Source organism: Arachis stenosperma, chromosome 5 (genome assembly GCF_014773155.1).
Source record: "Arachis stenosperma cultivar V10309 chromosome 5, arast.V10309.gnm1.PFL2, whole genome shotgun sequence".
Lineage (NCBI taxonomy): Eukaryota > Viridiplantae > Streptophyta > Magnoliopsida > Fabales > Fabaceae > Arachis > Arachis stenosperma.
Genome location: NC_080381.1, coordinates 119,901,560 through 119,973,648, shown reverse-complemented (window position 1 = coordinate 119,973,648; position 72,089 = coordinate 119,901,560). Strand labels below are relative to the sequence as shown.

At 32.3% G+C, this 72,089-nt stretch overlaps 4 protein-coding genes across 8 annotated transcripts; 2 read left to right on the top strand and 2 right to left on the bottom strand.

Annotated features, from left to right (window-relative positions):
* Positions 1-26,850: 26,850 nt before the first annotated feature.
* LOC130979137 (auxin response factor 19-like) lies at positions 26,851-34,029 on the top strand. Of its 4 annotated transcripts, none has more exons than XM_057902500.1 (15): positions 26,851-27,393; positions 27,642-27,751; positions 27,928-28,026; positions 28,154-28,210; positions 28,587-28,742; positions 28,815-28,899; positions 29,003-29,093; positions 29,258-29,422; positions 29,567-29,689; positions 30,394-30,469; positions 30,583-30,721; positions 30,841-32,708; positions 32,836-33,026; positions 33,464-33,609; positions 33,741-34,029. In XM_057902500.1, exons 1-14 carry the CDS (start codon positions 27,342-27,344, stop codon positions 33,597-33,599), a joined length of 3,348 nt encoding a protein of 1,115 aa, XP_057758483.1. In that variant the 5' UTR covers positions 26,851-27,341; the 3' UTR covers positions 33,600-33,609; positions 33,741-34,029. The 4 variants fall into 4 exon arrangements, with proteins under 4 accessions (XP_057758483.1, XP_057758482.1, XP_057758481.1 ...); XM_057902499.1 differs by having other exon boundaries at positions 33,464-33,632; XM_057902498.1 differs by having other exon boundaries at positions 33,464-33,641.
* A 2,232-nt stretch (positions 34,030-36,261) lies between these two features.
* LOC130980870 (biotin carboxylase 1, chloroplastic-like) lies at positions 36,262-42,697 on the top strand. The gene is made up of 16 exons (XM_057904515.1): positions 36,262-36,489; positions 36,602-36,933; positions 37,501-37,642; positions 37,740-37,838; positions 37,944-38,000; positions 38,294-38,365; positions 38,507-38,596; positions 39,260-39,319; positions 39,783-39,968; positions 40,077-40,169; positions 40,237-40,318; positions 40,581-40,687; positions 41,044-41,119; positions 41,325-41,371; positions 41,473-41,535; positions 42,373-42,697. The coding sequence occupies exons 1-16, from the start codon at positions 36,424-36,426 to the stop codon at positions 42,421-42,423; spliced, it is 1,623 nt and encodes a 540-aa protein (XP_057760498.1). The 5' UTR covers positions 36,262-36,423; the 3' UTR covers positions 42,424-42,697.
* Positions 42,698-42,898: 201 nt separating this feature from the next.
* LOC130980871 (FCS-Like Zinc finger 15-like) lies at positions 42,899-45,025 on the bottom strand. 2 transcript variants are annotated; one of them, XM_057904517.1, is made up of 2 exons: positions 44,486-45,025; positions 42,899-43,378 (listed from the first exon to the last, which is right to left on the bottom strand). In XM_057904517.1, exons 1-2 carry the CDS (start codon positions 44,809-44,811, stop codon positions 43,219-43,221), a joined length of 486 nt encoding a protein of 161 aa, XP_057760500.1. In that variant the 5' UTR covers positions 44,812-45,025; the 3' UTR covers positions 42,899-43,218. The 2 variants fall into 2 exon arrangements, with proteins under 2 accessions (XP_057760500.1, XP_057760499.1); XM_057904516.1 differs by having other exon boundaries at positions 42,910-43,378; positions 44,480-45,022.
* Positions 45,026-47,670: 2,645 nt separating this feature from the next.
* Positions 47,671-52,786, bottom strand: LOC130981248 (U-box domain-containing protein 35-like). The gene is made up of 10 exons (XM_057904852.1): positions 52,624-52,786; positions 51,677-51,774; positions 51,021-51,142; positions 50,706-50,908; positions 50,509-50,559; positions 49,792-49,852; positions 49,411-49,645; positions 49,112-49,213; positions 48,636-49,034; positions 47,671-48,483 (listed from the first exon to the last, which is right to left on the bottom strand). The coding sequence occupies exons 1-10, from the start codon at positions 52,784-52,786 to the stop codon at positions 47,740-47,742; spliced, it is 2,178 nt and encodes a 725-aa protein (XP_057760835.1). The 3' UTR covers positions 47,671-47,739.
* Between the last annotated feature and the right edge of the window lie 19,303 nt (positions 52,787-72,089).

The following is a 72,089-nucleotide window of genomic DNA, read 5'->3' as shown; positions in this document are numbered from 1 at the left end:
TGGCTAATTCTCTTTTCTTACCTGCTCTTGTGAAGGCTACTTCGGGAACGGCTTCGGTGGAGACTCATTGGCGGCGAACACACGGCAAATAACGTTGCTGTGGGGAGCGGCGCCACCGTGGTAGGGAAACTCCTCCCAGCTGAAGGCTTCTACGACATTGTTGAAGTCAGAGGGGTTTTGGATCGGGAAACTTAACTCCATCGTAAACCTCATTTTGTTGAAATCTGGATCTCCAAGAAGAAGGAGAAGTAGAAGGAGGAGAGTGCTGTAGATGCGTTGGCAAAGTGTGCATGGTTGATGTTGTTTGCTTCCTTTCCAGGGAAGACAACCTCTTGTCTCCCTCTCAAGCTCTCAAAGCTTCTCTTTCTGTTATTCTTACTCAACCTTTCTCTCTGCTTCTGATTGAAATGTTAGACCTCATATTTTTCTTCAATTTTCTGAATCTGAAATTTTAACTCATAGCAGCAACAAGAAATAGTGGGGTGGGGGGAAGGAAACGCGTTTTGGGGGTTGGGGGTAGGGGGAGCCGAAAGGAAACGTGAAGGGGGAGGGGAGGGAGAGGGAAAAGGGGAAAGGAAGAGGGGGAAGGGGGGAGAGAGGGAGGGGGACGGCCGGCTAAGCTTGGAGGGAGACCCTGCCGGCGCTGCTTCTTCCTCTGTGACTGTCTTTGCTTCTTCTTCTGCTTAAGCCTCTGCTTCTTCTTCTGTTACTGCCTCTGCTTCTATTTTTGTGACTGCTCCAGTTTCTAATTTTGATTTATTTTTTATTTTATTGTTGTTGTGTGTTGATTTGGTTGTTGGGTTGAATTTCTGATTGTTTGATTTGTTGAAATGTTATCTTTCTAGGATTGTTGTTGTTGAAGCCCTATTGTTGTTGTTAAAAAAGAATAACAGAAAAATTCTAAAGAGAGGAGGAAGAAAAAAAAGGAGAAAAAGAGGAAGAAGAGGACATTATGGTAAATGTGCATTTTTTTTTTACAGTAAACGTTATTGAGGATCTAATTACAAATTTTAATTTACTTCAGGGACCTAATTATAAACTTTTAAATTATAGGGACCAATTTGTAATTTCACTAAAAGTGTAGGGACTAACTGTGTAATTTAACCTAAAATATAATATAATAAAATAAATCTATTCAAAGTATTTAAAAGTATAATTAAAATCATGAACATATAAATATAATAATAAAATTTGTACTTCAAACAAATAAACATATTTTTTATCATACATATATTATTTAAAAATAAATATATTATTAAAATTAATAACAGAAATTTAAAATGATAAAATTCAACTATTTTACCGTATTTTTTATAGTATTTTTATTTTTTAATTTTTAATTTATTAGTACTTTATTATTTAATTAATAATTAAACAAATTATTTTTATGAAAAATTATTTTTTATATTGTATTAGAGAAGAGACCAATATAACAATTTAAAAAATAAATTGTATTAATATTTAAGAGATAAATATGAAATACATACCTAAATAGTGTTTAGTTTGATTATTAAATTTTTTTATTAAAACAAATCTTTATTTAATTACACGATAGAACATATATTTATATGTAAAATATAATATAATAACTCTATTTAGAGTACTTAAAAGTATAATTAAAATCAGAAAAAATATATTTTTTATCGTACATAAATTATTTTAAAAAATAATAAATTGTTAAAATTAATAATACAAGTTTAAAATTATAAAATTTAACTTTCTTACAAGTATTTTTATAGTATTTTTATTCTTTTAATTTTTAATTTATTCATATTTTGTTATTTAATTAATGATTAAATAAATTATCTTCATGATAAATTATTTTTTTTATCATCTTAAAGAAGAGACAATATAACAGTTTAAAAAATAATGTAAAAATATTTTTTAAATAAAAAATAGATAATATTAAAATTTTTAAATAATAAAGTAAATTATATAGATAGATATTTAAGAGATAAATATAAAATACATGCCTAAAATAAATAAAATAGAACAAAAATAATTTTCCATTTTTCAAGAGTATTCCTATTTTGTCTATTTTATTTATTTTAGGTATGTATTTCATGTTTATCTCTTAAATATTTATACAATTTATTTTTTAAACTGCTATATTGGTCTCTTCTCTAATATAATACAAAAAATAATTTTTCATAAAAATAATTTGTTTAATTATTAATTAAATAATAAAGTACTAATAAATTAAAAATTAAAAAAATAAAAATACTATAAAAAATACGGTAAAAAAGTTAAATTTTATCATTTTAAATTTCTGTTATTAATTTTAATAATATATTTATTTTTTAAATAATATATGTATGATAAAAAAAATATGTTTATTTGTTTGGAGTACAAATTTTATTATTATATTTGTATGTTTATAATTTTAATTATACTTTTAAATACTTTGAATAGATTTATTTTATTATATTATATTTTACATATAAATATATGTTCCATCACGTAATTAAATAAAGATATATTTTTTTAATAAAAAAATTTAATAACCAAAATTAATCATTAATTATGTGGAGAAGCAGTGATCCATGGTAAAAAGAGGCGCTGGCTATACTGGGAAGGACAAGTTATGGGCGACGGAATTCAACGACGTGACTCATGGTAAAAAGAGGTGCTGGCGACGGAATTCAACGACGTGACTAAGGGATGATGCACTAAAGAAAGAGAGGTTGTGTGAGAGGGCAGATGGCGATGACATTGGTGTTTCTTGTCACGAACGCCAACGGTGCTTGGAAGGACCGAATCTAGGTGATGAAGTGATAAACAAAAAAATGGAAGAGTGGAATGTACTTCAATTAACGGGAGTGGAGCTTTGATATTTTAAGAATAATAAATTATAAAATAACCCAACTATGGTTAAGATAAGGACCAATTACAATGTGACACATAATGAAGGGTAACTTACATGTTATTTTAGAGGGGGTTGGATAGCATTCACCTATTTATTATAGTTTTACAAAATTTGTAATTAAGTGTTTATATTTTTTTTATAATTGAGTCTCTATATAATTTTAATTTTGTAATTAAGTTTTTGTCAGTATAAAATATGTTAGAATTAATGAAATTTTTTTTACAAATTGAAAGTATCCACAATTAAGAATCTAATTAAATTTTTAACTATATATTTTTTATGAAAAATATTATATTATTTTTAATATTTTTGACATGAAAAATATCTAATTACTAAATTAAAAATATTATAAAAATCTAATTAAAAAATATAAAAATTTAGTTATAAATTTAATAAAATTATGATAATTAAATCTAAATATTATTAAATAAAATACATTAGAAAATTGGAGTTTTGAAATTAGGTTGTTGAAGGTATAGATTAAATAAAGGGTAAAGTAAAAAAGTGAAGGTGTATACAGGGCAAAGAAAAATAGAGAAAGGGTAAGGATAGAGATAAAGATAAGAGGTTTGACCATGTTGTGTGTGTGCAAAAGTGGGAGGCGCAAAGTTCAGAGCCGTCACCGTCGCATGTGCACGGCGGGACCCACGCGCCACCTCCCACTTCTGTTTAGCATGTGATTCTTCTTTTTTATTACTACTTTACTATAATAGTATAATCAACCACATTTGCGGTTTATTTATTTATAAATTAGCTAAACAGTGTTTTAAAGATTTGGATTAAAGAAAAAAGAAGCTATAATACAAAATTGTGACTCTTCTAATACATTATCAATATATTTAATGCACTCAAAACTTAAAAAGTTTATTTTTCTATTAATAGTATCTTTAAAAAATACTCTTAAAACACTTATTAGTAAAGTTCATTTATTTAAATAAAATACCGTAATTTATACAGTACTAATAAATGGCTAACATAAAATGACTGAAGTAAGGGATTATTTATTTATTTTTTAAATTAATTTTCTAATTCTATCAATAGTTTAATTGGTTATATTTAATTATAGAATCGTATTATATAAATACTACTAATATATATATATATATATAGTAATAATGAAAAGTTTGATTATTCTAATAATTAATTAAATATTTTGCTAGAATAATATGTAAAATAACATATATAAATATGTTGTGAATTAATATAATAATTGATTTTTAGTATTTACAAAACCTTTTTTTATTAATTATGTGAGCTTATAAATAACAACATTAATTAGTATATATAAAAATTTCTACAAGGATTAAATGTCGTACATTTAGCAACATAGGATCCAATTGATTATATAATTTTTTATACTAATAATATTTCGTTTACTTTTTTTTTTCTTTTAATTTGTTATTTTAAATAAACGTTAGTGAATGAATCTTAAGAATAGGATGGGCCACTAGGGAAAAAAAAAAACTAAAATAAAAGAAAGAGATGATTAATGTTTGTGCGGAGATCATTGGGATGGGGTTATATATTAATACGTACTCTTGTATATGAATATGAGTTCATATATTTAGTTGATGAGAAATGTTTGAAAAATAATAAAAAAAAGTCCAAATCGATTTAAAATTGTTTATTTTATATTCATTAATTATTTTTAAAATAAATATATAATATTAGATATAATAAATATATAATTCTAGATTTTATACATAAAATTATAAATAATAAATTAAATAAAATAATTTTAATTTATTATTTTTTTAATATTTCTGTTAGTTGATAATTCTTTTTTCTAATTATCGTTATTGTTGCCTCGCTTTTTCTTTGAAAAAAGAAAAATTGAAAAACACAGAAAGACTAGTAATTACATATTTTGTTTTAAAGTTTTCGGTTATTGAACCTTAATTGGATATTTTATATATGTTTGGTTGGACAAAATTTTAAAATAAAATTAAAATATTTTATTTAATCAAATAAAGTATATCCAATTAATATTTTTTAATTAATATATTATTGAATTATATTTTAAAATATATTTTCTTTAAACTGATATAAAAATAACAAATTTATTCCAAACTTTTGAGGTAAATTAGTATTTTTATTCGTAAAAAAATTACAGATATATTTAGACTAAAATTAACTATGATAAAATATAATAAAAATGTCTAAAATGTTTAATTATAATATAGAATAAAAATAACAAAAAAAATAACAAATAGTAGTAATAAAAAGGGATAAGTACTTTTTTCGTCCCAAGGTCTGGGGTCAAAATCAAAATCGTCCCTGATCTTTTTTTGTTATTAAAATCATCCTCAACGTTACAAAACGCTTTAAAATCGTCCTTTCTCGAATTTTTAGACCAAAATACCCTCATCATCATCATTCTCCTCTTCACCTTCCTCACCAACATTACCACCACCACCACCACCACCACCACCACCACCACCCGTCACCCACTCCCTCACCGTAACCGCCCCCACCCCTCACCCACGCCCCCACCCCTCACCCCCTCCCTCACCGTAACCGCCCCCACCCCTCACCCACTCCCTCACCGTAACCCCCCTCCCCCAACCCCTCACTCCCCTACCCCCACCACCTCCCTCACCATAACCCACTCCCTCACCCCCCACCCCTCACCCCTCACTACCTCACTGTAACCCCCCCACCTCTCACCCCACTTCCTCACAAAAAAAGTAATCACTTGCAACAGAAAAAACCCAGGCAGAAATCAAAGAACCCTCATTGGCAAAAAAAAATCTCAAAAAAAAGTAATCACTTGCAACAGATCCTCATGGAAATTCAAAATCCAGGCAGAAGTTCTTTTCCTCAATTGAATCCAAACCAACAATCAAAATCGACTTAAAGCCACAGAAAAATTATTGAACAATAATCCAGAAAAAACACTGTTCATGGTCATCATCATCATCATCAACAGAAAATTCAAGCAACATTCACTTTGAAGAAGAAGAAGAAAAAGAAGAAGAAGAAGCGGTGGTGCGGTGGTGCAGTGCGGTGGTGCGGCGATATGAAGAGGAAGAAGAAGATGGTCATGCGGTGCGGTGCGGCGGCGGGTTGGACGTGGAGCGGCGGCGGATTGGATGCAGGGGCGGCGGCGGTGAGGGGGCGGGGGCGATGGAGTGATGGAGTTAGGGGGTTACGGTGAGAGGGGTGAGGGAGTGGGAACTGATGATGATGATGATGAGATTTGGGGGTGGGTGTAGGTGTAGGAGGAAGGGAAATTGGGTTGCGGGGGAGAGAGAGGCGAAGAGATGCTAATGGGTGTGGGTGGGGGTGGGTTTTTTTTTTAAATTTTTATTAATAGTTAAGGGTAATTTGGTCCAAAAAAAAAAGAGAAGGACGGTTTTATAACGTTTTGTAACGTTGAGGATGATTTTAATAACAAAAAAAGGTCGGGGACGATTTTGATTTTGACCCCAGACCTTGAGGACGAAAAAAGTACTTATCCCTAATAAAAAAATAACATACTATTTTAAATTTGAAAAAATTTCTTTAAATATAATATTTGTTGTGCAACTTAAAGCATGCTCTTCTTTGTTGTGAATAAGGATTTTCAACCCTTTCTTACTTCGAACACGAGATATAGTAACATAAAGTTGTCCGTGACTAAACACGGATTTACGAAGATACACTCCAACATTGCTAAGAGATTGTCCTTGACTTTTATTGATGGTCATGGCATATGAGACAACAATAAGAAATGGTCTCCTATCCAATTTGAAAGACCGTGGTAATTAAGAAGGAGACATGTACATGCGTGAGATTAAGACTTTTTTGTCAAGATAGCTTCCAACTAATACTTCTGCTTCTATAATATGATTAGATAACTTTGTTATAATTAGTCTGGTGCCATTACATAAACCTGCAAATTGGTCTAGATTTCTTAAAAGCATTATAGGAATTCCAACCTTCAACTTCAAAGCATAATGAGGTAATCCTGAATATCAGAGGCTATTTAAAAATTCTGGAGTAAATGTTTCAGTATCATACTATCTGCTTCCATAAGATTTGTCAACACTATCTGAACTCAAGTAAATTTTTTCATTTCCTGAAATTTTCATGATAATATATTAATTTACCTTTTCAACGACATTAAGCTGTTAGGATTTGGTTGAATTAGTCCTACATTGCTTAGGATAGCAAATGGAGTGGGTGGCCTAGGCTATAAATATGAGGCTAAATTCTCCATTTGTTTTTACACCAGTCAGAAATACTTTAAGCTTGTATCTTATTTTTCTTTTCCTCTGTACTCTTTGATTAGAGAGTGTTGTGAGGTGTAGTTAGATATTTGCTTTGAGAGAGTGTGGGGTACTGGGGTGCCGGTGTTAGAGAGAAAGAAGTCTATGTGTTGTAACAATTTTCACATAGTGATATTCTCTGGTTGTCATTTGACAACGGCCGTGGTTTTTTCTCCGGTAATTGGAGTTTCCACGTTAAATTCTTGTGTTGTGATTGTGTTTATTTTATTTCTCTGTCAAAGGTGTTTTCTTAAGGGGAAATGATGTCTTATTCCCAACAAGTGGTATCAGAGTTTCGGTTCGGTGGGATTCATTCTTAGTATGCTCTGTGGTTGCAGCCTACTCTGACCTTCCACATCAGAAAAGAATTTTGTCCTGTAGCTTGAGGTTGATCTTTGGTTGCTGTTGTTGTTGCTGGAAGGCAGTATGACACTGTGAGAGTGCAGTTTGAAAAGGTTCTGGCTAAGGAAAGACTTGGTATTTAAGTGTGTCCATTGTGACCCACCTCTCTTTCCTGGGGACCATTCCTAGTGCACGATCTACAGTTGAGTTAAACTATTCCAGTATACGGTTGCAACAATGTCAGGATATTCAAGTGTCGTTAAGCTTGAAATAGAGAAATTTGATGGAAGAATCAATTTTGGCTTGTGACAAATACAAGTCAAGGATGTATTGATACAATTAGGTTTGCACAAGGCGTTGAAGACAAGAAGTATCCTCATGGTATTACCGCACTGCCATGGATAAGGATAAGTTGTGGCAATCGGGTCCACAATTGCACACGGGCATTGGTTTGCGTTGAGATGCAAGGTGTGTGGAGGAGTTACGTCGATGGCTGAAGAACTTACAGGAAAAGCCAATTTGGAAGTTGCATCATGAATTTTCAGCAAGGTTTCGATCTATACCAAGGCGAAATGATTGGAGTGGTCTAATTCCAAGTGAGTATACTTTCATGGTGGAGTATGATGGTTCTCTGAACTATGATTGTCGGTATAGACAATGGCAGCAAAGAATTGTCGGTGTTGACAATGGAAGCTGAAGATGTGTGACTATTTCAATCAAGGTGGAGATTGTTAGGATTTGGTTGAATTAGTCCCACATTGCTTAGGATAGCAAATGGAGTGGGTGGCCTAGGCTATAAATATGAGGCTAAATTCTCCATTTGTTTTTGCACCAGTCAGAAACACTTTAAGCTTGTATCTGATTTTTTTTCCTCTGTACTCTTTGATTAGAGAGTGTTGTGAGGTGTAGTTAGATATTTGCTTTGAAAGAGTGTGGGTGTACTGGGGTGCCGGTGTTAGAGAGAAAAAAGTCTATGTGTTGTAATAATTTTCACATAGTGATATTCTCTGGTTGTCATTTGACAACGGCCGTGGTTTTTTCTCCAGTAATTGGAGTTTCCACGTTAAATTCTTGTGTTGTGGTTGTGTTTATTTTATTTCTCTGTCAAAGGTGTTTTCTCAAGGGAGAATAAAAGTGTAGAACAAAGAATTGCTCGTGATTGCAACCAATTAGAATCCAAGTGATTTTCAAGAAGATTTGGATATATACAATCCACAATAGAACTAAGAGGATCTTCAAAATTTGATATAAGCAACTCAGTAGGAATCATAATCTCAGAGATACCATCATTAGGTCCACCTATATTGCAATTTCCAACATTTAAGATCCATTGTAAAAATAAAGTCAATTTATCATTATCAGTATGTGAAGATTTCTCTAATCTCATATTTTTTGTAAGTCTCAAAATACTATAATAGTCCCATATGTAAGAGGAATATATGCTTGCATTAACAATTTCTGTCCTGTCACCTCTAGAAATGACAGAAAGAATTTGTCTAAAATCTCCATCAAAAATCACTACCTTCTCACCAAAAGGTAAAAATTAGCATTATTATTATCTGTAGATGGCATAATGTCTCTTAAACTTTTATCAACTGCCTCAACACTATATCGGTGAACCATAGATGCTTCATCCCATATGATAAACTTTGTTTTCTTTAACAACTCAACTAATTCACTATTTTATTTGATATTACATACAAAATTCTCATGCACCGTTAATGGTATAGCAAACCTAGAATGAGCTGTTCTACTTTCAGGTAGTAGCAAAACAGCAATTCCACTCAATGCAATAGTAAAAACAATCATTCCTTGTGACTTTAAAAAAGAAGTTAAAATTGTCCAGAGATAAATCTTACCTGTTTCTCCATGGTCATATACAAAGAATACTCCATCATTTTCTTTAGAAACTGTTTCCACAATTTTCTCAAAAACATCTTATTGTTCTTGTGTTAAGGATGAGAATAATTTCTGAAACTCATTTTTCAAATTGTTCTTGTCATAGTTTAGCTCCTTATAAATTAAACTATTTTAAAATTTTAGCCTCACAAAATATTCTGGAAAAGGCATATGAGGATATTCCTTTAAACTCTTCCTATTATCTTGCAATATCATCTCAATTTCATATAAGCATCTTATTTTCAGCTAATCATCAGTCAAAGATAAATCTGCAAATAAAAAGAAAAAATAATATAAGAACAAATAAAATAGTTATAGTAAAAAACACAATACGAAACGTTAAAAAAAATAAACTTTTTTTTAGAATCAAAGGAGAATATGAATTTTTAGACAATTTTCTTCCATTATACTAAATATTATCAGATAGAAGCTTTCAAGTTTCTTTCCAAATATGTTCTTGTCTGTTCACACTATTTGACATCAACATCACAGTGAAAAGTTTTCTTAGATAATCACCTAAACCCTAACATAAAGCTTTTTTGATAGCTTCAATATATTCTCTATCATCATTAAGTAATTCCAAAGCAAAGCAAACATTTCTAAAACTATTGTAAATAACACCATTTGCACTTTTGATTTGGTCATAGTTGGTAGGACCTCGAACAAAATTCAATATTATTCGTAAATAAAATAACTTTTTCACATGTTGGAGGTACATAATAAAGCATTCTAATAGTATAGCCACACTTTCTTTTTGACCAAATTTTTTTCTTTTTTTATTATAAACAAAGAATCTTAAAAACTCAGAATATGTTAACTCTTTAGTCTCCGAGTAATTATTATTAGCATCCATCCATGCAGTAAAACATTGATTGATCAATCCCGGATTTTGACAGAATATCATCAATATTTTCACCATCTAGAATTGGATTCCGACCAGGCGAATGAAAGCTCAATCTCTGTACAGCAGGTTCTCTACAATGAATGGGGTATGCAATTATTCTCCAAACAGCTTCACATGGGGATATATATCTACAGTCAAGATAATTTCTTATTCCATCAATAACTTTATTTGAGCATTCACTATCATCAGCATTATCTAAAATAGCAGTGATGCGATCGTAACCCTTATTTATATATTTGAAGAGATACTTAATTACTCTGCTCTGATTACACCACTCAACATTCATGTGTGCTTGATATTTCCTTAGCAAAAAAGGATTATAAGGAACAACATAGCAATTATCTAGAGCCACATTTTCCTTTTCAACATAAGAACTAGTGTTTCTTTTTTTATATATTAGATACCCTTCAGCATCAATAGTTGTTAAATCAGCAAAAGATTTGGGATAAAACTTTGAACAACGACTTTCTTTCATTCATGGTGAAAATATATTTGCAGAACTGCATGGACCATGAAGCATAAATTTTTTTACAGCCTTATACAAATCTGAATGCTCAAATTGATTAGGAATCTCAGCACAAATTACTTTATCTATATCTTTTGGATCTAAAAATTTGCTTAAAGAATCCAAAAATATCAAAATATAAGCATGTGGTAGACCTCATTTCTAAAATTCAATTGTATGAACATCTGCACATAAATCATAATATAGTACATATTAATAACTATAGATATACTTAATGTTCTTAAAATAGTATATATTTTTTTTAATGTACACCTTACCAGCAACAACTTTACCAAAGAATCTTTTCTTTTTCAAATCTTTAATTAGCATATCAAGCTTCATTTTGAACATTCAACAAACAATGTCAGAACAGTCTACTGGTTTGAGATGTAAAGGGTTTAAGAATCGCTTGATTTCTGGCCATTATGAATTACATGTGAAAGTGATGAACAAATATGGATAACCAATATGGCCATAAATTGCAACACAATCATGGTATAAGCCATCCATATAATGCCTACCTCCTATAAAACTTGATGGCAAAACTATTCTTTTTCCTACACTTGAGCCACTTGTTTGATCTGTAGATTTAGCATTTTTCAAACTCTTGTAATCTTCAACTCAAAGTTCCTTTTGATGAATCCTAAAATATAACAAACATTCTGACTCAATCATAGTGTAAGCATCCACTATAAATTGCTAAAAAAGTTTTTTAGAAACCAGTATTGTTGGAGCTTCTGTTTTCCTAATTTGAAGCCTAAATGCAAAAAATTGTCGCATGGTCAATTTGCTTCTCTTGTTAGGTTTCAAACTCCCGATGATTTTATATTGAATATCAATTCTATAGCCATCTTATCCATATGGAAAAAAAAGTGGATATTGTAAACCAAGATAAGCAACATGAATCTCATTTATACGCTTTAAGCGACCATCTTGCTTTTCTAAGATTATATCTCTGGTTGATGAAAGAGAATCAATATCACCAACAACTAAAGCTGCCACTTCAAAAATATCAGGCAAATTATAAATTCTTCCATCTTTTTTCTTGAACTTAAAAGCTTCAACCTTACATGTTCTGCATTATAACCTGCGAATCTTTCTCTCGCCATTCTAAATGATTTTACCAAAGCATTATTCTCATCTAACATCTTTTGTAACTTGCCAACGATCTCAGGGTCAATAACATATTCAGAATCATTTGACCTACAACATCAATAAAAAAGAAGTAAAAAATAAGAACTTCCATAGCTAAACAAAATGATATAGAAAATAGACAGAAAATATAAATGGAAAAAACAAAATATTAGTAATTGAGTTTAGATAAAGCAAATTACTTAAATGGTACTATCCTATTATTTACTTCGTTTTCTGTGTCATAGATATACAACTGAGCAAACTTAGGTTTTTCACTGGGCATAAGCATTAAACTACCAATATAATGAACATTTTCTTCACTAATTTTGTAGACCGCTCGAGCACGTCTATGGCCTTTGTTTATAGATGAGTCCACTTTTTCAGTAGAAGAAGTAAATGCAAACATTTGATTATATGCTTTAATATTATTTTAAAAATTCTTGTAATACTTTGAACCATAGTCATAAAGTAACTTTTTTAGAACTTCAGGAGGCTCTGTTAGAAAAGGCAATTGCATTTTTTCTAAACTGCAGCATAGACTAAACTTTGGAATAATATAATTTCTATTTTTCGATTTCTTTCATCACACCATATTAAAGCACCACAGTCTTGACAAATTGAAATTGGATCACTGAAATTAAAATAATCTACATTATATGACAAAATTTTTTCATTAGAATATACAATACAAAAGGAAAATAATATTTATAGGTAAAAAGTAACTTTTTATCTCCATATATGAACTGAAAGTTATTTTTTTGTGGACCATTACCTGTATCATATCAAATATAATATTTTTCAACTAAATAAATTTAACTTTAAAATGAAATAAATATAAAAGTAATTGACAAAATGAATATATTTAGAACAATATAATAAAAACATAGCATAATAGTACCTTCTTAAAAATGAGTGTTACTTTCATATAAATCAATGCTCAAAGAATAAAATTTTTGAGAAGCTGCTTGCATATAAAATAGAAAAATTAAACACTAAACTATCTCAAAAAATGAGTAACAGTATTATTGAGTTAAGAAATTAACTAAATTAATTAGTGATGACAAATATTATTTTTGGACAAAATAAATAATTAGTGTTGATTAATTATAATTGCATATTATTAATTATTTATTGTTGCAGGCCAAAATTCAATTTTATAGCCCAAATGGAATGAAAAGCAAATAGCAAGGATGGTGGGCTGAAAGCAAAAATAGAAGCCCAAGGAAAAACAAAGAAAGAAGTCAGATGGGCCAAACAGGTTGCTTAATAGATATCCGATCCGAACCCAAGTCAATTTTAAATCCCTCCAATTTGATCTCACTACCAAAGTAACGTTCTTCTCTCCTCTGTCTTAGTCAAAACACAAAACTCAGAAAAGTGAGAAAGAGAAAGAGAAAGCTTCTTCCCTAAGATGATCATCAAAGAAGCAAGAAAGAGAAAGTCCAAGCTTGAAACGTAGAAGTCTAATCAGCAAATTCAAACCATATCAAACTTAGGTTAAAGGTAACCCATTTTCTTTTAGATGCAACACACTTTCTTCTCTTCATCTTCAACTCTATGCCACTCCGTTTTGAGCTATATGGAAAAAAGAATTTCTATTTTTCTCTGCTGTAAATCCACGGTTTCAAAGATGTCTTGGGGACCAAGTTAGTTTTCAAGGATTCAGATTCGGTTTACCATTGGAAGACTTTTGTGGTTGCTGTTTTATGGCTTTCGGCCAAGATTGAGAAGTTAGAAGCAAAGGTTCTACTCTGAGAAAAAAATGAGAAAAAATAAGACAGTGAGTTGGTAAAGCTCAAGGCTCAAGAAGTTGACATAGGAAGAAGAACCAAGCAACATGCAAGGAGATAAAAGAAGACTTTCTGCTCATTCAGAACCAATGAGAGAAAACCAGAGTTTGGTGAGTGTGTTCTGTAAAGAAGTTCCTCTACTTGGATAATGCTTTCTTTCAAAAACGCATTCGGCCAATACTGAAGAACTGTATCTGAGGTTTGCAAATCTGGTTTTGCACATAGCAAAGAAGCTGTTGATGAAGTCAGTCTCTTTCATGTTTTACAGATTGTAATGTACTTTTCTATGTTTATCTTTCTGTAATTTCTTGTATGAAAAGGCATATTGAGAGAGCTCAAGTAAAAGTTAGAGGTGGAAACAGGCCAGGCTTTGCTCTTAACAGGCCTGGCCTGTCATACAGTTGATTGGCCTGAGCCTGGCTTGCAGCCTGTTATAGGCTCTTTATAAAGTACTAGGCCTGGCCTGTTATTCAGCCTGGCCTGGCCTGAAGCCTGTTAAAAGGCCTGATAATTTTTTTACAAAAATAAAAATATTATTTAAAAAATAATTTTTAATAAAAATAGTTATATGTAATATGTCATATATTTAATATTTATTAAAAATTTTAAACTTTTAACATATTTAAAATATTCAAAAATATTTATAATAAAATATAATAAATTTAAAATATCTCATAATTTTATTAATAATAAATAATTATTTATATATTTAATTATATTTTAACAGGCACAGGCAGGCCTGATAGGCCTATAAGGCTAATTAGTAAGTATGGGCCTGACCTATTAATGTATTAAGGCTTTTAAAAGAGTCTGAACCTGTACCTATTTTATAACAGGCCAGGCTAGGCCAGGCCAAACACAGGCCAGGCTGCAGGCCCCTGGCAGGCCGCCTGACCTTTTTCCACCCCTAGTAAAAGCCATGAGTGGAAAAAGGCTGAGTGATACACTTGAGAGAAAAGCCTAGAGTTAATTTCAGATTTCTTTAGGTATGTCTATGTCTTGTATCTTGTACCTGTAAGGTATCCCTTTCTTAGTTGGGTTAGCACTAAGAGTGAATAGTTAGGTATTAGCATAGTCAATATCAAGTTAGGTTAGAACTTGAGTGTGAAAAGATTGGGTCAATCATGTGAAATTGGTATATGTAATACTTTTAACTATAGTGGAAATTCCTCCACTGTTGTGGAGGAGACTGGACGTAGGTTGCATAGCACAAGGCAATCGAACCAGGATACATGCTGGTGTTAGCTTTTCTCTTCTCTACTGTGTTCTATTTTCTGATATTCATGAGACAAAAATAAATTGTCTCATAAATTTCCGCTGCTTAGTACAAACAGAATCAAAATTAAAAGTTTGTTCTAAAAGGTCATAACAGTAACTTAAAAGGAAGACATAGATTCAACCCCCCATTCTCTAAGCCTACCACAACTTTCAAGTATTAATAGCATAAAAAAAATTAATTTATCATAGCAAAGTAGCAAACTCACCAAAAATATTATCCTCTAACAGAAACTAATCTATCTTCTAAAATATCAAATTTAGAATATTGAAAAAATAACTTCATCTTATTGACCATATGTTGTCCAAAAAATAAATGACAACTTGAATGTGTCATAAATTTTTTTGTATTTAAATAATCTTGACCAGCAAAAACTCTGATATAATTTTTTATACTAATAATATTTCGTTTACTTTTTTTTCTTTTAATTTGTTATTTTAAATAAACGTTAGTGAATGAATCTTAAGAATAGGATAGGCCATTAGAGAAAAAAAGAAAACTAAAATAAAAGAAAGTGATGATTAATGTTTGTGCGGAGATCATTGGGTTGGGGTTATATATTAATTACGTACTCTTGTATATGAATATGAGTTCATATATTTAGTTCATGAGAAATGTTTGAAAAATAATAAAAAAAGTCCAAATCGATTTAAATTGTTTATTTTATATTCATTAATTATAATAAATATATAATATTAGATATAATAAATATATAATTTTAGATATTATATATAAAATTATAAATAATAAATTAAATAAAATAATTTTAATTTATTATCTTTTTAATATTTCTGTTAGTTGATAATTCTTTTTTCTAATTATCGTTATTGTTGCCTCGCTTTTTCTTTGAAAAAAGAAAAATTGAAAAACACAGAAAGACTAGTAATTACATATTTTGTTTTAAAGTTTTCAGTTATTGAACCTTAATTGGATATTTTATATATGTTTGGTTGGACAAAATTTTAAAATAAAATTAAAATATTTTATCCAATCAAATAAAATATATCCAATTAATATTTTTTAATTAATATATTTTATTGAATTATATTTTAAAATATATTTCCTTTAAAATGATATAAAAATAACAAATTTGTTCCAAACTTTTGAGGTAAATACTATGGTGATAAAAATAAAATAAAGAGATAAAGATTTACTCTTATAAATAATAAGAATTTATCTAGGAAAATATGTTATTTTATTTTTATTAATTTTTTAAACTAAACTTATACACTATTATTCATTTTTTTCCACCCAAAACCTTTTTATTATAAAATTATCCAATTTATAAACCTCCAAACAGACGCCCCTTCTTAAAATTGAAAATAGTAAAAAGCGAGTTTTACCATGAAAATTAAAATCCCCTTGAAACATGGGTACATTGATAATGTTTTACCTATTATTTTAATTTTAATAATATCCTGGGAGGATAATAATATATTATATGATTTATTCAATGGAATTTTTTTATAATAAAATAAAAATTATTATTTTTCCAAGTTTGCCTTATCTCGGCGAACTCCACTCAACTTTTTTAAAAACGTATTTTTAATTTATATCATCATCTAAAAAATAGTTTGTGTTTGTTTATAGAAATAGGACACACATAGACACAAACATGGACAAAGACAATGTGTCCAGAGATACTGAATTAGTGTATTTTGTGTCCATCCTTACAGAAAAGATACGGAAATATTAACAAGGGACACAACTTATTTTTCATATTTTCTTTCATTATTTTTGTTAATTTTTCATAATTATATTTTTTATTGTTATATTTTTCATCTCAAATTTTTTGAATGAAAAAAATGTGAATAAATTAAATTTTCATAATTTATTCTAATTTATCACCAAAACAGAATATAAGAACACAAAATTGTGTCTATGTACATCAATGTTTTGTCCTGTTTTATTTTCAGTGTCTTGTCCAGTCCTACAAAAACAAAGGCAAGAAAAGTATACAAAAATACACGGACAACAAGCATAACTTCTTCAAGAGTTTTTTTAATTATAAATTAAAAAAAATAAGCCATATTTAACAAGTTATTGGTAAATAGTTATTTTCTTTAATTTATAATTAAAAAAATTCTTGTTAAATATGACTTATTCTGATGTATCTGTGTATTTTTAGCGATAACAATGGTTGTCATTATTAAATATGACTTATTTTTTTAATTTATAATTAAAAATTTTTTTGAAAAAATCATGCTTGTTATTTGTATATTTTTGTGTACTCTTATACGCTGTTTGTATATCTATATATTATTTTTTAGACGATGATATGGATTAAAAATATGTTTTTTAAAAATTTTGAGTGAAGTTCGTCCGAAAGAAAGTGAATTTGACAATTTTTTATAGAGTTCGTCGGGATACGATAAACTTGTTCAAATATCCAAAAATCGTACCTAAAAAATTAATGTCCAAAAGGAGAAATAATAATTTTTTATTTTATTATAGAAAAAAAACCTTTTATTCAATCAATATATTAAAAAAAGATATAGAAATAATAATCAATAAATGAAGTGGGTGTTGCATCTACCATGTGCGTGCAAGCGCATTTGCGATCAATCCAGTAATAGAAAGCCGCATGAAATTTCTCTCTTTCTCTCTCTCTCCAGTGACCATTTTACCCTTTTCATAATGTCTTTGCGTGCCAATGTACCTATTAGTCTATCACAATTATGATTACGATTTCTTTCTAAAAGAGCAATTAAACTAATCAATACTCCATTCCTTTATGAATATAGATTATAGATCACTTTGGCCAAAAGCATATAAATTAACAAAAATATTTGATAATTAAAAAATATTAGTAAAAGATTATTAAAATTTATTATTTTAAATTTTATTTAACGTATTTTCTTACAATAAATAAATATTAAATAAAATAAATTTAAGCTGTTTAAATTGATTGTTTTTTATTTGTCTTCTAAGAGTACAAATATGTAATACTACTTTTCAAATTATTAATATGTAATACTGATCAAATATATTATGAGAAATGTTAGGGTCAGTAATTTTGATATTTTGTAATCATTAATTAGTTATTAATAATATTTTTAATGGTGTAAAATTACATCTAATAGTGAGAAATTACTCACTTTTCTTTTGATAATTAAATATTGGCAAGAAAATACAAAAGTTACTGGCCCTTAGACGTTTTCATATATTATAATAATGAATAGAAGTATATATGAAACAGTACATTAATCTTTTTTAAATTAATTGAATAACTTATATTATTAATTTAAAAAAATAATTTATTATCATTAACGGAGGGAAAACTGTTCTTTTTTTTATTTTAATGAAACAAAACAATAATAATTTGGGTAGCCGTGTGGTAATATAGTGTGGTCATAATATATAAAGAATTTCGTTTTAAATGTATTTTGCTATCAAGAAAAATATAGTTTTAAAAGTTAAACTCTTTCATACGTAAATCCATCCAATAGACCAATAATATTTTCTGTAATTGTAAATAATTATCTGTTTTTAATAAATTTAATGGACACGAATGAAATACAAAAAAAAATTATTGGCATCCGTTGCAAATATATTAATTTTTTAAAATACTAATTTATCAAAATAGAAGTTTATTTATCTGAGAAAATGTTATTTGATTGCTTTAAATAAATTGTTAGGTTATTTTTTTTATGATAAGGTATTTGGTTTGAGTTCGGACAGATTCAAAACTTTTAATATGAAGGGATTGAAGTTTCAGATGAATTTTTTAAGAGTAAAGTATTGTTTTTGTCTCCAACGTTTGGGGTAAATCTCAAAATTGTCCCTAACGTTTCAATCGTCCTATTTACGTCCCTAACGTTTTAAAATTGACTCAATGTTGTCCTACCATTAGGGATCCGTTAATAAAATTAACGGCGGGACAAAATTGAGACGATTTTAAAACGTTAGGGACGTAAATAGGACTAAAACGTTGGGGACAAAAACGATACATAGAAATAAATTTTAATTTTATTCTTCAATAATATCAATTTTTACTGTACATAGTATTCAATTATTTTTAATCATATTTACACTTAATCACCTTATTTTTATTCTAAATAAATTTATTTTTTTAATTTTACATTTAAAGTAATGTATTTTTTTATAAATAAATAAATTTTATACTTTTATTCTAAATAAATAATGTAATGTGATTAGAATGAAAGTGTAAAACTATAAAAAAATATAAGTAATGTGATTAAGTAATGAAAGTAAAATTACATTATTTATTTAGAATGAAAGTATAAACTTTATTTATTTATAAAAAAATTATATTATTTTAAGCGTAAAATTATAAAAAAAATTAATTTATTTAGAATGAAAATAAGGTGATTAAGTGTAAATATGATTAAAAATAATTAATACTATGTATAGTAAAAAATTTATATTATTGAAAAATAAAATTAAAATTTATTTCTATGTATCGTTTTTGTCCTCAACGTTTTAGTCCTATTTACGTCCCTAACGTTTAAAAATCGTCTCAATTTTGTCCCGCCGTTAATTTTAACGGAAACGGCAGGACAACATTGAGTCAATTTAAAAACGTTAGGGACGTAAATAGGACGATTGAAACGTTAAGGACAATTTTAAGATTTACCCTAAACGTTGGGGACAAAAACAATACTTTACTCATTTTTTAATTATTTTTTTATTATAATTTTCATTATATATAAATAATTTAGATATAATATGTATTTTTTACAAAAGAAATTAAAATATATAATATGATTATTAAAATATAGTTATCAATATTATTACTAATATTTTATATAATAATATAATGTTAAATATATTAATATTTTAATATTACTAAAAAATAAATATTTTTTTAAAAAAAATATAAAGTGAAATATATAGAAACAAATTTAAAAAATACAAAACTTTGAGTATATAATATTAAATTAGTTAAATAAAAATATTTATAAACAAAATAATTAAAATATAAACTCATCATATAGAAAAAATAATAATATATAAAACCACAAAAATGCATAATACTTTCTATTTCTTTAAATATATATTTTATACATAGATATAATTTTTTAATATTTTGAGAGAGCAAAGCAACTACTTGTTCCATTTGTATCCGTCCTTAAGTCTTAAGAACAAATAAATAAATAAGAGTTAATACTCAAATTCGTCCCTAAAAAATACTTCGATTTTCATTTTAGTCTTCGAAAGATAAAGTTAATCAAAAGATTTCTTAAAAGATACATGACTAAATCAGGTTTGTCTTTTCGTCAATTCTCTTGATGACTTGGCTAACGTCTACTGACGTGTGACGTTAACTGCCACGGTGGCAGACAAGGAAAACGATGCCGTTTTAATTGAATGGCCTGGTAGTTATGATTCAGCGTCGTTTTGTGGCCAGAGTAGATTCAAAACGTTGCAGACTCTCACCGCCATTCCATAACAACTATCTCCATGTTTGGCTTTAAAATATTTCGTCTCCCTCAAGTCATGCCCTAACCCTTTCATCTTGCATTCGAACGTCGCCATCCACGTTTGTCATTGTTGGTTGACGATCAAAGTAGAGTAGGTGTTGCTACTGAGAACAGAAGTCGTCGTCTCTGTTAGCAACATTGATTGTGGAAGAAGTAATCATGACGGTTAGAGGTAAGAGTTAAATTTTTTTCATATTTTTTGAGTCAGTTTGTGGCCTGATGACTTAGAGGTGGCGTTCTGTATGTCTTTGTCTGATTTTGGGTAGGAGTTTGAGGAGGCTAAGGGTTTATGTGACTATTGTTGAAGATTTTGAGTGTGTCAGAATGCATTGCTTTGACTGCCATTGTGATGATATTTAGTTATGGGTCTTTCATTTTAATGATGGTTATTTTTCGTTGTTGCATGTTTGTTTTGGGGTTAAAGGTCATTAAAGAGAAAGACAGACTTCAGTCCTCTCCTAAACCTACTGTAGCCGCACCAGTGGCTATCTCTGCTGAGACAATCAAGGGGACTAGTTCAGCCACTGCTAAAAAGCTAACCAATTTTATGACCTTCATTCCTACTCCAGACTTTAAGCCCCTAAGAAAGACAAATAAATGACTTTGATTGGTGTTGAAATGTATTCTGGTTGAATTTATTTTTGTGTGAGGATACTTTATGTTTTTTTGCGCAGGACAATTGAAGTTCCATTATCAGCATTTTGGTTATTTATATAATTGAAAGTTGTACTATGCCCTTTTATTTTGGTCTAGCCTACTTTTTAGGTTTGTATCCTCATGTAAAACCTTATGACTTTGCTGTAGTTTTTATCCTTAAGACAATGTAACATCTAGCCTTCTATGGCAACTCAATTTTTAAGAGTACTTTGACCGCTGATTATGTTCATTCCTTAATACATCTTACTGTAACAGTGATTCGAATTGGTTTGGAACATTTGAATTGGATTGTGTTGTCTTAATCTTAAAAAATCAAATGCAACATCTATTCTCATTCAAGGAATTCATCTCATCACACCATGACATATCAATAGAATTTGTTTTACTTGGAACTATATAACAAACAACAAACGATCACATTAACGACAACTACCACAAACAGGAAAATTATTAACATTTTCAATGCTTTTACTTCAACTTCCAAGCTGCCCAGTCTCTATGCCACCTTCAACCTCCATTCATCATAGTCACTTTCAACCTGTAGCTTAGCCCCATAATCTTTCTTTCTTCTACCTTCGTCCACTCCTTCATAGTCATCATCGTCAACCCACTTAAAGTAATTGTAGTGACTGCCCTTCTGCAAATTCAAAAATCAGAAAATAAAAAATTGAATAAAATCCCAAAACACAAAACAACATGAAAAACCTTTAACTTCTTACACAACACTCACCCGATACCTTGGACATGCACGGAATAGTCTATCTGGGTTCTATGCTGTCCTAGATTTTCTTATCGCAGCTTTCAACCCACAGAAATATGATTCCTCATGGGTTTTTCTCCTGGTTTGCATTGAAGTGCTGGAACCATTAATGCCATTCGGGAAATGACACACTACTACCACGGCCTCCATTTGCTGCCTCCATCGTCGCCCCAAACCAGCCAATTTCAACACTTACCCAGGCATATGGCCCTCTAATTATTGAACGCGACATATTTATCATCGAAATTAGGATTAGGTTTCAAACACTGAGGGACTGATTTGAACTGTTTCCCATAGTTACCTTGTTAGCAATAGCTAATGATACGTTGGCCTCTTCCACGGAGGCAGCTAACGTCACACGTCATCATACGTTAGCCAGCTCATCAAGGGAGTTGACGGAAGGACAAACGTGATTAACTTGGGTATCTTTCAAGGACTCTTTTGATTAACTTTATCTTTCGGGGACTAAAATGGAGATCGAGGTATCTTTCAGGGACGAGTTTGAGTATTAACTCAAATAAATAAATAAAAAGTACTTTCTTTTAGAGTAAACCTGTACTCAAAACTCTTTTGACATTGCGATCAAAATTAGGGATGGTAATATGCACCCTATTCACAAGTATCCAATTTGATCTCATCTAATCGGGTAAGATTGTCAATTCGATCCGCAACGAGTATAGTAGGGTGTGGATAGAATTTTCGTGCAGGTCAGATAGGGTACGAATTGAGTTTTAACCCTACCCAACCAACCTGTACCCTATATATATATGTGTGTGTGTGTGTGTGTGTGTTATATATAAAAATATATTTCAAGTGGATGTTGAATCAAAAACTTCTCACTAAATGCAAAAGAACTAAAAGAAGATCATTAATTGATAATTTAATACTTTTTTTACATAAAAGTTAGTTCTATTTTAAATTATCATCGAGTTACATAATAATATTACATTTTTTTTGTAATTCGCAGGTAGAGTCGAGTATCCGTTGGTTAAGAGCGGATAGGATTAGGGTTGGAATATTCTCAACCCGCGAGTAGAATATGGTTGAGTTTATATAAAAATCCCAATCCGTAGGTAGGGTTAGGGTTGGCTCCAAACCCGATCCTATCTTACCCATTGCCACCCCTAATCAAAATCTTAAAAGAAAGACACATTCAAAATAACTTTATTCGTATGTTATACATCCAGGTTCAATCAAGCAAGTCCAACACCAACAAAACTATTTTCACTAAAAGAGCATGTACATGCGCTCAAAATCCCCCGCGTTACTCTTCGCGTTCTAATATGGAAAAATGTTCTTCTTTTTCTTCTTTTAAATTTCCGCATGCAGGTTCTTCTTCTTTCCTAATGTTGCATCTTTTTTTCTTCTTTTCCTTTTTCATTATCTTTTTCTTTTGTTATCGTCATCACTAACAACACTAATATTTTGCTAATATCTTTATTGGTTCTAATTTTCTCTTATGACATCATTAAATAATTTTGGTTTATTTCTTATTTTATTTGAAGTTCATTTGGATTCAAAAATAAATTCGATGTGTTTTGTTGATGATTGAGTCTTTTGACTATTTGTTCAAATCTAAACTAATTTCTTTTCATTTGTGCATTAATTGAGATTCACTTGATACTACTGATAAGTATTGTCCAATTTTTTTATTCCTTAAGTAATTTCAGTTCATTCCTTAGTTTAATTGAGGTTCATTTGGATCAAAAAATAAATCAATGTGTTTTTGTTGATGATTGAGTCTTTTTGACTGCTTATTCAAATCTGAACTAATTTCGGTTCATTTGTATCTTAATTGAGGTTCACTTGATACTGCTAATAAGTATTGACTAATTTTTTTATTTCTTAAATAATTTTGGTTCATTTTTAGTTTAATTGAGGTTCATTTGGATTCAGAAATGAATTTGATATATTTTTGTTGGTAATTAAACTTTTTTGAATGCTTCTTCAAATTTGAACCAACTTCGGTTTATTTGTGTGTTAATTGAGGTTCACTTGATGCTGCTGATAAGTATTGATCAAATATTTTATTTTTTAAGTAATTTCAGTTCATTTCTTAGTTTAATTCATGTTCATTTGGGTCAAAAAATGAATTTGATGTGTTTTTATTGATGATTGAGTTTTTTTTAGCAAAGAAGAATAAAATTATTTATTATCACTTTATTCAATTGTATTAGATTTCATTTTATTCCATTCAATTCGTCTTGAAAGTCATCCCAACCATTAGGACAAATTGTTCATTGACACCACACCTGAATTGCAAATGAACCGAAATATTATTATAACAACACTATTGTGCAAAATAACAAATGAACCGAAAATTGTGCATCCTATAAACTTAGAACCTCCTACATTCAATTTAAATTCAAATTCAAAAACAACACTGATTTTAGCAAAGAATGATAAAATTATTCATTATCACTTTATTCAATTGCATTAGATTCAATTCCATTCAAAATTATTGAAGATGACGATAACGAAAGATAAAGATAACAAAAAAAAAGAAGAAGAAAAAACGCAGCATCATCAGAAAAGAAAAAGGAGAAGAAAAAAAATGAGAAAGAAGAGAAGAAGAGCAAAAAAAAAGAAGAACCTGTGTCTACGAATTTAGAAAAAAAAGAGGTAATAAAAGCGCAAAAAAAAAAATGCACATATGTATATAAATGACTTAGTTAAACTTAATTGCTAATAGAAGTTGAATGGGGAGCATTATTGATTCTCAAATCACAAATCATTTTTTACAATAGCCAATTTTAAGTAGACGAATTGAATAGTTAATGCATATAATTTTATGCGTTGTTTTGTTATGGTTGTTGTTGTTGTTTTTTTTTTTTTTTGTGAAATATGTATTTGCACTAACGTTAGATAATATATGGTGATTTCATTGAAATGTTTAATTGGGGTATTAATTATGTACAAAATATTTTATATCCATTGTGTTCATATTAAAGGTGTTAATTTAAAATTAAATTATAGTATTAAATTTACAAAGTTTAACCAAATATTTTAAATTTGTGTGCGCACATTTTTTTCTCTTTTTTCGACTTTTTCGTTATTTTTTTCTTCTGTTATCATCATTACCGATAATATTAATATTTTGCTAATATTTTTATTAGTTCTGATTATTTTTTGTATTATTATTAAATAATTTTAGTTCATTTATTAATTTATTTGAGGTTCATTTGTATTTAAAAATGAATTCGATGTGTTTTGTTTAGTGAATGAATTTTTTACCGCTTATTAAAATCTGAACTAATTTTAATTTATTTGTGAATTAACTGAGATTTACTTGATATTGCTATAAATAATATTATGTATTTTTTTTTTAAAAAATTATTCTTTATAAAAAAAATATTTCACATGCTAGCATTACTCAAATATAAACAAAAATATTTTATATATACTATTGAAAAATTAAATTATATATTATCATATTAGCAAAAATAAGTTTTCTTTTGCAAATCTATTACTTATAAAATCTTTAGCGAAATTGAATGATAATATAATTTTTTTATACTATTAATTATCAAAATTAAATTCAAATAAATTTATTTAAAAATTATTTTAATGCAAATAATATTTCTGTGCCACAACGAAATAATTTTACACTATTGAAATTTAATAAGAATTCGAGAAGATTTATGTGAGTTATCAATTAATACTTTTCTTTTAAAATGCAGTGTTTGGCAATATTAACTTATTTTACCTTATTAATAATATACATATACATATACATATAAATTAAATTCCGGTTGTTTTAGAAATAAAAGAATATCTTAGCATATTCTTATCATTTTAAATACTATATCGATCTATGACACATCTCTAATTTATGGTATATGTAGCACATCTTTAATTTACTCTTCTTTTAAAAGTAATTGTTAGATATACTTGCTTATCGGAGTTGTTATATAGTGCATGTTATATTTAATAATATATATTTTTTTTATTAAAAATTATAGTAAATATTTAAATTGATATTTAGAGAATTTTATGTCAAATATTTTAGTCTTTAATAAATTTTTATTCTTTAAAATTTTCTAAAAATTACTCTTATCAAATAAATTAATTACTATTCCACTTTTAATTAAATTTTTAATATGTATATTAGATAAATAAATTTTTAATAAATTTTATTATAAAATAATTAAATTCTAAAGCATATTATTATAGGAGATATTAATTTTTTTAGAGTGATAAAAGAATTAATTTATCTTAAGAAATAATTTTTAATAATTTATAAAGAATAAAAACTTATTTTTAAATCTAAAATTCTTTAAAAGATATGTTTATTAAAAAAATTAGTACAATTAATTGTAACTCATTAACTCATTTATACATTAATTATTTGGAAACCATTTTGATAAAGACATTAAAAATGTATTTTTTTAAAGATGTTTACATGTATCATAATATTATTGGATATTTTTATTAAATCGATTAATAATTTTTTTTAATAAATCAGAATAAAATCGGTTTATTATAGCAACAATAATAAATTTAATTGTCCGTATTATAATTATTAGACCCGATTTGATCCGATCGATTTACACAATTTAAATTGAATTATGTTTAAATTTTTTGATAAAAAAGATAAATATATCCCTAATTTTTGTTTAAAAAAAACAAAAAAAACTTTGATCTAATAAATTATGTAAATTAATCAATTTGACCAAATTTAATAACAATTAATTTAATTATTATTGTTATAAAAAAATTAGTTTTATTTTAATTTATTAAAAATTAAAAAAATAACCGGTTCATTTCTTTACAAAAAGTGTCAGCAACTAACAGTTTTAATCAAACTTAGTCATCATTTAGCCAATAAATATTATTCTTTCTCAAATATCATACACGCACATCATAAAATTTCACCTCTGTTACTGGTTCCTTTCTAAATAGTGGTTGTTTATTGACCCAAAATCTGAAAAAAGTGCTAACCTCTAGCACTGCTGATTATTTTATTATGGGTTTTTGGTTTAAGGGGAAAACAACTCAAGTCAACAAGGCGTGTGTGTCTAATCACCTATTCCATTAGTTCAGTGAGTCCCATTTGCAGAAGAGAGAGGGAGAGAGAAAAAAAGAAAATAAGAAAGAAAACAGATGTGTGTCTCTGCATTGTAGCAAGGCAAAGGGAACACAACCCAGACACACCGCCCATCACCACCACCACCACCACCACCTCCTCCTCCTCCTAAGCAAACACCAAAACCGTCTCTCTCTCTCTCTCTCTCTCTCTCTCTCTCTCTCTCTCTCTCTCTCTCTCTCTCTCTCTCTCTCTAAAGTCAGAACTCTCCTCTTCTTCCTCTTTTTTGCAACCTCTCTCTCTCTCTCTCACAACCAAAAATCATTTTCTATTTTTATTTGCTTTAATTTTTTTATTATTATTTTACCTGATCTGAGAAAAGCTTCTGCACATTCCTCTTCTGCATACTCTTCTGCTGAGATGAATAATAATAATAATAATAACTTATAAAATACATACACACTCTTCTCGCCGGCAAGCTATCTCCGATGAAGACGCAGCCTGAACCTGCCGCCGTCGTCGCCGTACCTAACCCCGAAGGTCGCCTCTCTCGCTCTCTCTATAAAATATCACAGCTGAAAAAATTGAGGACTCCGAAAAAACCGGTCACAGTGTTTTTTTTTTCCTTTCAATTTTTGGTCTTATTTCTTTCATATTATTTCGATAATGATGTTGTTCTTATATTTTCCTCTAAGGCTTTTGCGAAAAGAAAAGTGTGTTTTTTTTCTTTTTTTTTTTGGTTTGAATTTGTTTGGACTAACTGAATGGTGGACACGTGGCGAGTGCAGAGAAGAAGAGCATCAACCCGGAGCTATGGCAAGCGTGTGCGGGGCCGTTGGTGAACCTTCCGCCGGCGGGAACACACGTCTTCTACTTCCCTCAAGGACACAGTGAGCAGGTCAACTCTAACTTAACTACCCTAACCAACTTCTCTAACATGCTGAAAAAACTGTTAAGCTTTTCGATTATGGAGTTGGATTTTGAATCCAGAATAAGCTATAATCAAAGCAAGCCTTTAATTGTTTATTTATTTGATTTGAATATTTTTTTTATTTTTTTTTTGGTTTGGTTCAGGTCGCAGCGTCTTTGAAGAAAGATGTGGATGGACAGATTCCTAACTATCCTAATCTTCCATCCAAGTTGTTGTGTCTCCTTCACAGTGTTACTTTGCATGTATGGATGTTTTCTTTTTTGGTTTGGTTTGGCTTTTGTATTAGTTTTGAACCGAAGATCAATATGGAAGGTCTGGAATTCTCTTATTTTGATTGTATGTTCATTTTTGGGGATTTTTTTTTGGCAGGCTGACCCAGAAACCGATGAAGTTTATGCTCAGATGACACTTCAACCTGTGCCTTCTGTAAGCATCATTTTGGAATGTCTCAAATGCTTTATAATTCTATAACAATATGATATGCCAAACATCAATTTATATGATACGAAGTTTTTTATTAATTTGGAGTCTGATTGTAAAGAGAAAAGGTTTGAACCAATGGGGATTGGGTTTTTTAACTGAGGGAGCTAATTCCTTGGAAAATGGTGAAAAATGCAGTTTGGCTTCGAACTGGGAGAGTTTCACACATTTAATGTGGACTATGTGTCAAACATGGCAGATATGTGTTGGAAACCAAAGGAGAAAGACCTTAAAAACTTGAAACATAAATATGCATGTTTCAAATTTTATTTTATTTTATTTTTTTGGAAACCTCACTTATTTGTTGACATGATCCATGCAGTATGATAAGGAAGCTTTATTAAGATCAGATCTTGCTCTCAAGTCAAACAAGGCACAGCCTGAGTTTTTCTGCAAACAGCTGACAGCTAGTGATACAAGCACACATGGAGGTTTCTCTGTGCCTCGCCGAGCAGCAGAGAAAATATTCCCTCCTCTTGTAAGCGTAATTACTATTTCAGGCAGTTGAATAAAATTTTCAGGCTTTGATCTTTTCCATGTTTTCAAATAGGATTATTCTATGCAACCTCCTGCACAAGAACTTGTGGCTAGGGATTTGCATGATAATGTTTGGACTTTCCGTCATATATATCGAGGTATGCGTAATGTGCAGTCCTGTATATAATTTGAAACAGCGAAATTATTGGAAACTTGCTGAAGATCTTTTTATTTATTCATTATGGTCCTCACATTAACCAGGGCAACCAAAACGCCACTTGCTTACAACTGGATGGAGTCTATTTGTCAGTGGAAAGAGGCTCTTTGCTGGAGACTCTGTTTTATTTATACGGTGAGGGTAATAAATTGATCATTGCTGTGCTGTTTGGTGCTTGAGTGGAAGTTTTCAAAACTGTCTTGAAATATATTGAAAATCAATGTTTCAAAGCTTCAACTCACTTCAGCAAATGACCTGCATTTTGACTATCTTTCCTTCTCTTTTAAATGTTCCGGCAGAGATGAAAAGCAGCAGCTTCTTTTGGGCATCAGGCGAGCTAACAGGCAACCAGCCAACATATCATCCTCGGTATTGTCAAGTGATAGTATGCATATTGGGATTCTTGCGGCAGCTGCTCATGCTGCTGCAAATAATAGTCCCTTTACTGTCTTTTACAATCCTAGGTGAGTATCTTTACTTTTCTTTATGCTAATTTATTAGTTCTTGTATGTTTGTTCAATTACAGAGGCATGGATCAACTAATTGTTTAATGAACTTCTGTTCTCAATTATAAAGTCTTGAACTCAAAATCTTTCTTTCATTTGCAGGGCTAGTCCTTCAGAGTTTGTTATTCCTTTAGCCAAGTACTACAAGGCAGTGTACAGCCATCAAATATCACCTGGAATGCGTTTCCGAATGATGTTTGAAACCGAAGACTCAGGAACTAGAAGGTGCATCAGTTTGAGTCCATGTATTGGAAACTTTTTTTTTCGGGGTATATATAATAGAACCTAAAAATCACCCAATAGGAATGGGCAGAAACAAACACGCTTCAGATGGATAAATGATGTAGCAGTCTAAGCCAAAAGTATATGCCTAAGACAAGACTCCAACACCTAAGAACACCCTGTATGCCTATAGCAGCATACGAAACATGATTCCCATCAATCCTGTTCGGCATTGCTGTCAAAGATTCATAAGAACACCCAAAACAACTTCTGGTAGTGTAATTTGCATCAGAACCGCAGACTTGCTCATACAGGTAGTAAACTATCATTAGTGAGAGTGCTAAAAACCACACCTGCTCAAGAGTCCAATTCACATTACATACACTCCTATACTTAAGAGTTAACATCAGCAACATCAAATAAACCAGTATAACAGCATACCATGTATTGTAAACATAATTTCTCAAAATTGTGAATGATCAAAATAATGCCTTTATGAAGTAAGCATGTGTGGTTGATTATTGTAATTGGAAGATGTATTAAGCTTGGCTTGTAACTTAGTTGCTTCCTGAAGTGTTTATTGATTTCTAGTACCACTTTGTAGCATTTTTTGAAATGAGATATTTGGTGGGGAATAGATATCATACTTGGGGATGTCTTAATGGATATTGTTAAAATAAATTCTAATTATTTCCATTGTATTTCAGGTATATGGGTACAATTACAGGAATCAGTGATCTAGATCCTGTGAGATGGAAAAATTCACAATGGCGTAATTTGCAGGTATAATATCTATTCTGCTTTTCTAATTCAACATTGTAAATTTTCCAATCTATCAATTGATGGACCTGCACAAGTTGTAAACAGTGTTTACCGACTCACATATGATTGGTCAGGTTGGTTGGGATGAGTCAACTGCTGGGGAAAAGCGTAGCAGGGTTTCACTTTGGGAAATTGAACCAGTGACTGCTCCTTTTTTCATCTGCCCTCCCCCGTTCTTCAGGGCCAAGAGACCAAGACAACCAGGAATGCCTGGTAAATAATTCTACTATTTATTATTTGCATTCTAGTTCCGAAAAATAAAATATATTGGATTTTTTCTCTCAAGAATTCTTTGCTATATGCTTTTGACAAATTTTAAGTTCACCTTGCAGATGATGATCCATCTGATTTCGATAATCTTTTCAAGCGGACAATGCCTTGGCTTGGTGATGATATGTGCATGAAGGATCCTCAAGGCCTACCTGGCATGAGCTTAGTTCAATGGATGAACATGCAGCAAAATCCTAGTCTTGCTAACTCAATGCAGCCTAATTATGTACCATCATTGCCTGGATCTGTTTTGCAAAATCTTCCTGGTGCAGATATTTCCCGTCAGCTGGGGTTTTCTTCTTCACAAATTCCTCAGCCTAACAATGTAGCCTTCAACACTCAGAGGCTACTTCAGACTGCACAACAACTTGATCATCTTCAGAAGCTACCGTCAACATCTGTCAACTTGGGAACAGTGATGCAGCCGCAGCAACAGTTGGGTGATATCTCTCAACAATCTAGGCAGAACTTAGGAAGTCAAACTCTTCCACAGAGTCAAGTTCAGGCCCAGATCTTGCATCCCCAGAATCTTGTCCAAACAAACAATATTCTTCAACAGCAACAATCATCCATTCAAAATCACCAATTCAATCGAAGTGTCCTTCAGAACCCTCCACAGCAGCAGCAACAGCAACAGACAATTATGGGTCAGAATCAGCAACAAACTATGGTCCCATCTACTATACCTGACCATGTTCAACAGTTACAGATGTCTGATAATCAGATTCAGCTTCAATTGTTACAAAAGCTTCAACAGCAACAGCAAACACTCTTAGCACAACCATCTGCGCTGCAGCAGCCTTCTCAACTTGCTCAAATCCAAGATCAGCAGAGGCAACTGTTAGATGCAGCACAGAGCTTCTCTAGGTTAGTCCCTCCTGGTCAAGTGCTTGAAATTCCTCCGGTACTTCAAAATTCACTCCCAGAGAGTAATGCGATCACAAATCAAATGACAAAGGCTAATGGTCGGAGCAATATACATATCTCTCATTTGCCTCAGCAGCCAAAGCCTCAGCAACAATCTGGCTTGCTGCCTGAGATGTCTGGTCAAATGGCACTTCCCCCTACCCCTTCACCAAACCAGCTCTCTGCTGCTGGCAGTGGCATACTGAATGGAGCAGCTGTAGCTGGACAATCTGTAATTACTGATGATGTTCCATCTTGCTCCACCTCACCTTCTACAAATAACTCTGCCAGTGCAGTTCCATTATTGATAAATTCCCGGTTACATAGAAGCTCAATAACTGCTGATGACATGGCTCAATCTACTGCAACATTATTGAGTTCAGGTGCTTTAGAAACCATGTCATCAGGTGCAAACATGGTAAAAGATTTACAGCCCAAGTCTGAAGTCAAGCCTTCTTTAAACATCTCCAAAAATCAGAATCAAGGAAGTTTGGTTCATCAGACATACTTGAATGGTGCTGCTGCTCAAACAGATTATTTGGATACATCATCTTCGACAACTTCAGTTTGCCTATCTCAGAGTGATGCTCACATGCATCAGAATAACAACCCGATGTCTTACAATCCACAGTCTATGTTGTTTAGAGACAACAGTCAGGATGGGGAAGTTCAGGCAGATACTAGGAGTAATGTTCCATATGGCAATAATGTTGATAACCAAATGGGAATGCCATTGAATCCAGATTCTCTTTTACCCAAAGGCACAGTGGGGATGGGGAAGGATATGTCGAATAATTTCTCTTCAGGAGGTATGCTTGGGAACTACGAAAATAACAGAGATGCTCAGCAGGAACTTTCATCTTCAATGGTCTCACAAACATTTGGAGTCCCTGATATGACCTTTAATTCTATTGATTCAACAATAGATGATAGTAGCTTCTTGAATAGGGGTGGATGGGCTCCACCACCACCACCACCGCCATTGCCAGCACCACAGTTTCAGCGTATGAGGACATATACCAAGGTATATATTTAACTATGTTGCCATTTTGGTCTGTCTAGTCCTCGATGGTGGACATGTGCTTCTTCATGTGCCTGTATAATTAATTATTCTACTCTAAATGAGCTCTATGTAAACTATATCCTTGTAGGTTTATAAACGAGGAGCTGTCGGAAGGTCCATAGACATCACTCGGTATTCAGATTATGAGGAGCTTAAACATGATCTAGCTCGCAGATTTGGCATAGAGGGCCAGCTGGAGGATCGACACAGGATAGGCTGGAAACTTGTCTATGTAGATCATGAAAATGATGTTCTACTAGTGGGAGACGACCCTTGGGAGTAAGTCTATAATTTTCTTTTATCTTTGCCTATCTTTGAGCATGTTCCTAGCTGGCTAGAAAATGTCAATAACCATTTTTGTTGGTCATGTTAGTCTATGAACTGGAAGGTGTTGTTTTTAGGATAGATGCATCTCCCTCTGTGTGAAAATATCCAATGTATGATGGCATATGATAATTCAGAGGGATATGCTTGCTAACAAATAACTCTACTACCTGATTTTTTTATTTTCTTCAAGATGTCAACAACATGAAAATTAGGACAAAGTGCAAGTTATTTTTTAAAAAAAAGGGTTAAAGTGCATTTTGTATTTTCGAGTTATTCCTGAATGCCAGTGACACAATGACAGCTGCACACGTTTAACTTTATACTGTAATTCCCAACATCCCGAATTGTTCTCTTTTAATAGATTAATTGTATGTAACATGATATTTCAGGGAGTTTGTTAATTGTGTACGCTGTATCAAGATTCTTTCTCCCCAAGAAGTACAACAGATGAGCTTGGATGGAGATTTTGGCAATGCTAGCCTTCCAAATCAAGCTTGTAGCAGCTCTGATGGTGGGAATACTTGAATGTAGTCAAGTAATGTTAACCATTCTTCCATGGTAACTTAGGTATTTTCTAGGAGACATAACTTATTGTCCCAATGGCGGTTATTATGCCGTTGCGGACTTTTGTGTCCTGCATCAGGACTTAAAAGTGATCTTTTGCAGTTCAGAGGAGTAATTTTGGCGCTGCTGTGTGCATGCAAATTTGAAGAGCCAAACTAAGGTGGAGAACTAACTGCTGCTAATGCTACAACTTAAACCAAGGTGTTAAAACTGGTACTGTATTCACCCTGGGAAAGTTTGCTGTGTATGAAGGCACAGATATGTTGTTGTTGTAATATTGAACATAATTGTTCTGGGCACAGTTAGAAATGTTTAATCAATTGTATTGTAGAAAGAAAGGGTTTAAATGTTTAATATTACTCCATAGTTTTGATTGTATAAATTAAATTTATAGGTTTGCTGTCTTTTAGAGGACATTCTGACTTTATTTTTCTAATAGAACAACATTAGGCAACTATTTTGCCTAAGATTCTCTATCATCTGGACACCATAGCTTGATAGCCAAGAGGTAGAGAAACATCATTTTTGTTGTAAGCTGAAATGGATACTTGGAACCGAGTTTAGGAATTGATGGAGCTAATGGAGCTGTATTGGCTGTGCAATAGTTAACCACAAGTGATCATGTTTTCGTTTTTACTTTTCAAAAAGTAAGGTGAGCTACTAAGTTAAAATTATTGATATACACATGGACTGAGCGTTTTGTTTATTCCTGGAAAATAAGTTATGTGCTTGACTTGAGACATCATGTCTTTTTCTCTATCCACTGTTACTCTGATTCAGTCACTGTTGATGAGGACAAACACAAGAACGAACCTTAAAATCAAGACTGAGACTCCAAATCTTTCTTTGAGTGGTCAATTTTAGTCTACAATTTTCCTTAACTAACTAGTTGATCCCTAAACTTACACATCATGACTTCCTGAGACAAATCAATAGTGATGCCTTTTGCTTGGGGACTGATTTGTTTTACTGTGTGCAAGTTTGGACCAACATGGTAATTATGAAAAATAGTATTAAAGTGACCACTTATGGCTAATTTTTTTTGGGTGGATGTGAGATGGGTGATATTTTTTAATATGGTAATTTTGAGTGTTTTTCAAAAATGTGAAAGGTATATAAATTATTGGATCCAATTGCTGTACTTTAAATATATAGTTTTTTTTGAAGTAGAAAAATCGAAGGGTTCAATTTATGTATCTCTCAAATCGGAGAATTCGATTTTTGTACTAAAAAAATTGAAGAATCCAATTTCTGTACTCCAAATTAATTGGTGCCACATTTGAGAGTAACACTCCAACAATCTATAATTCTAAAAAACATCATTCTCAACCCAACATAAAAAATAAAAAGTGACCACTGACCACTAAAAAAATGAAATTCATTTAGAATTTTACTTTAAAATCAATAGTGATGCCTTTTTTCTTTCGGTCAAATTACACTGTTACACCCTTACACATAGGGGTGTACATAGACTGGGCCACACCAGGTTTAGCTTAATCCAGACCCGATCCAAAATATAGACCGGACTTAATTTTTAGACCCTAATCCGATCCTAGACCTGATAAAACCTATGTACTTTTAGGCCGGGTGAAAATTGGATAAAAATCGGGTTTTTAGCATGTAAAAATCACTTTATCTCCAACCATTATTTCACAATTCACATAGTAAAATTCATTTAAAAAATATAACAAGAACCAATCCTTTTCTAAAATTAAAGCATAACCATAGTCAATACTAATATTATCTAATAATACCAAATATTTAAATCAATACAAATAACATAATATTATGCATTAGTCTAAAGTCTTATACATTTTAAATATAAAACATTAACCTATAATCTTATAATGACTAATAACACAAAATATTAAGGTTTACAACTTTACAATATTTAAATTCCATATAAGAATAACCATCATTCATCACTAATAACATGAAATATTAATTGTGTATGATGACCGGGCCACCGGGCCGAGTTCGAGTGACTCGAGCTATGGCTCGGGCCCAATCCGAAATAATAATCGGGTCTATTTTTGAGACCATTACCCGGTTCTAGACCCAATAAAATCACACTAAATTAGCCCTAAAGTGTTCGAAACCAGGTTAGATCTTTGAGCCGATCGGGCCATATGCACCCCTAGTTGCACACCATTCCCTTCTGATTCTCTATATCACCTTCCTAATTGTTTTTTTTTTTCTTACCGTATTCCTCCAATCTTGCATGACAAGGACTGAGCTATTGTGAATTGGAGCATCATTTAGTTGTATATGTATTTAGCTAATAAAAAAGTGGATTAACAGGTATATTAATGTTCATTAACACACATTAGTAAATTATAAAACCAATGATAATTAAATTTTCACTTTCTCTTAGTTTAAAAATCTTCTTCCCTTCGAAATTGGCGGGATCAAATTTATATACTATAATTTGTATGTAACATAATAACATGACAACAGAGTGTGGATAATATTACCGAATCAGGTCCCTACAATATCAGGAGCAGCCATTTTTGGATATATGTGGTCCGTCGATTCTCCGAAACTTAAAAGACGATGAACGGTTACGATGAAATCTAAAAGGGTATAGGGAGAAACACAAAAGGGTGAGCGAGTGCAGCAAAAGTCCAAATCCAAGCACCAATAACTCAACCACATAGGCGGAGCTTTCAATCAAACAGAAGAAACATCATCGTTTTCATCGACAATCGCCATTCGGCATTTGCTAACCCTTCAAAAAGCAAATCATAGACAGATTCAGTTACAATTAGAATACAAAACACACATAATGGAGAGTAGAATAATGGCTGCGCTCAACTCCGTTACCTCTCCTCATCTGCCTTCTCATTCCCCGGTAACTCATCCGTTACAATTACAGTTACCGTTACCGTTACGCCTAACTGATTTCAGTTTCCGATGTAACTAACCGCGAAACGGTTTTTGATATTTGAATCCACGTAACGCAGGGTCTGTACGCGGTGGAGAACAGCATCAAGAGCTCCCAATGCAGCTTCTCAGCGGGGAGCAAGAAGGTGAGTTTTCCGAGGCAAAGGTGCAGTCACGTGACGAAGACCAGGGCGGCACGTGATGGTGGTGCTGGTGGTGCTCTCGGTGCCACGTGTCAGGCGGAGAAGATCCTGGTGGCGAACAGAGGCGAGATCGCGGTGCGAGTCATCAGAACCGCTCATGAGATGGGAATTCCGTGCGTGGCTGTGTACTCGACCATTGATAAGGACGCGCTTCATGTCAAGCTCGCTGATGATGCTGTTTGCATCGGTGAAGCGCCTAGCAGTCAATCGTGAGTTTCATCTCTCACTCCTCCAACTTGTTTCATGCTTGATTTGATTCTCCCTAATGGAAGAAACTTGTGCCGAAAGAACTTTTAGTTTTTACTTTTTTCAAATAATTTTATTGTTTGAACTTTGATTTTGCTGCATTTCTGTTGATTTGAAAGTAGATTATAATCTTCGGTTAGCGCTAGTTGTTTTGACACTGATTAGTAAGGTCTCAAGTTCGAGTCATTTCTATTGATTTAAAAGTAAATTCTGATCTTAAGTAGAGCACAAGTGTTTTGAGACCAATTAGTAAGGTCTCAAGTTCAAGTAGTTGAGCGAGCTGAAATTAAATTAAATTAGAATCTAATAGATCCTTTATACTTGTAGTTTGGGCGAAATATACATTATATCATGTTTTTCTTACCTCTATGTAATATGGATAATGATGAATAGTAGGAAACTGAGTTGTAATTCATGGTTTTCACATTTGATTTCTGTATATTTGTATATTGATTATATATTATTTTGAGAAATCGAGTTTGCACTAAATAGTGGTGCCTCTATGATGTAGTGTCCATGTATTTGTGCAGGTACTTATTGATTCCAAATGTTCTATCTGCTGCTATTAGCCGAAGATGCACAATGTTGCATCCTGGGTATGGTTTCCTTGCTGAAAATGCAGTGTTTGTTGAGATGTGCAGAGAGCATGGAATCAATTTTATTGGGCCAAATGTGAGTACTTGTGGTGTGGATTATGGAGTGTGTAGGATATTTCTCTCTTTCTACTGTTATTTTGGTTGAACCGAAATTTTTTGTTTGAGACTTTCAGCCCGACAGTATTCGGGTTATGGGTGACAAATCAACTGCCAGAGATACAATGAAGAAAGCAGGTGTTCCTACGGTTCCGGGAAGTGATGGATTGTTACAGGTATCATACTTTGATTTGGTAAAAGTTTCAGATGCCTTCTATGTTGATGTTGGAGGCGAATTCTGATTCCATGCATGAATTTAATGAAAAGAAGTATTGTTACAGACCACAGAGGAAGCTATCAGGCTGGCAAATGAGATTGGTTTCCCTGTAATGATCAAGGTATATGAGCTTATTATTCTGGATTTCTAACCTTCTGCTTTATTGTCCCCATTTGAATAGACCTCCAGCTTTCCAGGATGACAGTGACACATTTAAGATGCTTTTAGTCTATATGCGCATGTACATGAGGATATACACAAGGGAGTCTCATTTGACACTGCTTTTTATTATGATCAATGATCTATAACTGTTGTGGAAATGGAGTGTTAGAATTTAAAATCATCTAGAGCTGCTGGAGAAGATGGAGTGCATAGAATTAATCACATTAACTGACACACATATTTTTGTTTTAGGCAACAGCTGGAGGTGGAGGGCGTGGCATGCGCCTTGCTAAAGAACCTGATGAATTTGTAAAGTTATTACAGGTATATGTGTCAAAAAATATGTTCTTGCTCGAGTTGGTTTATTTTTATACTCTTAACAATCTGTATTTCATTAGCCATTACAATAATATCACGTGCAAATGGGCAATTTTGGTGAAAAGTCTATCGTTAAATTGTTTGCAGCAAGCTAAGAGTGAAGCTGCTGCTGCATTTGGTAATGATGGAGTTTATTTGGAAAAGTATGTCCAAAACCCAAGGCACATTGAGTTCCAGGTAATGTTGTCCTTTTATGTCTAAGGGAACTTTGTAACTTAACTAGAGCTTCTAGAAGAAGAACAGTGAGGGAATTAGATTTATTGAGATTGTTGATCTGTTGGAAATTTTCAAGTTGGGATTTCTTGTGTCTTTTGCATATTAGGCTCAGCAATTCTCAATCTCTTGCATCAAACCCAGTTCTCCTTATCCTTGCAAAGGCTCTGAAATGAAATCTAAGCTGTAATATTATTCTGTTTGCTCATATCAATAATGACCTATAACTCCAAGCTCCAAAAGTTCCATAATGCGCAGTCTAAATAATTGGGTGTCTATATTCTAATTTCATTATGCAAAAGAAAATTTATGCACTGGGTTTTGACAAATTAGACAATCTTGTTATTGGTTCAGTAAATTTGAATTACTTTTGGATAATTTGGTTTAGGACCATCTAATAGCTTTATGTTCAGAATCCAGATTTGCAAATTAATTGGTTGAAGTATTGAACTGCTAACTTTTATTCAAACATTTTCAGTTTGAGTCTTCTACCATTTTTAAACATTTGGTTACATGCTTCAATCTATAATATTATGTATTTAAATTATCCAGATTTCCAATTCCAGAACCTGCATTAAATTTGCCCAAATTTTTCTTAATTCACCCCTCTGCTTCCTGACTTTGCAGGTTCTTGCTGATAAATATGGTAATGTAGTTCACTTTGGAGAACGTGATTGCAGCATCCAGGTACTATGAGCCGTAACTAATTTCTCTATTGTATTCTGTCAAATCTTTCTTCTATTTTCTTTTAATTTATAAAAAAAGGCTGTTAACTTGTTTTCAACATATGAAAGCAAAAAAATGTTGGGGCTATATGGCTAGTTTTGTATTTTCATTTTCAATTGTTATATTTTTCGTGGTATTCACAAAAACAACGCGTTATTATTGTTTCCTATTTTCAAAGCTCTGCTGATAGGCTATTGGATATCTAATAAGGTGTTGCTTGAAAATAATAAATTGATTTAAAAGAATATGAGAAAAATGGAGGAAGAATACAGGAATTGATTTGCTTAGTAGTTTCAATGTTAAATACATTACAGAATGCGATAGAAAGATCCAAATATAGGCTATCTGATTATTTATGTACATACCAGTCATAATCTCTGCTCCAAAAGTCCTACTTAGTCAGTTCTGTTTTGACTTCTCATAGAGGCGTAATCAGAAACTGTTGGAAGAAGCACCTTCTCCTGCATTGACCCCAGAGTTGCGTAAGGCAATGGGTGATGCAGCAGTTGCTGCAGCTGCATCTATAGGTTACATAGGTGTTGGAACGGTTGAGTTCCTCTTGGATGAAAGAGGTTCTTTTTACTTCATGGAGATGAACACTCGTATCCAGGTTGAAGCCAATTTCTAATACACTTGGTTCTGATAAATAATTTAGGGTGTTCCAAATTTTTAGCACTTCTGATAGATTCTTGGTATCTTTTTTGGTGACTGGAATTAGGTTGAGCATCCGGTGACAGAAATGATTTCTTCTGTTGATTTGATAGAAGAGCAAATTCGTGTAGCTATGGGGGAAAAACTTCGATACAAACAGGTATGAAGGAGATATTTTTTCTTGTGATTCATAAAAGTCTTGTTCTTATTGTAGTTTTACCCTACAGGAGGATATTGTGCTCAGAGGACATTCTATTGAATGCCGTATCAATGCAGAGGATGCTTTCAAGGGTTTTAGACCAGGGCCAGGTATCTTGGTTTAACAGTGTAGACATGTGAACAAAGATATAAGATTTTAATACCAGCTTCCTCATTTCATATGTATTATTCGCATACATCGCAACAGCTACATGCACACGACGTGTTTTCAGATCAATTAATTTCTTTCATTTGAAATCGAAATCATGCCTGATCACTATTGAATGTTATCAGTTGCATTTTTATCATTTTTTTTATGTTTTTGATTAAAACTTGTAACAAAACTGAGGAATTTTTGCTGTTCCAACAACAGGTAGAATAACAGCATACTTGCCATCTGGTGGTCCATTTGTTAGAATGGACAGCCATGTTTATCCTGATTATGTGGTTCCTCCAAGCTATGACTCCCTTCTTGGAAAGGTGTGCCACCACGTCCCTTTTATGTATAACTGATATCATCCTTCCTGGAAAGTTGTGCCTTAGTGTGATTTATTTGAAAGCTAGATATTCAAATGGATAAGAGGTAGAATGATCATCAAATTTATCACACGTCATACTCTTTGTTTCTTCAACATGGAGCAAAGTATTCATATTTCAGAGTTGCATGATCTTTATATTTCTAAATGCAAGCTTTTTTGATATTATGACATTCCTTGTTTGCTGATTGATGGGCTTCAATGATGAGGAGTTGGACTTAATATGCCCAGCTATCTGATTGATATGTTCATTTTATTTGAAACTACTTTTCATATTTTTTTATTTGTGAACTTCTGTAGCTTATTGTTTGGGCTCCAACAAGAGAAAAGGCAATTGAACGTATGAAAAGGGCACTTGATGACACAATTATCACAGGTAAAAGCACATGCATTGTGATTTATTCAATTGCTTACCAATATTTGGTGCAAGCCAATTGCACACCTGCAGCAAGGAGAGATTGAAAGATAGTCAAAAGCCTCTTTCTGTTGCACATCTTATTGACTCTATTTTTGCGAAGAGAAAAATTGTTGTAAACCCTCCATTTACTGTGATTTAACCAACAATTACATTCTTATTGCAGGGGTTCCTACTACAATTGATTACCATAAACTTATCCTTGACATAGAGGTGGGTGCACTTTATGTATTTCTTTATCACGTAGCCTTTGGAAATGTTTGCTGGTGGCAATTGGTTAGATGAATAATACATAATCTCTGAATTTGTTACAGGATTTCAAAAATGGCAAAGTTGATACTGCTTTTATTCCAAAGCATGAAGAGGAGTTGGCAATGGTGACATTTTAATATATAACTGATCATTTTTACATTCTTAGCAATGGTTTTAAGGATTTTACGTCAAACTTTATACTTTTGATGTGTCGAAATTTGTGGAAAGTTACTTCTGAGAGGTTTTTCTTATTTTTATTTATTTATTTATTTATTTATTTTTAAGATAACCAAATCACTTGGTTTATGTACCCTTTGCAACTACAGTATAGATGTCAGAAGATGGAAAGAAGTTAGGCAAATAAGGCATATATCAGTTAAGAATAGATTGGCGTGCTGGGAGTTTCTATTTTGTTCTTAATAAAGGGGATTGAGAAGGGTTTGGTGCATAATTTTTCTTTTTTTAAAATACCCTTTCCATATATTTATAAATCATAACGTGTAAAGCCATTTTCTTGTTCCAAAGACTTGAATCCAAGATCTTTTAATAGAAGGGTAAAGTACTTACTACTTAACCCAGAAACAGGTGGATTAATAGGCACTATCGTGCCTATGTAGTACCCATCTGGTAAGACCCACTTAGTATATGAGTTAGTTAACATTAGTAAGAGTTAGTTAAGAGTAGTTAGATCCAATTGGTTAGTACAAGTAGAATTGATGGGGTAGACCTTAGTAGGAAGGTTGTCTGGTCATGTGAATAACCGAGTCTTGGTGGAAGTTGAGAGGTCTCTCAAATATCACCTCTACTTTTGCAATTCATCAATGAAAACTCTGTTATTCAAGTTGATAACCAAAACTTTTATGAGGAAGTTCTTCAATGTTTTGCTCTTTGCCCCGAGTACTATGTAGTAGTTTATGATGAATCCAATTTTTTTAATTAATTACTGTCCTCTACATATGCAGCCTCCTGTGAAGATGGTACTGGCCAAAGAATTCGCTGGTGTAAATGCATGATGGATATGATATGACATTTGGGATATCATCAAGAATGGCTGGCCTTGTTTTAATCACACTCTCCGTGCATTTATGTGAAAATTTCAATGAAATTTTGATAATTAACTTGGCACTATTGTCTTTGTTCTTGACACATTGTAAAAACCAAAATATGTTTGGTTCTATTGCTAATATCAAATACTGGTGCTAGAAAGTGCGAGTACCCGTTTGCAATTCTTCAAGATTCATAGTTGTATTTGACTGATGAAATATTCTAAATTTTTGTTTTCCTAAACTTCTTAAAAATTATAGGGTAAATTATTTATTTCCCTCGTCATTGTGTGGTTAACACTACTTCTGATTGATATTCAGGTTAGGTTACAATCTTATATGACATTGTATCTTTGTATTTTATAAAATATGATAGTAATTTCTGATATAAATATGATACCTCTCCTACACTAAGTATATACTTGACAAATTAAGGGGTGTCATATAACCTTAGTAGAGAGAGTCTAATTTACCCGACTTGATATCACAAAAGACAGAATCTAATAATGTGCTCACGTATTATTTCATATCCTAAAAAATTTACAGGTCAAAAAAGATTTTGCCTAGGATACTTTTCTATTTTGCCCTCATACTATAGGCATACATATAACTGCAGGAACAAAGGACATCTTCATATGTTCATCATCATTGTCATCACCACCATATTCTCTAAGGTACGCATCCTTCCTCACAATCTAGTTGCTATCTTTATTTACTTTTATTTCATACATATATTATATATGATACTATAAACTTGAAATTGTTTCATGCTACAGCAACACCAGCCAAAGAAACAGGAGGACCAGAGCAGGGAGACGTGGAGCAATCAAGTGGCTTCATCACACCAGGCAAGCACTTCTCTTGGTAATCATCGTTTCTGATGTGTGTCTCACGGCATTCTGCACTACAAAAGGCCCTCTCCCCTCTGCAATGCATAATATGGACCACACATAATTTTTAATAAGTGAGAAAGTCAAATCTTAATTTGCACTCCATAAGGGGGAATATGCATGTGCCAATTTGGCAGAGAAAAAGGGCAGGCCTTAAATAGGCATACATGAAAAGATTTTATAAATGTCAGAAAAAATTTATATATTAATAACATCATGCAAAAGTTTTATATACTAAATTTGACATAAATGAGCCCTTTGCAGAGTAGGTAAAACCACTGGTGGACATTCCATTATCCTTTTTTATTGCTTTGGTTTTTTTTTTCTTGGGGGGAGAGGGGGGGGGGGGGGGGGACCATACCATGTGAATCTGGAGCACATGGAAGGCAAGTGTTAACCTTAGAAGATTTTTCTTTAATTGGTCCCAACAAGGTTGGAGAAGAAACTAATGGCTATGCTTGATCAATAAATCAACGTCTCACTGAAGATTCTAAGGAAAATGCATACAACAGCATGCGAACACATTGTGTAAAGTGCAACAATGTCATTGGGAGGGTTACATAGTCCTAAAAGCTGCAGCATCTATAGTTTAGGACCGTAATAAAGGAAACATAAACTTCAATTCACAGTTGGGACAAACACTATACTTGCAATCACAGGAGTCTAATCCTGAACAAGTGATTGCTTATGATTATGAATTTTCTTAAAGAAGTAAAGGAAAGAAAAATTAAAGCTAAAACATCTAATGGCAATTGGTGAGAGATTTGAAATTTTATTTCAATTATACATGATGACAGAATGGTTATATTGTAAACTTTTGCTATAGTTTGCAACATGTAAATACATGGCATAATCGTAATTCTACATACCAAACCAACAACACCTCTAAATTCCTGATGCTTCCACAAATTCGTGGTTCCATTCAAGTATAATATTAAACGGAAAACTGAGATGTGACACAAGTTAACAATAAAAACAAACTTAAGCAGGAAGAAAACATAATAAAACTCCAGAGATTCAGTAACATTAAGTACCAAAACCATAAACCTGAAATTTCATGGTCAAATACTTGATGAATGGGGAAGTAAAATTAAATTTTAATAAGCAAGAAAATAAAGTTAATCTGATATTAGAACCTGTACATGAAGATGTCGACCCCATGAAGATACTTGTTGCAGAGATTGCAGGAATTGAGAAAGTAAGAACTCGGAGACACAAAATGGCTTCCAATCTTACTGAAGGTAGAAGCAAAGAAAAGGCCATTGTTTTTGGTATTGATACCCCTAAAGTTAGCAGCAGCCTTAGCAGAGGACACAATATCAGTATTATGAGTGGAAATGGAGTTGTTCTTTGTGATACTCATGGCTGCAACTATGCCTAACCCAACAACCCCTCCTTCTAACATCATCATCCTATTCCTATTCTTTTGTTGTTTGCTCGAGTTGGAATTAGAATTAGAATTCTCCATCTAAAATGTCACTGAAATGTTTTCCAATGATTGCCTTCTCTCTTTCTTTTGTCATGTCTTTCAAAGACATGGAAAAAGAACGTCTAGAGGGAGAAAGGGTAACATTTGGAATTGAAACAAAGTTTCAGAAGCAGGAGCTGGAGAGCTAAGGGGTTAAGAGGGAATATCCTGAAATAAATATGCCATGATTTAGGAAATAATATGATAGATACAACCAGTGTTATTATTATTATAATAGGGTTATAATGGAAAATATATAAAGATGCTACGTGTCCTTAACTCCTCAACACAGCTTTACATATCACAAAAGATGCCAAAATATCCTGATTGAACATGTTGATCTCAAAATTGTGTGTGAATTACTCATGCTATGCCAGGTCAAAAAAGCTGATCGGTTTTATTCTAGAAAAAAATTGGTTAATTTATTGTCTCTGCAAAACCGTAATAACATCACTCATTTTAAACTATGAATTTTTCGTAGCTATTATTATTATTATTATTATTATTATTATTATTCCAAAAAAATAAAGAAGTACAGAAAAAAGCTATTATGCTGACAGACAAATGAAACTTATACTGGTTTATCAAATTGCATTAGGCATTGGCTATATTGAGATTTCTTGTTTCTTCTTTTAGTTATCCTTAGCAAGATGCTACTGAAATCAGATATCGAATTATTCATATTGCAAGCAAATGATTTTTTAGACTTGTTGAGACCATTATGAATTCAACTAAATTATTGGGATTATAGTTCAATATTATGAATAAAAAATTAATTAATTAATTACTTTGGTTTCTTGAAGAACATGTATCATATACTAAAACTTTGACCGTTATTACAGCACGGGAAACCTGAGTATTTGAGCACTTTTTCATATTTGTATAAGTCAGTATTTTGATTTTCATGGACTTGTATATGGTAGAACTGTATGTATACTTTTCATTCATAACAATTAGATGCTTTGTATTTGATTGTTGAAGGCCATAATGAAACAGAAATTAATGCTTTATTTCATCTTTTATACATTATTGATGAATTGATTTCTTCCTCTGCACAAGAATCAGGCTTTGTGGGTCTCTTTTAGGCTTTATTTTTTATTATTATTTTTATTGTCAGTGGAACCTGCTTCATCTTCCTTTGAATTTTAAGCCGTTTAGGTATATCATACCAACTAACAAAAATCTACGTCCACAAAAAAAATCAATTACTAAATCATGTATTTGTGTATAAATATATATTGTTTAACTTATTTTCTATATATGTTTTGTATTTTAATTTGCATTATATACTGGTGGGCGTTGGCTAATTTGGTGCTAATCTACATTTTTCGAATTAGGTTTCATGTGTTTTACTTTTGGATAAAATTGGTTAAAAATAAATTTTGTAACGAAGTAAACACAAAAGAGGAAAGCTTCGAAATGTAAAATTATCTAACTCTGCAAGTAACTCTTCTTAATTCTTGAGGTTTTAAGTTCACTGAGAACTCAAGAAATTTGATAAGAGAGAGTATTCATAAGTGTTTTGATCTTCCGAAATTAGGGATTAACTGAACAAAATTGTTGAGAATAGATTGGAGACACGATGTTGCCGCCATCCTTCTATTCCGAGTTCCTAATGTCCGAGTTTGTCATTTCCAATAGTGGGGAGTGTTCCTGCAAGGACTCCGATGCTCAAGTTAGCATGGGTTGCAAGAAGAACTAAGTTAGAGATCATACCTTAGTACACGTATTTGGAATAATATATATATTATGAGGTTGTGATGTCATGAACTCATCTCTTTATGTTCTTTAGAGGCTATAAGTTGTCTTTGAGGTTAAGTTGATTTAAGAGAATGAGTTACTATTCTCATGAATTGTTTGATACTTTGTTGTGGCATCATATGTTCATATGATTCTCTTAGGTCTATATGTAGTTGATATTGTAACCTTCTCTTTAATAGTAAAATGATGGTTACAATGTAGTAATTAAGCTCGTAAAATTGAGTTATTAGGTATTATAATGAGTGATGAGGAATTGGTGTTCTCCTTGTAACCTTTTCTTTGGAATTTGAGAAAACACTTAATCATTAAACCGGTTCATTTGAACTTCTCATACTTTTGAACCCGGTTCTTTATATTGGACTTATAGAAATATTCCAGAACAGAGAGAGATTGGTTTTATGTAAGCCATCTTCAATTTTGTGAGCTTCAAGCTTCAGCCACTGTTGGTAATTTAGGTCTGAAAGTTGGTAACTTCTCATGACAGAAACAGAAATTTAAGTTGACAGAGAAAAACTGACACGGGAGAGAAAAATAAATGAGTGGGAATAACGTCATTTATTTCTCTCTCACGTTTACAGTTGGTAACTTATTAAAAAAAATTAGTAACTTCACGACAAGAAGAAAAATGAAGTAGAGAGTAGAATCCTCTCACCATTGAATCATCCACACTAAAAAAATGTTCCTAATAACAAACTGAAATTCAGATTATGGAAAACAAGAATGTTTGGTAATGGGATTTTGAGATGTTAAAAGTGCATTTTACTATTTGGAGAACAAAGTGACACATCCTTTGATAGTTCAAAGTACACAAGCCTATTCAAAGAAAAGCCTAGAATCTTAACATATATATTGGGAAAATGCATGGTGCATTCTCAATCCCTTTTGAAATATTCTAAAGTACAAATTCAATATTACAGAATTTGTTTATATACAAAGTTAAGGATTGCAATAATTTTTATCTGCACATTCTTGATACATTCCTTAACTCCGCCTATGTTACACTTGCGGTACATAGCCGATCCCAAGCCCGGATAAAAGAGGGGGGTTGTATTAGGTCTTCGACAACCAACATAAAAATATAGTCGAATCCCCATGCCATGACATACTTGATACATTCCTTAAGTTTTCTAAAAAAGAATAAACAAATTTAATATTGGTGATTTTGACTCATTGTTGTGGTCTTGGAGAGAAGGCTCTTCCAAACATCATCATAGGAGGCATGTTTTCTTCAGCAAATGTCCTAAGTTTATTGAGCTCAGGTAAGACAACTTTCCCAAGATCAGGTCTATCTTTTCTCATCATTTCGGCGCATTTCAAGGCGAGTTTGGTGAAATGCAAGGTGTGGTCCATTGGCCAGTCAGAAATAGCTGGATCAAGCACCTCTTCCAAAGTCCCTTTGGCAATGGCCCTCTTAACATGATGAGCCAAACCCATTGGTGACCTAGCTGTCACAATTTGGAGAAGCATGATCCCGAGTGAGTAAATATCAGACTTGATTCCAAGCATGCCAGTCTGTTGGTACTCAGGGTCAATGTAACAAAATGTTCCAGCTGTTGATGTCAAACGATACTGAGTGACGGCGTCTGCAACCGAAGGAGGGACAAGCCTGGCTAGCCCAACATCACTGATCTTGCTCACGAAATTCCGGTCTAGCAAAATGTTTCCTGGCTTCAAGTCGCGGTGTACAATGGGCTCTGGCTTTGTCTGGTGAAGGAATAGGAGGCCTGTGGCTATCTCTGCAGCAATTTGGAACCTTAGCTGCCAAGGAAGAGCCGGTAACTTCCCTCGTCGGAGGAGGCAATCGTCCAAGCTCCCATTAGCCATGTACTCATACACTAAGCAACCATACTCTGGGCATGCTCCGAGGAGGAGAACCATGTTTGGATGCCTTATACAAGTTAACACTTCAACCTACATAAACCATATTGACAGAAATAAAAGAAAGGTTGAAAATTGTGAGTTTCAATTCACACTTTGTCCAGTTTGGTTCTCACTTTTCTTAGTTTCAAACTATGATTTCATTCGAAGAGGAAAAGATTTTGCCATAATATTAGTTTCCATACCTCTTGATTAAATTGTTCCCTTCCGTGAGTTGCATCTGGCCTCAAAAGTTTTATTGCAACCGGTGTGTGATCTAATTCACCCTTGTATACAGGGCCATAGCCTCCTTCACCGATCTTGAAAGCTGCTGAGAACTTTTGTGTCGCTTCCTCGATTTCCTCAATGGAGTACCTTCGGTACATTGCAGTACCAACTCCTAGAGGTTCTAGTCCTCTCTTCATCTGTGGTGCTTCTCGCGGAGATGTTTTATCTGGACTAATTTTTTTCTGTGCTTCAGACTCTGCCATCTTTTGATCCTTTTCTTTCTCCCCCCCTGGACTAGCCAATGCCGCTCCTTCCGATATTTGTAAGTCTTCCATCTTCCTCTTTTCTTCCTTTTTCCACCGTTGAAGCTCCATTGCCTGTTGCACATATAGCTCAGTGTCTTATAATGGTGCAATTATGTATGTTTTGGACTATAATCAAATTTGTAAAGTACCTTCTCCTTTGCTGTTAGAGCTTCCTTGCGAGCTGAGCTATACATCTCCATTGTCTGCTTCAGTTCTAGCTTTAGCTTCCTTACCTCAGCTTCCATTTCTTCCTAAATTCAACAATATAATAACAATTGTTGGTAAACTTGGGGAAACTTAAATTGTCATAGAATATTTCCCAACTGGATTCATTATATGTAATATTCTCGTAGATTCATCCATTTAGATAACTTTTTAAGTAATGTGTTCCACCGTGCAGGGAAATTAAATTCTAAAAGTTATAGTATCGTTTATACGGTGTACTTACGTTCTCTGTTGGCGATGATAGAGAGGTGAATGAGTAGTCATCACACATGAAAGATTTCTGTCCTGATTCTTGGGGGGATCTTGATCTTGATCTGGTTCCATCAAAATAATCATCGGAATACAACGAAGGGAAGAGCCTATCAACACTTGGTTTTGCACTCGCCACAAATGATATGTCACAATCTTCAGGTACATTATTTGGTGCGTAGTTTCTTCTTTTTGTCTCGTATGGTGATCTATAATCATGTTTTTTAAGTAATTAATCTAATTTTTACCATATTTTTTGTGTAAATATATCTATCATTATTATGAATCATGCACAAGAAAAATATAAACATAATACAATGTAGTATGTGATATATTTTAATTTGTAATAACTTACATGGCTTCATCACTGCCGCGATTACGGCGTGCATATGCGTGTTTGTCTGGAAATGATCCGGCTTCAATTGATGCATAGAGTAAACAAATTATGAAATTGTTGTTATCTTAATAAATAAACACTACTTTCATTGTTTTTTTAAATAACATACCTTAAATTCTGGATTCTAAGTCTAGACAAATAAAGTAAAATCTAATTGAACTTAAAAGAGAAAAAAAAGTGATTAGTAATTGGTTACTCAAAATGTTTCATTGTATTTCTTTATTCATGTGTCATTGCATAAAAAAGTTAATTCGACTTTTGGAGTCATTTATCATTTATTGATTTTATTTCGAAAAGAAATCATGTATAGATATAGGACTTGTTTGGGTGAATTTTTAATAAAAGATTTTTTTAATTATTTTTTTATTAAAAATCTTTTAAAATAGTAAAAATAATTTTATATTTAAATATCTAATATAAAAATAATTTTTTATCTATTAATTATGTTTAAATATAATAATATAAAAATATTTTTTATTTATTTATTATGTAAAAAATATTTTTTTAAATAAAGTATATATTTTAAATAAATAAAAATTATAACTTCTAAAAAATATAAAATCTTTTTAATATTTTTATTTGTATTATTAAAAATTTATCAAATATATTAAAAATAAAAAAATTATTAATTTTTTTTAATAATTTAATAACACCCAAACAAGCTTAGTTCATTACCTGGAAGCATTGATATCTCATCAAAATCAAGAGATTGGTATCCACCTGAAACTGCAATTGATAGATAGAAGTAAACACACAAATTATGAAATTTTTGTGACTTACTCCGAAGGTATGGAAATTAAATTTATAATATAATCAAACATAATATTGTTAAAAGTTAAAATAAAAAGTTGAAATGTTAATTAGTTAGTAACCATGTCGTGGGAGTGTGAGGTTGCGTGGTCGCTCAGCACGTTGAGCCAGAGAAGAGTGGATCTTATTCTGCGACGCAGGTTTCGGAGAGAGTAATACGGTCGCAGTTTTAACGGATGAGATCTTTCCTTTGGAGATTATATAGACGGTGCAGAATGACGGTACCGCTTTTGACACCGTGCTTGGAACATCACTCATCCTAAATCTGTTTTCCAAAAATATTTCATTTAAACTCCGATTTCATACGAATAATCTATCTATAATTTTATTTACAGATCCTCTAAGTAATAATTAATAATTAGTCTCTACAGCTATACCTAGCAAGACCACTCCTTGATGCTGCCCCAAGTACTAAAAGCTCAATGGAATATGTGGTAACACTTTCTACTAATGCCTTTGATATATCTGTGTCCTCTAACAAAATTTCTTTGAAGTGTACCTGTTGCAATTCATCCATTAATGCCTTATTTATTCTTATTCTGCTTTTAATTATAATTTTTGTAAATTAAAATACTGAAATAAATTCCTGATTTTATTGTTATATGTAAAGAGAAAAGTATATTTTTTTGTCATTAATATTTGTCATTTTTAAAAAAAGTATTTTTAAAGTTTATTTTCATTAAATTTTATTCCTAACGTTTTTTATTTATTCAATTTTGTCTCTTTTATTTTTTATTTGTATCAAAATTATCTCTAAATATTTTTCACTTTTATTCTTAACGTTTTAGATAGAACGTCTAGAGATAATTTTGATACGAATCAAAAACTTTAGAAACAAAATTAAATAAAATTAGAAGTTAAGCACTTTTAAAAAAAATTACAAACAATTATAACCAAAAAAAAAAAAAAATACTTTACTCTTTAAAATTACTTAGATTTTGGTGAACAGATATAATGTGAATAACAAATTTATTAACTAATTAAACCCTTAATTTGTATTGGTGAATGATGAAAATGAGGTTGAAGAACTAACATTCTTTCTGTTGCAAAAGACTCGAAACGACTCAAAAAGCTCCTTTGATTCTTTGTCATGTGGTCTATCCGTACCTTCTTTCATCTCATAGCTTCTCACTGCAATCACAACCATTATTCAAGTAGTCAATTATAGTAATAACATTAATTAATTAATTAACGTTGTATGTATCAAACATCAAGCTCAAGTTATGGGTTATATTTAGCTGAATAATTATAAATCATCATAATCAATTGTCATACCAAAATCATCTTACTGAAAATTGAATTACCATCAAGTAGTGAAAAAAAAAATATATTGAAGATTTTCATACCTACCAAATTGTTTTAATTTTAGTTTTCCACAAGGATAAAATCGGAAGAAAAGAAGAAGAAAAAAAAAACTTATTTTCCAAGCATTAGGGAACTGGAATTATTGGATCTAATTTAACTGTTGCTATGATATGAAAAGTTCCATATGAGAGAAATAATTAAGAAAAAATGATGATTCGCCTAAAAAATAATAATCACAAACTAACTGTCATTATTTTGACATCGATCAGCCGTGCTATTTTGGCTGAAATTATTTTTGATGTAACAATTACAATTAATAGTTGTTCAAAATTGTTTGCAATATATATATCGAGTTAAAATGTAATTCTCATATTGCCTTTTAATTCTGTTTTTACACCATTTTTAAGAAATACTTTTTTATCATCTAGCACATCTGTTCAAATATTTATGACCCAGAAAATCTTGTACTTGAATTATGACACTGTAGTATTCAATAGTTCAATAGCCTCAAAGGCAAAATAAAAAGCCAAACCCCTATATATGCATTTTGCATGCTCAAAAAGGAAAAAAAATGCATAACCTTAAAAGATAAATGTTTTCATGACCCAAATTAAGTGCAAGTAGTAGATGATATAGATACAAGATGAAAAAAAAAGATTTAAATAAAGTACTTACATGGTGAACGACTATTATCTGATGATGATCTTTGCTTAACATGGATGAGTAAGAGATCTTGATCCTTTGGAAGAATATTATCCACTGCCCATTTTGCAGCACTTTGGCTTGTCTTGTTATTCTCAATTGCCACAGCCACAACACGCTTTCCATGATTCATCATCGTCATAAGGTTTGACATATCTTCAATAATAAATAAAACAATAATAATAATAATGAATAATAATGAAAAGAATGATTGTGTTGTTGTTGTTTTTAAAAGAATGATTGTGTTGTTGTTGTTTTTTTTTTTTTTTTCCTACTACTCCGTCTCTCTATGCCTTTTGTCTTGGTGAATGCTCTATTATAAATATTAAGCACTTAATTTGTTAAGGAAGCTACAATATAATAACCAATGTTACTGCATACACACATGGTTAGTGTTGTTGCAACATAGTGCTAACAAATCTTGATAATCTTCTTTCTCTTAACCTAATTAGTTTTCATTTTGTTTTGAGATTTCCATATTTGGTTAACATGCATTATTCACACGAATGTTAACGGTGTAAGATGTATAGTGCTTAATTATTCGGTGATGCTAACACGAAAATAATAATTTAAAGTTATTTTATTTAATTTAATATCTATAATGGTATACATATAACATCTAAAATTATATATTTATTATATTTAATATTATGTATTTATTTTAGAAATAATTAATAATATAAAATAAGATAACTTTGAGCTGATTTGGATTGGTTTTTATTGTTTTTTAAATATTTTTGTAATTTTATAATTGATACCACGTATACTATGTTAAGCTACTTTCGGTGAAACACAATTAGGTATTAGGTATACATTCTATATTATGTGATTAATTTAGCCCAAAATTTAATCACCTTTCTCGTGTAATTGACTAATTGTTATTATAGATAGAAATATTATATTATTATGTATGCAAAAAGTGGTAGACAACGTAATTAATTAATTAAACCTAGTTTCCTGTTGTACCCGTTAACGTTGTGCTTATTGTTTACCAAAATTTCCCCGAAATACTCAACAATTGTTTCCTAAAATTTTACTTATTATGCTTGTTTTCAGAGATATTGGGTCATTTACTTATCATCAACTATTAAATAAGATATATTTAGTTAAAATTCCATCAAATAGTGGAATAATATTTTGGATTAATCTCTGGGTATAAGTATTTTGCATTTACAAGCTTTACAAGTTTGAACGAAACCCACCCATTAAACGCGCTGCTTGTTACGTGCATTTTTAACAGAATTTTAAATCAATTCAAATCAATTAATACACAAATATATAACTTCCATTTTTCAAAAGATTTCGTTTCTTTTTTCGAGTTTCTTGCCAAATTTGTTGGATCTCCTTCATGCATTCTCTCTTTGCTTCGTTTTTTTTTATTTTCATGATTTCTGAAATCAAGCTTTGAAATCATTTTGAAGATAATAAAACTTCAGAAATACACCCAAACGATTACATAAATACACCCAAACGATTACAGAAATACACCAAAAACAGGGAGAGATAGTATATTTCTTCTTGAAATCTTTTAATGTTTTGCTGGTTAAGGATGAGGCACATGACAAAGACAATCTAGAAGGAAAACCTAGAAGAACAGTAAAACAGTACCTTGAATAATGTTTCTTCCTTTTTTTTGGTGATTTTTTATTGAAGATTTGTATATTTTCTTATTGATTTCTTCTACTCTTCGCGAGGAGTTGGAACATTTCTGCAGAATCGTAGTAGTTTGTTTTGAAAGTCCCTTGAATCTTGATGGTTTGCGTTTTGATTAAGGAAGAAGATGAAGAGTGAACGTGTTGTGGAAGGGGCGCGTGTTTTTTTCTTGATGGTTTGCGTTTTGATTGAGGAAGAAGACGAAGAGTGAACGTGTTGTTGAAGGAGTGCGTATTTTTTTCTTGGATTTGGAACAACTTATATAACTAACTCTGCCTATGTTACACTTGCGGTACATAGCCGGTCCCAAGCCCGGATAAAGGAGGAGGGTTGTGTTAGGTCTTCGGCAACCAACATAAAAATATAGCCGAACCCCCATGACATGAATCAAAGACATTATTGCGCTAAAGCTAGGTCGTTGTCCGGAAGCAACGCGCCGTATGGCTCGAGTACGGTGTCAAAGCAAGAGCCGCTGCATCGGTGCCCGGATGTAGTGTTAAATGAGTAAGGGTTCTCACGTTTTCGTGAACGGACGATGGTAAATAAGCTAGTTCACAAAGTAAAAGGTAAAGGTCGAAGCGATAGAAGGTTGAGATTTGGGACATAGAACATAGGCACTCGAACAGGAAAGTCCATGAATGTGGTGGACACCATGACAAGGAGGAAGATTAACATTATGTGCCTACAAGAAACGAAATGGGTTGGTGCAAAGGCTAGGGAGTTGGATACTTCTAGTTTCAAACTTTGGTATACAGGAAAGGTGAAGAATAGGAATGGGGTTGGAATAATTGTGGATAAGCAGTGGAAGAAGGACGTAGTGGATGTCAAGAGGGTAGAAGATCGGATCATCTTTATCAAACTTGTGGTGGAGGGAGGTACTTTCCATGTGATTAGCGCCTATGCACCGCAAGTGGGTTCGGACGAACAACACAAGATAAGGTTTTGGGAGGATCTAGAGAGTTTGGTTCAAGGCATACCTTTGAGAGATAAGATATTCTTAGGAGGAGATTTAAATGGCCATGTTGGGAGAGAAGTGACTGGATATAGGAGTATTCACGGAGGCCATGGTTTGGGGTGATCAATGCCGAGGGTAAAACTATTTTGGACTTTTCCTCAACCTTTGATCTTCTCATTGCAAATACATATTTTAAAAAGAGAGACGAACATCTTATAACCTATAAGAGTGGCATGACAAGCTCTCAAATCGACTTCTTCTTGTTGAGGAGAGTCGACCAGAAATTTTGCATTAACTGTAAAATTATCTCGGGAGAGAGTTTGACAACACAACATAGGGTGCTCGTCATGGATTTTCGCATTGAGCAAAAGTTGAGGAAAAGACATCATACGAAGAACCCAAGGACGAGGTGGTGGCGGATGAAAGGTGAGGAACAAAGAAGCTTCCTAAGACGGGTAAGAGAAAAGGCAAAGTGGGATGGGAATGGAAGCGCGGAAGAGATGTGGAGGGAGATGGCAGAAGTTATTAGAAGAACAGCAAAAGAAAGTTTTGGTGAATCTAAAGGAATAGGACCAAGAGACAAGGAGTCCTGGTGGTGGAATGCGAGTATACAAGAAAAGATAAAGATAAAAAGGAAATGCTTTAAAGAGTGGTCTTTATGCCGCAATGCAGATAACTGGGAAAATATAAGGCGGCTAAGAAAGAGACAAAAGTGGTTGTAAGTGAAGCAAGAACAAGAGCATATGAGGGTCTCTACCAGTCTTTGGGCATGAAAGAAGGAGAAAAAGGTATATATAGAATCGCAAAGAGCCGGGAAAGAAGAACGAGAGATTTGGATCAGGTTAAGTGCATAAAGGATAAGGATGGAGAGGTGTTGGCTCAAGAGGAGAAGATTAATGAAAGGTGGAAGAGCTACTTCTACAAGTTATTTAATGAGGGACAGAAGACTCTTCCGAGCCTTGGTCGATTATGCACAAGGGAAGAAGATCAAAACTTTGACTACTATCGAAGGATTCGAGACTTCGAGGTAAAAGAGGCTCTAAAGCAGATGAAAAATGGCAGGGCAGTAAGACTTAATAATATTCCGGTTGAGGTTTGGAAGGGTCTTGGAGAAAAAGGCATCAACTGGTTAACCAAGCTTTTTAATGAGATTTTAAGGTCAAAGAAGATGCCTGATGAGTGGAGAAAGAGCACCTTGGTACCTATCTACAAGAATAAGGGGGATATACAAAGCTGCGGAAACTATAGAGGGATTAAGCTTATAAGTCATACTATGAAGTTATGGGAAAGGGTGATAGAACGGAGGTTAAGAAAAGAGACACAAGTAACAGAGAATCAATTTGGATTTATGCCAGGAAGATCTACCACTAAAGCGATATACCTATTAAGAAGGATGATGGAGAGGTATCGTAGTAATAAAAGGGATCTACATATGGTGTTTATTGATTTGGAAAAAGCGTATGATAGGGTACCAAGGGAGGTCTTATGGAAGGTTTTAGAAAAGAGGAGAGTAAGGATCACATATATTCAGGCAATTAAAGACATATATGATGGGGCCACAACTAGTGTGAAGACTCAAGGTGGTGTGACAGAAGAATTCCCTATTGGTATAGGATTACACCAGAGATCATCCTTAAGTCCATACCTTTTCACATTAGTCTTGGAAGTACTCACAAAGCACATCCAAAAGCCTGTGCCATGGTGCATGCTTTTTGCCGATGATATCGTCCTTATGGGAGAGTCAAGGGAAGACCTAAATAAGAAGTTGGAGTTATGGAGAGAAGCTTTAGAAGTGTATGCTCTGCGCATAAGCCATAGCAAGACGGAATATATGGAATGTAAGTTCAGTCTGAGAAGGGAAAACCCCAATATAGAGGTGAAGATTGGAGAAAACATCCTACGAAAAGTTAAAAGTTTTAAGTATCTTGGGTGCATCATACAGAATAATGGAGAGATTGAACATGATGTAAATCATAGAATCCAAACAAGTTTGTCAAAATGGCGGAGTGCATCTGGTTTTATATGCGACAAAAAAGTGCCTTTAAAACTTAAAGGTAAATTCTATCGCATCGCTATAAGACCGGCTATGCTGTATGGTACAGAGTGTTGGGCGGCTAAAGGGGAGCACGAACATAAGCTGAGTGTGGCAGAGATGAAGATGTTGAGATGGATGAGTGGTCATACGCGATTGGATAAAATAAGAAATGAAGATATAAGGGAGAGAGTTGGAGTAGCACCCATTGTGGAAAAGATGGTTGAATCGCGTCTCAGGTGGTTTGGACATGTGAGAAGAAGACTGATAGAACATCCAGTCAGGAGGGTAGATGAGATGGAAGATGGACAAAGGGCGAAAGGCAGAGAAAGACCTAAGAAGACCATCCATGAGGTGGTCAAACGAGATCTACATGTGAACGGTCTCTCTGTAGACATGATACATGACAGAGCACAATGGCGTCGTTTGATTCATGTAGCCGACCCCACTTAGTGGGACAAGGCTTTGTTGTTGTTGTTTTGGAGCAACTTGTATAACTTGTAAGTCAAAAAGGCTTGTATGTGTAGCATGCCTCTAATATTTTATGATGACCATACATAGAAAATTAAGGGTATAACTATGAATTGAATGATAAAGAGTAATGTTTTTTGGTTGTCCACGGTATTTTTTAGTTCGACATTTGATAACCCAATGACTAATTTGTCAGCTTCATTTAAGAGTTTGTCATTGGCTGATGAGTTGTTGCATGCATAAGGTGGGATTCAAACTCCCTGCACACTTGTTTAAGCGGACAAATGAGTTAACCACTTAATTAACCCAAATTAATTTGATAAAAAATAATGTTGATAGACTTGTTCATAATAAAATCATGGCCCAATTAGTCCAATATTACAGTAGAATTAATGCGTCAAACCAAGATCTACACGAGTCTATCTGACTTGTTACGTGACATGAATATTTTGATCTGGATTCGATCCGGTTTGAACAGCAAAAAAGAATTCTCAACTGTACTAACGTGCATGTTTATAAGTTCGTCCACTATTTAAAGAAAAATTTTAAGGTGCTGAGGGAAAGATTTTTCAACATCTGCGGTTTGCACGTGTCATGGCTGGGTGCATTCTGCATGGCTCACTAGGAGCAGGTAGAAGCAGGTACGGTCCCCCGAATGACAGGTGATGATAGTGACAGTGGATATTGATTAGTTGTTCTAATTGAAGTAATCAAAATTTTAATTAAGCGTTTGAGTAGTGGGCCACACACAGGGTGTTAAATGGGTTGGTGTGGATCCAAATTATTTGCTTGATGGGCTTTGGATGGTAACCTTTAGTAGTATGAATAGATTTAGGGTTTAGCCAGTACAATATTAAAAATAATAAAAAATAATTTATAAAAAATTTTTATATTTTATTTTTTATATGAGCAAATATTATTTTTCTACATATGTTCTTAAACATTTATTTAACTTTTTATTATCTCATATTTAATTAAAAAATTAACTTATTATCATTTTTTTGGCATAAAAAAATCGTTTAATTACTATAATGAAGACCAATTTATATTAAATACTAATAGAGTATACTAATGTATAGATAATATGTTTTTTTATGTTAAATATTTTTTAGAAAGTCAATAATTATTAAAGTTGTATTTATTGAGAAAACTAAATTTTCAATTAATTATCAACTAATTAACTAGTTTAATAAAATTAATTATCACCATTTTTTGAGTTTATTTATGTGTTATTTTTTATTTTTATAATAAATAAAATTTAACGTGTAGCTCTAGCTTAGGTCCCAGCGTTGGCAAGCGACAGAGAGGAGTAGCTTCAGGACGACCGGGAATGCGAACTCCAACAACAAACAGGGACTCAACGTCACCGGCAGAGACGGGCACGGCGCCGACCTCTGAATGAAGACGCAAACGAGAACGACAAACACACGACGGCTACAACGCGCTTGAGGAGACAATGACGACAGAGGCCGAGCTCCAAGTAGGAGTTGCGATCGGTGACGGGTTCAAGACTTCGATCACCACCGAAGCTACATATACAGAACGTCGGCGAACTATGACCTCGACGAGAGCTACGACTAGGGTTTCAATTTGGTTCTACTTTGATTAGCTTCATACAGGAGGGTCGGGGTAACTTCACAACGGAGAAGTGGGGGATTGGTTACGAGTTGGGTGCTTTCCTTTTTTTTTTTTGCCATTGGATATAATATTTTCTCCAGGCCCATTATTTTTTTCATCTAACTGAGGCCCGAGAATAAAAAACAAAAAAGTAATTACATTACATTATATTTAATCTCCAATTAAGTATATTACTGTTACTTCTAGTCTATTTGATTAGAAACCTCGATTCCCACACTATGACTAAATTGTGGGACCTTTTACCGCACTAGATGCCTTCCACTGCACCACATGCAAAAGCAGTTAATGTTTTAACGAGACACGTATTCTCACTACCTTGAGACATACAACACCCACACCTGCTGAAAATCTTTCTTTTAATATAGTAGCAGTTTCCCTATTTAAAACAGAGGATAATTTTCTAAACATAGGGAAGAACTATCCACTAGATCACTACTATAGGTGAGAGAGGTTCAGAGTAATGGTCAAATCATTAATCTTGCTGCATAAATATTCTATCATATATAGGTACTTTTCAACTTTAATCCATAAAACCTATTTAAATTCTTACTGCCTTAAGTATTATTTTTTTTTAGGTATTATTTTTCATTTTTATTCAAAGAACTTAGACGACTTTATCTCACTGAAAAAGATATCAAAATCTTTATTAAAAAGAATTTTAACCGCACGTCTAAACTTAAGTCACACTCATTAGTTAATATTTTTAATTTTTGTTGAGCATTTTTATTATTTTAATCTTTTAAAAATATTTTTGTCACTTCTTAAATTTTTCTGAGACATTTTTTTAGTTTACTTATTCTTCATTTGATTGTCAGAATCCACTTGTTATAATATATATTTCTAATACAATTTTTTAACCAAAATAAATACTATAGAAAAGACAATTATTTAAATATTAAAGTTTACAAATTTCAAATAAGAAGTATTCTTAAATAGATAATATAATTTTTTTATCTCCACAAATATTTAAAAAAAATCATTAATAATTTTACTTTTATTTAAAAATTTAAATTTCAGTTTGCTAATGAACTAATTGGTTAATATTAATTTATTATCAGTATTTATTAATTTTTTATTGAGTTAATTTTTTTTATTTTTAATTTTAGTAATAATCAAATTTAATAAGATAATTATTATTTTATAATATTTATTAAAAAATGTTAAGATAAAATTTAACAAAATTATTTACATTTTATTATAAGGACAAATATAATATAAGAAAGTTCAACATGTAACAATGGACAAATATGTACATTTATATGTGTTGAGCTATTTTCGGAATTCTCCATTATTAAGAAATTTTGAGAGGAATCAATAAATAAGATAATATAAAATAAGCAGATATTATATTTAATTTAAAATCTTAAAACATAAAATTAATGCATCTTTTATTTTATAAAGCGTAAATTATTTATTTTTATTTTTCTTCAATTTAAGATTAATTTTTTATATTATTCAGACTCGCTACTTAATAATATTTGCTTTATGTGTGAGCATTGAGCAAGATTAACAGTCAATTTTGATATTATTTATTGATCCAATGTGGAAAGTTCTCTACTACTGAAAAGACTTCAAAAAAAATTAAGTATACCCAAATTTTATATGGTGAACAGATGTACCCTTCAATTTTTTTAATGAGTTATTTGCACACATGAATATAAAATTTCGTTATCAATTATACCCTTTTGTGGCCTAAGTAATTTTTCTGGCGGTAATGGAGGTCAAGTGGTATGGTATTGTGTGATATGGCCAATTTGGAGTGACACAGTGAAAAATAGAAATATTATATTATGAAATTTGTTGAAATATTTATAAGAAAAGAGTATAATGAAATCACTGTTCACCTCTTCCTTCTCCAATTCCTTCGAACCCTAACACAGGGTGGAAAAAAAACCAACCAAAGTTACAATCAAACTCATAAGCCAGCATCTCTCAATCCTGCTCCTACAACCCAATCAATGTCATAATCCAAAATTCCAAACGTCAACCGAAATACGACCCAGCAGCAAAGTGAAGCAGAAGTCCCATCTCCTAATGATTCCCAGCAAGAAGGTTAGAATGAAGTGGCCACCCAACAATCTAAGAATAGTCATAAGAACAGAAGAGTATCGTATAAGAGGCCAGCACCGACTGGTCAAAGATTTGTGCAAGGAGAAAGGAATAAGATACCAAAGATCTTTGTTCCTCGTGTGGAGTCTGATTCCTCTGATTCATAAACAAAATCAGAATTCACATACCTCAACGAAGAAATAATCTTCCAGGGTTTCACTCTGTGTAGCAGACTCAAGCACCACTACGTCAAGTCCACACTTGCTATTATTGTAGTCGAACTTCTTCTTCTTCTTCCTATTTTTTGGGACAGAAGACGAGCCACCACAACTACTGGCACAAGCATTATGTATATTCTGATCTTTCTCCATTAAGAGTGTGACATTTTGATACATTAGAGTTTACAAACCTCTATTACGATAGACAGGAAGAAGATGTATAGAGAAAAATGAAGAGAATGAAGGAAGAATTTTTTTTCACCCTGTGTTAGGGTTCTTAGGGTTCGAAAGAATTGGAGAAGGAAGAGGGTGAATATTGATTCTATTGTGTCATTTTCTTATATTTATTTCAATAAATTTAATAATATAATAATTCTATCTTTTACTGTGTCATTTCAAATTGGCCACATCACATAATACCGTGCCACTTGGCCTTCACCACCGCCGAAAAAATTACTCACACAACGAAAGAGTAGAATTGACAACGGAATTTTATATTCGTGTGTACAAATGACTCATTAAAAAATTGAGGAGTACATCTATCCACCGTGTGAAAATTTAGATGTACTTTTGTCTATTTTTTTGAGTTTTGAAAACAGAAAAGATATTGAAAATATGACATAAAAAATAAAAATACAAAAATAAGTATTTTTATATTTTGTTTACTACTAAACTAAATATAAGATAGAACAAATAATAAAAAATTTAATTTAGAGGCCTGCTACACATACAAGCCTTTTTGACTTACAAGTCTTACAAGTTGGCACAAACCCAACAAAACAAACGCGTATTACTCCCAAATTCAAGAGTAAATATACGCACGTTATTCAACCACTTCCTGTTTTCAAAGCGCGCTACTCACCATACATTATGAACGACTCTTCTTCTTATTCCTCTATGAAAACAAGTTTCTTGCCAAATTTGTTCAATCTCCTTCGTGCGTTCTCTCTTCGCCTTTTCATTCGTTGTTTTACCCGCGTTTATCACTGGTATTCTTGCTTCGTTTTTTTTTCAATTTTCATAGTTTCTGAAATCAAGCTTTGAAATTGTTTTGAAAATAACAGAACTTCAGAAATACACCCAAACGATTACAAAAATACATCCAAAGGATTACAGAAATACATCCAAACGGTTACAGGAATTCACCCAAACGATTATAGAAATACACCTAAAGGATTACAGAAATACACCCAAAAGGATTACAGAAATACACCCAAAATTCGTTGAAGTACACCTTATGCATAATGAAGATGAAGATGAAACACTTCAAAAACGATTTTAGAGATTGATGTCAAAAAACAATGAAAATCGAGAATAACGAAAAAAGAAAACAGAGAGAAAAGCACGTAAATGAAGAAGGAGAAAGAGAATGTAAGAAACGAAAGAAAAGAAAAGAATAAGAGGAAGAGGAAGAGGAAGAGGAAGAAAAACGTGCAGCAAGAAGAAGAAGAATGTGCAGTGAAAAACATGCAGTAACGATTCGAAGTGCGTTAATATAAATGACTTATAAAGACTTGTATGAAAAAATGCTTGTATGTGAAGAATTATTCTTTAATTTATTTTTTATTTTTTACTTCACAAAAAATTAAAAAAAGAGAAAAATAATGACTAAAAAATATATCTAAAAATTAATAGTGATAATAAAAAATAAAAATTATTAACTTTCTCACTTAATTATTTTATCAATTTTCTTATTTTAAAGAATTTTTATCTTTAATTAATAAATCTTTCTTCTTATAAACTCTTAAATTTTTTTTAATATAGAACTATTTTTTTTACTACTAAGACTTATTACTTAAGAATATGTAACTTTTTTTTTTTGTCAATAATTGGAGGTGGTCTACACCACCGCGATTGTTGCTCTTTTTGTTACACTCTCGTTGCCTTTTCCTTTTCTTTTTTTTCCTTGAGATTCCAAAAGCTCCGATTTTTTTTGTTTTGTTTTGGTTTTAAATTTTGTTTGAATCTGACTGATTGGTATCAATTATTATTTGAGATTGATGAGAGTGATGCACAACCTCTCAGTGAGCACATAAGAATTGTGTTTCTATCATCTAATTGTTATTAAAATTGCCACTCTCATTCATACCCCATCGATCAAAGATCCGAAATTTAACCTCTTGAAATTGTTGGGGTGGTCATTGTTGCTGTGGGAAGATAGTTCAGTTGCTGTTTCTAGTGGTGTTCATAAAGGCAGTGATGATAGTGGTGCTACTGTTCAAGACTCCAGAGGAAGCTTGTGATAATGGGATTGGATTAGTTGAAAAGGGGGTAGAAACCTCAATTCTCTTTTTTCTTGGTTTTGTTTATTTGTTTTTATTTTTTTTAACCAATAAAGATATTTAAATGATTTTATATGTTTTAGATTTTTTATTTTTATATTTATCTTAAATTAAATAAGATATTGAGATATAACTCAATTTTATATATTTTACGCTAAATATAATATAAAAATTTAATTTAATATTCATCTCTCAATTTTAATTTTTTTTAAAAGTAGCCATAAGTTCATCCATCATATTGAGCATTCTAATTTTGTATTACATTTTTAATTGTTAGGAATCACAGAGTATTATATTATTGTTTTTACCAACATAAATTGGATCAGCTGAAGAAAGGTAGAAGGCTCTCCTCTCTGTTTTTTATTTTTTTAAATTAATAAAAATATTTAAGTAATTTTATATGTTTCGGTCTTTATATTTATTTTAAACTAAATATAATATTAAAACATAATTTAATTTTATACATTTTATACTAAATACAATAAAAAAATTTAATTTAATATTTATTTTTTAGTCTCAATCTTTTTAAACACATTTCATTCATCATATTGAGCATTCTAATTTTGTATTACATTTTTATTTGTTAGGAACCAAAAAGTATCATATTATTGTATTTACCAACATAGATTGCATATTTGCATTTATATTCTGTATGATATATAATTAGTTATTTACGTAATAAAAATTTATTGAGTTAATGTCTAAAATGGTCTTTAAATTTCTAACTTATTTTAGATTAGTCTCCCACTTTTTAAATGACCAAATAAATTTTTCACTTTTAGGATCGTGAATTTTCGTTAATCCAAAAGTTACGAAACTTTTTAACGGCATTGAGATGTACAGTTAAGTGCCAAACTGCACGCTAATGTGAACACACAATGAATTCAACTCAAATTGGTACTTCAAATTTGATTAAAACACACAAATTGATCCAATTTTCACCTATAAAATTCTAACCACCAAATATTTATCTTTGTTTTTCGTCTCCACTCCTCTCCTCCTCATTGATGTTATTCTACCCATAACAAACTTCACATATCAAAATCACAAACAACAAAACAAAAAAAGAAAGAAAAAAACAAATTAGACAAAAATAAAATATTAAAATAATTTCTTAATTTCTATTTTTGTGTTCAAACTATTCTGAACTTTCAAGTTTTTTTTTTGTCATACATACACCATCTTTATAAAAAAGCAACAACCTTAAAGAAAGGAAAATTGATCCTTAAAAGAATAAAAGTAAACTAATAATTAATAAAAGCAAATCAAATGCACTTTTATTCCAATCAATACAATAATGGATCCAAAAGTAGTATCATTCCTTGGTTGAACCTAACCACCATCTTACTCTATATTCTATATTCTTTGTTGAGTTATGTATATAACTAATCTTATTTTGATGATGACAAATATTATTTTATTGAGTTAAACACCCAATTAGTTTTGATGGCCTTATTTAGTATTGCAGGTCAAAAATATAAATATAGCAGCAGCCCAAAATGGAACAAAGAAATAAAATCTGCTATTGTGGGTAATATTTACAAACGAAACCCAAATGAGAAATGACAAAGAAATCACATGAGTCGAGAGGTAAGTGAAAAGAATCCAAACCCTAGGTACATCACTCAAGCTAAAGCCTTCCAATGCACTTCACAAGTGTGCTTCAGTCAGAATCAGAGAGAGAGAGAGAGAGAAAGCTTTTTCTTCTCCATTTATTCACCAGAGAAGAAAGAAAGAGAAAGGTTAAGCAAAAAACAAAGGTCTAATCACCCAAATCAAACCCATTTAAGCTAAGTCAGAAGTTAAAGGTGATTTATTTCTATTTGCATGTAATTTATTTTCTTCACTCCTTCCCCAACACTCTGCTACTCTAATTTGGGATAAATGGAGAAGGTGATATTTGATAATCACTGCTGTGAATCAAAGGCCAAAATTGTTTTTTGAAAAAAATTTTCTAGCTCAAGTGTTCAAATCTGGGTTTACCACTGAACCACTTTTTCATTGCTACCCTGAGGTTTTTGGTCTAGCAAAAAGGCTCAGATTCGAAATTTATAATTTAGGGATTAATTGAAAATAGTGAAATGGTAAGTTGGTAAAGCACACAACTCGAGGAGTTGACTTGGAAGAAAGCAACTCAGCAATATTGAAAGAGGTACAAAAGAAAATTTTTTCTTCTTTCTATAGGTAAGGAGAGAGAACCAGATTTTGAGTTTATTCTGAAGAGTTTCTCTGTGAAGTGTTTATCACCTTTGGACAATATTTTCTAATAAAAGAAGCATTCCGTTAAGATGAAGAATTTAATCAGAGTCAACTGAATCCGGTTCAATTCATAGTAACAGAGGCTGTTGAAGCATTAATCTTCTTCATGTTTTACAATTTGTATTTCATTTTCAATGTATATCTTTCTATAATTTCTTGAGAGGTAAAAAGCTAATTGTAAGAATCCAAGAAAAAGCCTATGAGTGATAAAATGCTGAGTGACACACTTGAGAGAAAAGTCTAGAGTGATTTCAAATTTCTTTAGGTTATTTCATGTGTCTTGTATCTTGTACCTGTGAGGTGTCCCTTTCTAAGTTGGGTTAGCACTTAGAGTGAAGAGTTAGGTATTAGCATAACCAAGTCAAGTTAATTGAGAACTTGAGAGAAAAGGATTGGGTGAATCTTATGAATTGGTGTATGTAATACTTTAACTATAGTGAAAATTTTACCACTATTGGTGTGGAGATTGGAAGTAGGTTCCATTGCACAAGGTAACTGAACTAGGATACATGCTTGTGTCATTCTTCTTCTCTTACTCTAAGTTCTATTTTCTGTTATTTATGAGACAAAACGAAATTGTCTCATAAAGTTTCCACTACACAGTTCAAACAGACTCTAAGTAAAAGTTTGCAAGTAAAGGCTAAATTCATTAAAGTAAAAGAAAGTCATAGATTTAACCCCCCTTCTCTAAGCCTTCTACAACCTTCAATTGGTAATCAAAGCCAAGGTCTCAAGAATCAAGCTTCACCGCTGGGAGCAAAGGTCCAATAGTGAACAACTTGGGCATAACTACAGTTGCCTACACTCTAACAGAAGGGCAGTCAAACAACAGGCTTCCCTTCTTCAACGGGAAGAACTATGCCTACTGGAAAGTGAGGATGCAGATCTTCATCCAATCCATTGATTACAACATATGAAAGATTGTTGTAAATGGCCCCAAGATTCCAACAAAGACAAGTGCTGATGGAGTGGTGACTACAAAAGAAGAAACTGAATGGAATGATGATGACAAGAAGAAAGTGGAGCTGAATGCTAAAGCCGTCAACCTACTTCACTGTGCTATCAGCTTTGAAGAGTACCAAAAGGTGTCTAGATGCAAGACAGCCAAAGAAATCTGGAAAAAACTCCAGGTTACACACGAAGGCATTAAACAGGTCAAAGAAACAAGAATTGATATGCTGCAAAAAGAATATAAGATGTTTAACATGAAGGATGGATAAAGTATTGATGAAGTGTTTGAGAGATTCTCAATCATAATCAACAACCTCGATGCTATGGGTACAACCTACTCGGAACAAACTCTAGTGAGAAAAATTCTTAGAAGTCTCACAAAGGAATGAGAAACAAAGGCCACTGTCCTAGCCAAAAGCAAAAAACTAAGTCCCATAACTTATGATGAGTTGAGAGGGAAACTCCTTGCCTATGAAACCACACACACAAACCAAGATTCAAAGAAAAATGGAATAACCCTTAAGTCAAGAGTTGAATAAAAAAGAAAGTGAGTCTAGTGACAGTGTTTCAAATGATGAACTTGTGTTTTTTAATAGGAGACTTAGAAGACTAATGAGAAACAAAGGAAAGTACCAGGGCTCAAGCTCAAAGGAGTACAAGAAGGACACGAGCAAAGTAATTTGTCACAATTGCAAGGAGGCTGGGCATCTCAAGTACAACTGTCTGAAACTCAAAAAAGAGGATAAAGGAAAGAGAGAAAAGAAGAGAGTGCTCATGGCATTTTGGGAGGACCTTGAGAATGATTCGGATGAGGAAGAAGACTCCGAATGAGAAGCTCAAATCTGTTTTATGGCTGGTGAGGATCAACTTGATGAGGCAAATTACTATGACCTGTCCATGGATGATTTACATGTTATCATATATGATCTCACTTTGAATTCTGAAAAACTGCTGAACGAATACAATAAATACAAATCTGAAAAAGAAAGGCTAAAAGCTGAAAATGATTTTTTGAAAGAAAAGGTGAAGGAAACCAAATGTGCTTTGGACATTATTGAAGAAAATAGATTTCTGAAATCTGAACTTGAAAAACTAAAAGGAAAGCACATTATGGATCCTTCACAAGAGCTCATTGCTGAAAATAAAAGATTAAATAAAATGATTAAAAGATTTTGATAATCTTTCAACAAAATTCATAGCCTCTTCTTCAAAAACAAAATCCATCATGAATAAATCTGGTCTGGGACATTTTTCCTCCTATGAAGAGGAATTTGGAAAATATTATTTTGATGAAAATGCATCATCTTCAAAGACTGAACCTGCATCAAACAAGTCGGGTCTGAGTTATGTATCAAAAAATGAAGTTGCTTTAAAAAACTCACAATTTCACGAAAGAACTCCTCATACAAGAAGCCCATATGCTTACAAAAATTATAGTCTAAATGCGTTTGCAAAAAGAAACAGTAATAACAAACATTTTGTTAAAAGAAATGCCTGCTTTTCAAAAAACATTAAACCTCCGTCATTTAATCATTTCTAGCATCATAATTCACATCTTTTTCAGCAATATGGTTCAGAAAATCATTATCTAAATTGTAAGAAAATAGGTCATTTTTACTTACAATGCTTCATTAGAAAAAAAAAAAAAAATAGGAAACCAAATTTACAATGTTCTTTGTGACTTTAATGCACTTGGGCAATCAAGGTGGATTAACTTCAAAGGATCCAAATTAATTTGGATACCTAAGGTTGATTGAAATCTTATGCAAATTTTCCTAGTATCCAAGAAAAGGAAAGATATGTGGTACTTAGATAGTGGGTGTTCTAGGCACATGACTGAAGGTCAACCTTCTTCATCAAACTAAACAAGTATGATGGAGGTTTTGTGACCTTTGGAGATGATGAAAAAGATAAAATTGTTGCTGTTAGAAAAGTAGATAACAATCACTCTACCTTTATTCATGATGTCTTCTGGGTTAATGGTTTGAGACATAATCTTTTGAGTATAAGTCAATTGTATGATTTAGGTTATTTGGTGATTTTTAAAAGATTATAATGCTGTGTTGTAAGTGAAAAGACCAATGATGTATTGTTTATAGCTAAGCGTTGTGATAATGTGTATGGACTCACACTTGATGAATTAAAGGATCAAAATGTAGCTTGTTTTCACTCTAAAGAATCTGAAAAGTGGCTATGGCATACGAGATTGGGTCATGCTAGTATATTTCAAATAAACAAGCTTGTCAAGAAAGGATTAGTAAGAGGTTTTCCTTTGATAAATTTGACAAAGATATCACTTGTGATGCTTGTCGAATGGGAAAACAAACAAAGAGTTCATTTAAATCAAAGGAAGACATCTCTACTAAAAGACCACTTGAATTGCTACATATTGATTTATTTGGTCCAACAAGAACACAAAGCTTAGGTGGTAAACATTATGGGTTAGTAATTGTGGATGACTACACTAGTGTTCATACCCTAACCCGAACTTTAGGGTCGGGTCGGCAAAGGATAAAGGGACCAAGAGGGCTCTCTCACCTCCACCAACCTTTTCTTAAAGAGCTCGGAAGATCACCAGAAGGCCCAAAGAGGCTCAAACCAGCAAGGCCAATACCCACTAGAAGGCAGTTGCCAAAGGATATGATCTTACCCACAAGATATAAAGATAAGATAAGGATCTTCCCCCAAAGAAGATCAACAAAAACCACTATAAATATATTGGAGTTCTCAGGTATAACTCATACTCCAATTCTACAAAAAACATGCCTAAAGTCCTTGCTAACTTAAGCATCAAAGTCTCTTACAGGTACCACCACCCAATCTCCCACGAGGAGCTCAGATAGGCGGCACCTCAATATCAGTAGATCGGAGACCAACATTCGAAGGATACCCAGAACTCACGACTGGTCCAAACTCAAGGTTTCAGGTAACCCACGAAACATTGGCGCCATTGCCGGGGAACCTGGAAGTCACCCCACGATCATGGCGAACAACCCACCTCATAAAGGACACACAATATCTGAACTAGAAGACGGGACACAGACAGAAGACCAAGACATCACGCTTTCCCATCCACCATCACCTAAGGCGACAGGCCATCCTGAAGGAGAAAAACACCTCCCAATCTTGGAGATACTAAGCACAGTCCGCGAACAACAAAACTGCCTCAAACAGCTAGAGCGAGAGACCAAACGCCAAAGGGAGACCGAACGAGATCTTAAAAAGGAAGTAAGACGTTGCCGAAAGCTAAAGGAAAAACTCCAAAAGCTTGAGGCCAACCTCCGAACCCGTACTACACGAACCGATCGCAAGACCAGCCTCCCCAAAGAACAAGACCCATTCATAGAAGAGATCATGAAAGTGAAAGTCCCCAAGGACTTCAAGCCTCCCGACATGGATCTCTACAACGGGATGTCCGACTCGTACCACCATCTCAACAATTTTAGGAGCCGGATGTACCTTACCGAGGTCTCTAAAATTCATTGATAACCTCTAAGATGATGACAATGCTGCCACTCATCCTGAAGAAGATGTTGGTTCTGAAGAAGATGGTTTGGATGCCTGAAATTGTCTCAAAATGATGCCACCTTGTGTTTACTTTTGTCTCATAAAAACTCTTGTTTTTACTTTTGGACTCTCTTTTATTATGTCTCAGATAACTGTAAACCGTTTAACAACTGTTGCTTTTAATTTCAGTTATTTAGATGTTTGAACTTTGCATTAGCAGTTTGTTGCAGGTTTTAAGTTGCAAATTTGCATTTGATTAGATTTTCTCCCTTGATAACAAAAGAGGGAGTAGTAGTAGTAGTAATAGTAACAAATTACATGTGTTGTGTTGTGTGTTATGTATAAGGTGTATATGTTGCATGTATCTTTGTTTTGCATGTTTGTTGTTCTGTTTTGTTCAAGATTATGCCCTGTTTTGTTTGGCATTGGCCTGGATTTTATTTGCTGGTTGTATATAATCTCTTAGTTAAGTTGAATTGTGTGCAATACATCATTGTGTTCTCTATAAGAATGTGTAAATAGGAAAGAAGAGAAAAGTACAAATCTAGGGTGAGTAACTCTTGAAAAGAAAAGGGCGAGAAACACAAAAACAAGTGACATCACTTATAGGGAGTTACTTAACCCTATTCAAAATCAATTCCTTTGATCAATGTTATAATTATGTTTGTCATCAAGGGGGAGATTGTTGAGTTATGTATATAACTAATCCTATTTTGATGATGACAAATATTATTTTATTGGGTTAAACACCCAATTAGTTTTGATGGCCTTATTTAGTATTGCAAGCCAAAAATATAAACATAGCAGTAGGCCAAAATGGAACAAAAAAACAGAATTTGCTATTGTGGGTAATATTTACAAACGAAGCCCAAATGAGAAATGACAATGAAATCACATGGGTTGAGAGGTAAGCGAAAAGAATCCAAGACCTAGGTACATCACTCAAGCTGAAGCCTTCCAATGCACTTCACAAGTGTGCTTCGATCAGAATCACACAGAGAGAGAGAGAGAGAGAGAGAGAGAGAGAGAGAGAGAGAGAGAGAGAGAGAGAGAGAGAGAGAGAGAGAGAGAGAGAGAGAGAGAGAGAGAGAGAGAGAGAGAGAGAGCTTCTTCTTCTTCACTCATTCCCTAAATCTCTGCTACTCTAATTTGGGATAAATGGAGAAAGTGATATCTGATAATCAATACTGTGAACCAAAGGTCAAAATTATTTCTTGGGGGAAAAGCTCTAACTCAAAGGTTTAGATCTGGGTTTACCACTGAACAACTTTTTCATTGCGATCCTGAGATTTTCGGTCAAGCAAAAAGGCTTGGATTCAAAATTCTTAATTTAGGGTTTAATTGAAAATAGTGAAATGGTAAGTTGGTGAAGCACACAGCTCGAGGAGTTGACTTGGAAGAAAGTAAATCAGCAACATTGACAG

Coding starts and splice junctions, on each gene's coding strand:
- LOC130979137 (XM_057902500.1), top strand. CDS start 27,342: ATGAAGACGCAGCCTGAACCTGCCGCCGTCGTCGCCGTACCTAACCCC. Junction 28,211..28,586: donor CACTTCAACCTGTGCCTTCT/GTAAGCATCATT, acceptor TGATCCATGCAG/TATGATAAGGAAGCTTTATT. Junction 29,690..30,393: donor GAAGACTCAGGAACTAGAAG/GTGCATCAGTTT, acceptor ATTGTATTTCAG/GTATATGGGTACAATTACAG.
- LOC130980871 (XM_057904516.1), bottom strand. CDS start 44,811: ATGGAGAATTCTAATTCTAATTCCAACTCGAGCAAACAACAAAAGAAT. Junction 43,379..44,479: donor GTCGACATCTTCATGTACAG/GTTCTAATATCA, acceptor TATGCATTGCAG/AGGGGAGAGGGCCTTTTGTA.
- LOC130980870 (XM_057904515.1), top strand. CDS start 36,424: ATGGAGAGTAGAATAATGGCTGCGCTCAACTCCGTTACCTCTCCTCAT. Junction 38,366..38,506: donor AATTTGTAAAGTTATTACAG/GTATATGTGTCA, acceptor AATTGTTTGCAG/CAAGCTAAGAGTGAAGCTGC. Junction 40,170..40,236: donor AAAAACTTCGATACAAACAG/GTATGAAGGAGA, acceptor TTTACCCTACAG/GAGGATATTGTGCTCAGAGG.
- LOC130981248 (XM_057904852.1), bottom strand. CDS start 52,786: ATGATGAATCATGGAAAGCGTGTTGTGGCTGTGGCAATTGAGAATAAC. Junction 50,560..50,705: donor CCTCACACTCCCACGACATG/GTTACTAACTAA, acceptor TATCAATTGCAG/TTTCAGGTGGATACCAATCT. Junction 49,035..49,111: donor CTCTAACAGCAAAGGAGAAG/GTACTTTACAAA, acceptor TATGTGCAACAG/GCAATGGAGCTTCAACGGTG.